Source organism: Cricetulus griseus, chromosome 7, assembly GCF_003668045.3.
Source record: "Cricetulus griseus strain 17A/GY chromosome 7, alternate assembly CriGri-PICRH-1.0, whole genome shotgun sequence".
In the NCBI taxonomy this organism is placed as follows: Eukaryota; Metazoa; Chordata; class Mammalia; order Rodentia; family Cricetidae; genus Cricetulus; species Cricetulus griseus.
Genome location: NC_048600.1, coordinates 47651783 through 47706314, shown reverse-complemented (window position 1 = coordinate 47706314; position 54532 = coordinate 47651783). Strand labels below are relative to the sequence as shown.

Below are 54532 nucleotides of genomic sequence, written 5' to 3'. Positions count from 1 at the left end.
CTACCTACCCTCACCATGGAGAAAGATGGATAAGTTACCAAGTATCTTCAGGAAAAGGGGCTACTGTCTGTTATTTTCACACACAGATGCTCCAGATAACAATGAAGTAGTGAGAGAGGGCTAATCGAGGAGGCTGGTATCCTGACAAATGGGGAAGGCCCTTTGAAGAAACCCAGAGGCCACAAAAGGTGAGCAGATTTTGTTGTTAAAGACAGAACTCAAGTCAACCTGGCAGGTTGGGAACTCACTAGGTAGACCAAGCTGCCCTCCAACTGAGTTTGCTTCTACCCTCAGTGCTAGGACTAGAGGTGTGTGCAAGTATACCTGGTAAGAAAGACTCAGATTTTATGGCCTCAGCAGCATGCAAGCAGCACTGTCTGAGTCACCTTCCCCATCCCGGTCAACCTATCCTAGGCCGAGACTGCAGTGCTGATGAGTCACAGCTCTAAGTGACCTGTGGTATGTGCTGTAGCAGAACTTAAGTTTGGTGGTCATGATCTCACTACCGGTTTTAGAGAGGAAGAAACCTCCCACTTCCCCATACAATGTGAGTCTACTATTTTACAGAGGAATAGTTAGAAACCCAGAATAGCTGGGTGGTGGTGGGGCATGCCTTAATCACAGCCCTCGGGAGGCAGAGGCAAGTAAGTTCCAGGCCAGTCTGGTCTACAGTTAGTTCCAGGACAGCAAGGGCTACACAGAAAAATCCTGTCCCCAAAACCACCCCCTCCACAAAAAAAAAAAAAAAACCCAACAAACTCAGAATAAAGGCAAAGACAAAGAGAAAAGTTGGAACTTTTTTTTTTTAAAAAAAGCACAAAACTCCTACATACTAAAATTATACACATCAAGTATTGATCCAATCTTACATCAGTCTATTGACAATTACCAGCACCATTTTTTTCTCACCTAGGTTAAACACGCCTGGAGGATTGTTATTCAAAGTATATGTTCCTTTAAAATAAAAAAACTCTTAAGAGAGGTCAACCCTCAAGAAACAAACAAGACCTTTTACCAAACAGGTTATTGGTGACAGCATCAAATTTCCTTTAGAAAAATAATTGGCTTAAACACTCTATTCCAGTTGATGGACTTTGAGATATTGTTATTCAATGTGGTAAATGAATCAACCCTCTTGATGGTAGGCCAAAGCATTGAGCTGCCCTGGAGCCTCCACACAGGAATGTGAGCACCTTCTTCGTTGATAAAGCTGTGTGCTTCTCCTGAATTTAGACTCAATCACCATCAAGTCTAAATTAGGTGTAGTCACAAGCTTTAAAATGAACAGAATTAGGGAAGTGGTTAACAGTTTTCAGAAACATAAGTTACAATTATAAGTATATTTAAACAGGCTACAGGAAATTTAACACCACTTTAAACATTACATTTTAAACTACTTAGTTTCATTTTGCCACTAAATTATGGTGTTTTATCATCCAAATAGGTGCTGAAGGTTTAGTATTTCCCTACTGAGAAGAACATAGAGCTCTCTTTCGTCTACTGTTCACAGCTCACAGATTCTCAAAGATATAGTGTGGTCACATTAGCCCTCTTCTCATGGAATCAACTTTTTTTTTTGAGACAGGGTCTCACTTTGCAGCTCCAATTGGCCTAGAACCACCTTTGTATTCCAGACTGGTCTCAAATTCTGAGATCTGCTTACTTCTGCTCCCTGGGATTAAATGCAAGCACCACTATGCCTGGCAGAATCTGCTTTTAAAAGGCTCCAGATTAAATACAACCCTTGGCAGCTTTCTTCAGCCTTCTCCAGAGGAGGTAAGGCTGGTTCACTGTGTTCCAGTCCCTCAACCCCATGTACAGATGGTGGTTATTCACCTCTTTGTGGGGAATGTGCGGGAGGTACACTGCCACCCACAATGACTAGAGTCAGAATGAAGTAAAGAGCACCGAGGGCTAGGGCCAGGTGCCACTATTTGTTCTCACCAGTGTTGTTTAAGAGACACTGCAAACCTTCACACTTGAAAATGTTGAGTTGGAGTTTTTTCCAAGGCTGAGAATAGGCAGTTTCCCCAGGAACCGGCAGAGAGGTTTAACTTACATCTCCTGCAAGGTGGGGAAGAGAGGGTTGTTTTTTATTCTGGAGTGGGAGCAGTTATACTCCATTTCCATGGTGCCTGGCCCAGAAACATAGATAGGGTCAGTTAGCTCCAGAAATGGCCACACAGAATGGCAGGATCAGTGAAGGCATTACATAGTAGCTAGCCATCTCAAGCCTGGGTATTATAGCCATTTTAGAACTACTATGCAGCAAAACAAGCTCTTAACTGAGAATGAGAACTCTGACTACTTACTGAATTATTGTCTAGTGTTCCAGAGGGTGCCTCCTGCCAGTGTGTTGGGCGGCAGCAGAACTGAGTGAATGTGCATGAGGAGCGTGACTTGGGGAGGCAACACTGACAACTCCCAGTCTCCACTGCTTTCTGGTGGAGTATGAATACAAGCCCAGAAGAGAAACAAACCCCTCAGCTCTTTTAGGTTCCAAAAGAAAAAAAAAGTTTAAGTTTTGTAATTATTATTATTATTTTGGATTTTGTTTTTTCAAGACAGGGTTTCTCTGTGTAGCTCTGTAGACCAGGCTGGCCTCAAACTCAGAGATCTGCCTGCCTCTGCTTCTCAAGTGCTGGGATCAAATGTGTGCACCACCACTGCCCGGCTTGTAACTGTTATTGATGATTCTGAAATATAATTTGACATAAATGTTTTATAAAATTTTGTATCCAAAAGGTGCTTGGTGCTGTTCTTGATGGGTTTGGTGTCTGTTTACACTCCAAATCATTTAAATACAGCCATTATATAGTTGATAAATGTTTTAAAATAAATGGTTATCTATTACTTAACTGCCTCTCAAATTAGAAACTGTAATTACAGGAGTCCCAGAGTCTGGCTCTGTGTGTTTTATTATTTTTGTTGGTCTCCATCACAGATGGAATTTTTCACTGGTAATTCCTCAGAACTAAATCCATTCACAGGAAATTCAGAGCAGTGAAAATACATTTCACGCCATAGAGTAGGAAATGATAATAAAAAGGAGCTGAGGATCTGGGAAGCAGACAAACCCAGCTTAGTTCTCCACTGGTGTTGGGTTTTGCACAGGCTGGCTCACGATAACCTGCACCACATAGTCCTTTGGGATCTTCAGCTCCTCCAGCTTCATTTTATCAGTGAGAGGCCTGCCAGAGAAGAACCAACGCTGACTGCCCGGCTCCACCCCCTCTGTGGCATGTAAGCGCCTCTTCATGTGGAACACTGTGTCTGTGCTGCGCACCACAAGCTTGAGGTCTTTGCCTGTGGAGAGGCGCAGACGGAGCTGAGATTCATGTCCAGAATTGGGAGGTGGCTCAGGGATATCCAGAGTCTCAATGTCACTCTTTTCCTCTATCATGTTGATTGGTGGTGCCAAGCAATAGACTGGCAGTTGGTACCGGTTCCCCAGCTCATCGTAGCACTCTGTCAGTGCACCTGCAGAGAAGGGGTGACAGGAACAGTGTCAATGAGTAAGCTGCTATTCACAGTGCATCAATAGCCTCACGTCCAAGACAGCTCTCATATCTCAAATTGTATACAAGAGAATCAGAGTAGGAAAGTGGAGAGGAAGTTCTAAGAGGACCCAATCAGAGGTGGGGTTTATCATTTTGAATCTCCACTTCCTCAGGGAAAACATTAGAAGAAAACTCCCTGAGCTTCTAGCAGTGGGAGCAAAGAAACCATACTTGAGGGACTGCATCAGGTGTAGCTGCACTTGTATCGACACTAAAGCATAATGAGAGTGAACACACCTATGCTTGTAATTTCATCCACTAGATGAAAACAGACCAATTGTCTGAAACATTACATACAGCAGCTTAAGAACAGAGATAATACGAATAAGCCTTATCTACAGAAACTGAATCAATAATAACCCTTTAAAAAAGAAAGCACCAACTCCAGATGGGTTCAATGGCAAATTCTGCTTAACATTTAAGAAATAACTTTCTATTTTCACAAGACTAAAGAGAAACTTTCTAATGCATGTTACGAAGCAAAAATTACCTTAATGCTAAAGAAAAAAATTAGACAAATCAAATATAATACTTTAGAAAAAGAATTACAACCGGGCGTTGTGGTGTACACCTTTAATCCCAGCACTCGGGAGGCAGAGGCAGGCGGATCTCTGTGAGGTCGAGGCCAGCCTGGTCTCCAAAGCGAGTGCCAGGATAGGCTCCAAAACTTAAAAAAAAAAAAAAAAAAAAAAAAAAAAAAAAAAAAAAATTATATACCACTCCAAGGCAGGTATCCAGAACTGGTTCAATCTTCAGATATTAACTAATTTATGCTATCAGGGTAGGCAAAAAAAAATCATATAATCATATCAGATGAGGAAAAACCATTTGGCAAAGCCTAGTACTTCTTCCTGATAAACACTCATTAATACTAGTAGGGGGATGATTCCTTAGCTTCATAAAGAATAGTTAAAAAAAAAAAAAGCCCTAAAACACTAAATTTAAAGGTAACAAATTTGAAGTTTCCCATTAAGATTAGGAAACAGGCAGGAGGGTACCTCTTACTACTGCCAGTGCACAAATAAAATATCTACAGATTGGGAAGGAAAGAACAGAAGTGTCCTGTCTTTTAACTAATACAACTATCTAAGCAGAAAAGCTGAAGAATTAAAAACAAAACAAAACAAAACAAAAAAACTATCCAAAGAGCATACACATTAAGGTAACACATAAAAACCTACTATTCCATATGTGGCAGCCAACAGGTGGTATCTGAAATTTTAAAACCATGTACACCCATTGGGGGACGGGACATGTAGATCTAAACTTAACAAATGTATAAGACCTACAAGAAAATGACAAAATGTTAAACCAAAGAAGAAATAAACTGCGACCGTCTAGGCATTGAGAAGATGATATTGTTCTTCCTTATCTACAATTTTAATGCAACTCCAATCAAATCCCAGTGAGTTTTTTATAGATACTTGTCAAACTTCTCTAAATTGTACATGAGGTAAAAAATTAACTTACAAATTATTTTTTTTTTCTTTCAAGACAGAGTTTCTCTGTAGCTTTGGAACTTGCTCAGTAGTCCAGTCTGGCCTTGAACTCACAGAGATCTGCCTGTATCTGCCTCTCAAGTGCTGGGATTAGGCATGCGCCACCACCACCCAGCCAGTTTATGGTAATCTTATAATAACCAAGATGTCATTGAGTTGGGCAGGGTAGCTCGTACTATAATCCCAGCACTTGAAGGGTGAAGCAAGAAGACTGATATAATTTAAGGTTAGCCTATACATTCATAGTCCAGGCTATCTCAGAAACCTAAAAAACCAACACTCAAACATAAACATGATGAATGAAACAGCTGAAAGTCCAGAAATGATTCACATGAACACCATTGTGTTTGGTGTAAAAGAAACAAAATGAACAGAGGATAGAAAAGACAGTCTTTCCAACAGTCCATCTCATTAACATAATTTTCCCATCTCTAAAATATGTATAGTAGACATACTTTCTGCTTTAGTTGTGAGGATGTGTATGGTACACATTTTGAAGTGTTTGATTTTGTGTTTACTGTATAGATTGAATTTGGCTGCCAAAAGAAGACATGAGCAAATGACAGCATGATTGAACATGTTTATGTGAAAGGGGGCAATCTCAGGGAGCCCCATCCCATTCAGACATCTGTTAATTGCTGAGAGAAGAATTAGAGAATTAGAACTTCCTCTAGGGAGGTTCCCCCAATTGGATACAACACTAAAGGGACTCAATGGGTTGGATTTTTATATTTTTGCATTTACATATGTATATATAACAGTAATTTTAAAAAAGGGGTCATAATTTGAGGGGGGAAATGAAGGGGTGGGAAAGAGAAAATGAGAGCTGGGATTAAAGGCAGGCACTACCACCCCCTGTAGAGAGTTCCGTATGTGTTTGCATAACAGTCCTTTGTCAGATATGTCTTGAAATTTTTCTTGCAGTTTGTATCTTTTTATTCTCTTGACACTGTCTTTAGCCAAGCCTAAATTTCTAATTCTGATGATTGTACATTTGTTGATATAACTCACAGGTCATTGCCAAGGCAACAGTGTTTAGATTTCTTCTTTTGTCTTCTGGGAGTTTATAGTTTTGTGATTTATATTTAAGTCTGTGTATGCTATTTTTGGGAGGGGGGTGATGATAGAGTGGGCACATGTGTGCCATGGCATGGACAAGACTACTTGCAAGATCAGTTTTCTCTTTCCACCACGTGGGTTCCAGAGATTGAACTCAGGCTGTCAGGCTTGACGGCCAGTGTGGGCTGAGGAGATGGCTCAGTTGGTGAAGTATCTGCTTCACAAGTGCAAGGACCTAAGTTTTGATCCCCAGACCATATAAAATGCCGGGTTGACTATGTAAATCAGTTCAGTTCCTCAGAAAACTAGAAACAGACCTACTATATGGCCCATCTAGACCATTCCTTGGCATATAACCCAAAGGAGTCCAATGCCTACTCAGAGATATACATGCCCATCCATTTTCATCACTGCTCTATTTTCAAGATCTGGGACATGGAATCAGCCTAGACATCCATCAGTTGATGAATGAATAATGAAAATGTGGTACCTATAAAGCTGCAAAGATAAAATCATGAAATGTGTAGGTAAATGTATGTAACTGAAAAATAGCAGGCCCACACTCAGAAAGAGAAAGGTTACATGTTTTCCCTCCTATGTGGACCCTAGTGTCAATCTTCAGCTGTGTGTTTGACTTGGAGCACCTGTAGAACCCAGGAAACTAGAAGGGACCACTGGTAGGCATCTAACACAGACATACCCTGGGCCTCCACAAGCTTACTTGAGTGTACACACAGGCAGGCAGGCAGGCAGGCAGGCAGGCAGGCAGGCAGGCAGGCCGCGCGCGCGCGCGCGCACGCACACACACACACTGTCCACAGAAGGACAATGTGTTTATGTACAAGAGGATGGCACTTTTCCAAAAGCTGACAGTTGTGGAGATTTACCCCCTTGGCAAAATCACACTTAGTCTGGCTACATTAGAAACTTACAAAAGGTTTTAATCATTATTCTCTGGCATTGAAGCTCAGCTCACTTAGCAATTCCTGACTATTTCCAAAATTCTAGCCAGTCTCACTCGATTACTATCTAATAACTACTGCAGACATTTTTTTTGCCCCTCTTACAAACCCACTGTAGGGCCTGGCAGAGACAGACACCATCAGGATCATCAACTGTTTTCTCTTGCTGCTTTCAATTAGGCTTCAACGTATTTCACTCCAGCCAGGCATGGTGGTTTACCCCTGTAATCCTAGCCCTTGAGAAGTGGAGACAGGAGTGGAGGCTGGCCAGCCCTCTATATGTTGAGTTTAAGGCCTTCCTGGATTACATGAGACTGTCTCAAAAAGACCAAAACAAACAAAAAGCTCTCTAGAAATTTGTAAAGATGAACTAACCTGGTTGCCAAATAATAAAAGCAGCTTTATTACAAGCCATTAAGTCTAACACTTTACTGTTTCAAGCAGTCCTTGAAGCTGCTAAACAACCTTGATGAGTGCTTTTATGCTCTCACTTTTGTAAGAGTGTGGCTCAGGGTTAAGACTTTCATTACCTGAGACTACACTCAAAAGTTAAAAACTGTCTGTGAGCAAGATAGCACTAGGCACGTAAAGCACATGCTAGTCTGATAACCCAAACTTGATCACCAGGTCCCACAGCTGAAGGAAATAACCAACTCCTGAAAGTCCTTTGACTTCCACATGTATTGTGACACACACACAATATCTCCCAGATAATAATAATAATAATTAAAAAGCAATGTGTAAGGCCAACCAAGCATCTTGATAGTGGTGATGGTTTCAGAATATATACATGACAGTGAATCAAAGTGTATACTTTACATTCCCATTTAATGTAAGTTCTCGATAATATTTAAAAATGTAAATGCTCACATCACAACCATAACATAACATGAAACACTATCCTCCCCTAAGGAAACAAGGGGACAACATTTTAGAACTCCAAAAGCTTTTTTTTTCCTAATCACCAAGGATTTTATCCACATCCTCACTATTAACTTCTCTGTACTTCTCTGTTCATGGACCCAAGAGACTGGAATTCTACTTTTCAATAACCACAACTTCCCATGTCAAAGAAAGGCCTTAACGATTAAGAGAAGTGGACATAGCTAAAAAGAAAAAAGACAAGAACACCAAAAATCAATGAATTCATGGAAGGAAAAGAAGCAGAGAGGCTCAGATATCACACACAGGAGCCTGAGGGGTACAAAGGGCTGAAAAAGTAGTGAAATCTGATATGAGGGACAGGGTTTCTGCTCACACCCAAGTCTGGATGTAGAGCCTAATTTGGGACATGCCGATTATCTCCACAGGGATTATAGTACCTATTTTTACAAGGTTTCTGTAAGAATTAAATAACTAAGCTATGTGAAATTGCTTAATACACATAAAAATCCATGGAAAATGCTGGAAATGCTCAATCATGTTAGTTCTCTTCCAAAGATTTTAAAGTTCTAAATTATACACCAGGAAGAGTATTTCACAAATAACAGTGCAATAAATGGATCAGTTTTATAAAGTTTCAGCCTTCTGCCTCATGCTCCACGGACTTCTCTACAAACCTGAATCACAATGTAAAAAGGCTACCAGCAGCCCTTAGGAGCAGTCTTTAGGGCCATAGATAGGGCTTCTAACAAACTGCAGGTTTCCTCTCTAGAAACACACCACTGGGAATCCATGGAGCCTGCCTGTAGAAGGCCTAGCAGCTCTGTCATCCACTGACTCAGCCAGTAGGACTGTGGCAACTAGAGGATCTAGGCTTACAGCATCTTTCCTAGCCAGCAGAGGTGAAAGTGGCTTGCTAAACACCTACTGTTGGAGTCATGTGATCGTCAAAAAGCATTAAACACTGTGTAACACTCTGTTGAATTGCTGCAGAGGACACTCTAGTTCTAGAGTTTCACTTCCTTAAGGGGACAGAAGAGCAGGGTAGAAGCACTTGGGTCTGGTGTCCCTGACAGCCCAGTAGGCCTTAGAGAAGTGGTAGTTGAGCTGTGCCTTGGGATGTGAGAAATCCTGTTTCCCCCAGTCCCACCCCCAGAACAACATGGAAGGGAGGTTTTCTTCAGAGACAAGCCTCCTGGCTTAGGAACAACCTCCCACACAGCTCTTCTCAGACTTCATCACTCTAATTCAAGAAACAGAATGACAGCAGCAGAGGAGCAGGAGCAGATACATTCACGTTTTGTAACTCTAAGCCATCTTTGTCGAGGATACAAACAACAGTGATGTAACATTTGTGATTAATCAGGCATCCGGCTCCTAATTAAGGTCCTGTTTCATTTCTAAACACTACAATGGCCAAGGAAAAATCATTTGTGTAAAAAAATAACTACCTGCATTATAGTTATGCATCCATTCCTTAGGACCTTTAAAGCAACCAAATTTCCTGGAATTTTTTTGGGGGGAGGGGTTCAAGGCAGGGTTTCTCTGTGGCTTTGGAGGCTGTCCTAGAACTAGCTCTTGTAGACTAGGCTGGTCTCAACCTCACAGAGATCTGCCTGCCTCTGCCTCCTAAGTGCTGATTAAAGGGGTGCACCACCACTGCCCAGCTTTTATTTTTAAGGTAGGTTCTTGCTTATGGAGCTCAGGCTGGCCTTCAACAAGTGATCCTCTTGCTTTAGCCTCCAAGTGCCAGGATTACAGGCATGTATCATGTCTGGCCCTTGCCCATTTTGTGAGTGTGTGTCTAGGTCAGCGGACAACTTTCAGAAGTCAATTCTTGCCTTCCACCTTGTTTGAAGGCAGGGTCTCTTGTTGCTGCTGTTCCAGAGTATACTCCAGGCTAGATGTGTGCCACTATATCTTGCTTTTACAAAGGTTCCAGGGATCACACTCAGGTAATCAGGCTTGCCTGGCATGCTCATGCTCACTGAGACATCTCCTTGGTCCCCCTGGATTGCCTTAAAAAATTATTCATTCTTATTTTATGTGTATGGGTGTTTTGTCTATACGTATGTTGGTGTACTACATGTGTACAGTGTTCACAGAGGCCAAAAGAGTGTGGGATCCCCTGTTCTGAAATTACAAACATTGTGAGACACCACGAGGGTGCTAAGAATTTGAACCAGAGTTCTCTAGAAGAATACCCAGTGCTGTTTACCACTGAACCCCATGGCCTGTCTTTCTTTTTGAGACAGGGTCTCTCTACGTAGCTTCAGCTGGCCTGGATTTCACTATATAGACCAGGCTGACCTTGAACTCACAGAGATTCACCTGCTTCTGCCTCCTGAGTGCTGGGAATTTACCTGTCAGTGACAGAGTCCAGTGTGGAAAAAAAAACAAAAAACAAAAAACAAAACAACAACAAAAAAAACAACTCACCAGCCTCAGTGTTTATTAAGTGCCTTTGGTAGACCAGGCATCACAGTAAATGTCTCACAAGTATCATCACACTGAACCAATGCAACAACCCAACCAGACAGGTGGTTACCATAGTCTACCACATATGACAAAGAGAACTGAAGGTTTCAGAAGTGATTTGTTTAGTCACACAACTTTAATTACTACAGAAGAAGCACAGTGATGTCAAAACCTATCACTGAGCCGGTCTAAAAACATCCAATTAAGTAGTTGAATTATAACTGATGGCAAATTAGGGTTATATGACAGCATAATTGACAGGCCCACAAAGAAATATCACTGATAAGCTTCAGAGAAAAACGAGGAAACACTCAGGTACCAATGACAAAACATTATTATCTACAAGTAGTTAACAATTCATTTGAGAGAGGAATGCTCAGACCTCAGCATGGTTCTTCCATGCTTATGCAGAACATACCTATCTTTCTTCCTGTCTTTCTTTCTTTTGGTTTTTCGAGACAGGTTTTTGTAGCTCTGGATTTCCTGGAAATCACTCTGTAGACCAGGCTGGCCTCAAACTCACTGAGATCTACTTGCCTCTGCTTCCTGAGTTCTGGGATTAAAGGCATGCACCACTATACCTGGCATAGCAACATTATTTTTCTTGACAGTTCACGTAGATAAGCAGAAATGAGATTTAAATCTTTATAGAGATTTGAGTCTACACTCAATAGGATATGCACAGACTGTGCCTGTACAGGAAACAGAGACACTTTGCCTTTATGACATTTACTATGTGTATGCATTCCATAACACACATATGAGTATCAGAAGACAACCTGAGGGAGTTGGTTCTCTTTCTTCCCACTGTGTTGGTTCCTGGGATTGAACTCTCATGTCATCAGGCTTGATGGTAAACACTTCATCTGCTAAGCCATCTCGTTGATCCCTACCTCTATGAGCTTTTAAATGAAGCCAAAATTTGGAGAACATAACTCGAAATAGGTAACTATGTTAAGTATACAATGAGCAATTCAAAGTTCTGGGGTTCTAGATTAAAACAACCATATAAACATAACTCTCCTTACAGACATTTGCAGGTCTACAGAACAGATTCTGCTTGGGAAATAAGGGATGTAAGCATCAGAAATAGGTAACACAAGTTTGTGAAAACAGAATGAACCTTCATTCTCTGTCACAATAATGGGGTAGCTGAAGGGGTAGATGGAAGACCACATCACCATCTCCTAATCTACAACCATGGGGAAGAAGTAAAGAATTTAAGTACTAGCCATGAAAACTGGCACTAAATGGGCATGTTGAAATAGCACTCTATTCAGACACTTCAAATATAGAGTAATCATTTTTACATGTGTGGGAAAAATGGGTGTTCAATAAATGTTAGTTATAAAAGCCCATGCTAGTAAGTGCTCATAATAAATAACAGATAGTCATATAACAAGAATGCTTCTTAGAAGCACAGCTAATAGAGTATAATGGGGATCTGGAAAGTTGGCAAGGTCTATGAGTAAAACACTCAGCATTGGACAAGAAGTCAAAGGACACTCTGCAGATGATTATATTACTAAAGCATTGCTCTTCTACAAATGAACACAAGTAAAAAAGACATAGGGGAAAACAACAATGGCATAATAATGAACAGACAACAGTAAACGTAGGTAGTTATCCCTTACATAGCTCAGAACACACAACCTAGAAAGACACTAACTTGTAAAGCTAAAGAGAAAGACATGAGTACATAAAGCAAAAGAACAAAGAGTATAGATATATAACTAATAACTAAATCTCAGCATGAAATATTTAATATTTCAATCAAGGAGACCATACAAGGGTATGTACACAAGTCTAGCATCTATGTGTCCCGGGATACATATACATTATGATGGATAAATCACTTTCTTAAAGCAAGAAAGGTTTCTTCTAAGACCCATGGCTACAATCATGGAAAACGTCTCTTAAAAAACCCTTCTCTTAAAAAACAAAACAAAATAAAAATTAAGCTTCTGGCCAGGCATTGGTGGCACACACCTTTAATTCCAGCACTCGGGAGGCAGAGGCAGGCGGATCTCTGTGAGTTCGAGGCCAGCCTGGTCTTCAAAGAGAGTTCCAGGACAGTCTCCAAACCTACAGAGAAACCCTGTCTTGAAAAACCAACAACAATAACAACAACAAAAAAATGGAAGTTGGGTCAGAAAAGGTAGCTCAGCAGTTAAGAGTTGTTGCTGCTCTTCCAGAGGACATGGGCTTGTTTCCCAGTACCCATGTGACAAAAATACCCATACACAGAAAATAAAAATAAATACATGTTTTTTTTTTTAATTTACTTATTATGTATACAGTGTTCTGTCTGCATGTATGCCTGCAGGCCAGAAGAGGGCACAAGATCTCATTATAGATGGTTGTAAGCCACCATGTGGTTACTGGGATTTGAACTCAGTACCTCTGGAAGAACAGCCAGTGCTCTTAACCTCTGAGCCATCTCTCCAGCCCTAAATACATGTTTTAAAAGAGATTTTTATATATAGTGTTTGCCTAAACATATGTAATCATGTATGAATGTATGCATATGCACCACATACAAGTAGTGCCTGTAGAAGCCAGAAGGCATCAGATTTCCCTGGAGCTAGAATTACAGACACTTGTAATCCACCAAATGGTTGACTGAGAACTGAACACAGTTCCTCTGCAAGAGAAGCAACCACTGAGATATCTCTCCTGTGGTTTCCCCTCTTTCCTAAATAACAACTTTTAAAAAATGAATTTCAAAGTTTAGGTCTGCTCATAGTAAATGATGGGAAAGCATGATGACAAAGGGGCATCCATGAAGCCTCTGCACTTTATAAAACCTAAATTGAGACTCCCCAGCTCTGGCAGGAAAGTAGTTAAGGCAGCAGCAACAACTACTGCTGGGCAGGGATGTACACTGTACAGACAAGAAATTAAGTCACACAAAAATTAAAAATGCTTGTCAAATATTCTCTTTTCTGAGATTAAGAAACAAAAATGAATCAAGACACAAACTACCACCAGCTGAAAGATATAAAAGGAAGAAAAAAAGAGCTCTATCTTTTACTATAATGAAAAGAATTAGAATAATGTGTAGATGAAAACAGAAAATAATGTGTAGAAGAAAACAAAAGCTTCCCCCTAGGTAGTTCCCTGCTACTGAAGACAAAGTGACTGTGCTCCTTTGTCATCAGGACACCAAACCTACCATGTGGTAGTGTTATGTTTGCACCGTCAATGATTGCCTGTGCCAGTTCATGATCATTGCTTTCAAAAGCGTGGGCAGCAGCCTTCAAGGCATCCCAGATCTCTTTCCGGCCTTCAAAAGCTGGTGCGGTGTCCCAAAATTCATCCCTCTTGCTGCGCAGTTGTCCATCTGTCATGGGATAATCGCTTTTCCATTTTGGTTTTTCCTTTTTCAAAGGCTGGTTACGACCTAGAGCAACTGTAAAGAGAAAAGGCTGACATCAATATTCATAAAAAATCCCTATTTTCTGTAAGAAAAGTTACAAGGCTATATTCCTGTTTTGGATTCTTTCACAACAATTACAGTTAGATGTCTGCCTATTTGCTGATTTCTGGTTGATATTCTATTAACCAATCAAAAATCTAGAGCAAATGAAGATAGCTAGATGCAAATTTTTTCTGCATTTTTTTTTTTAAATTTTATTTCTTGAGACAGGTTGCACACTTTAACCCTGGCTAGCTTCAAATTCATAGCAATCTTCCTGCTTCAGTCTTCCAAGTGCTAGGATTACAGGCATGAGCCACCATCCCATACTGCATAATTTTCAGTAAGTCAATAGCTCTTTTCCATTCAGTGTATTTCCAAAGGATGATTAAAAATAATTACAGGGAGCTAGGGAGGTGGTTTAGTCAGTAAACTACCTGTGGTTCAAGCAGAAGACAGAGATAGGCAGATTCCTGAAGCTCATTTGGCCAGCCAGTCTAGACCAAGCAGTTCATTCCATATGAGATCCCTTATCAAAAAAAAAAAAAAAAAAAAAAAAAAAAAAAAAAATTCAAGTGAAGAGTAACTGAGTAAGACACCAACAGTGACCTCTGCCTTCACACATACACATACACACAGACAAAGAATTAAACTGTGGGTTTGGAACACAGCTCAGCTGATGTGGGCACCTATGTTTGTAATCCTAGATCTGGGAGAGACAAGCAAACCCTTGGGGTTTACTGGCCAGTTATCCTAGCCTACCTGGTGAGTTCTAAACTAATTAGATACCTAGCCCAGAAAAACAAAATGGATGGCTCCAAAGGCTGATCTTTAGCCTCCACAGACACACATATACACTACCAACCCCATAAACATGCATACACACAAGTATATTGATATACACCCACACCTACAAGCAGGATTATAACTGCAAACTATAAGTGGTGGTACATGCCTGTAATCTCAACACTTAGGAGGCAGACACAGGTAAATCTCTGTTTGAGGCCAGCCTGATCTACATATCAGAGTTCCAAGATAACCAGGACTATAAAGAGAGATCATGTCTCAAAAACGAACAAAAAAACATAAACAACAAAATGTAACTGTAACAAATGTACCATTCTGGTAAGAGGTGTTTAGAATGGGTCAATGAACAGCTCTTTCCCAGAAAAATATGGGAATTTTCTGAATAAGAGTTCTATTTTGTTCATTAAAATATGTACACACACACACACACACACACACACACACACACACACACACACACACACACACACACACACACAGAAGCCAAGATGCATAGTGTTTCATCGAACTAACAAGGGTAGAATATGAGTGGCAGATGCTGCAGCAGAGACACAAGGGAAAGTAAATAGTGTGAAATAGTTTGAATCTCAGGATCTTTAGACACATGAAGCCAAGAAGTTAGAACTGAGAAAATCCAAAAAGGCAAAAGGCTACTTTTCAGTGTTCAAGGAAGGCAAGGAAAACCACCCAACCCAGGAAGAGACTAACTAGAAGAGTGCTTCCTCCAGCTCCCTTCAGAATGCCTTTCTCTGAAACTCAAGCAAGAGCTAGTTTGGAAAGCAGTGGGGCAAAGGGATGAAATCACTTTTTTTTTTTTTTTTTTTTTTTTTTTTTGAGGAACCAGAAATCAAACAGGTAATACTGGGTCAATGGATAAGCTCTCAACCAGAAAGAACAAAAAAGAGCAGCAATGCCATATTCTAGTGCCAACCCTGAGAAGAGGAAAAGGGCAAGAGTGCACTCCCTTTGGCATACATTTCCTTAGAGAATGCTTCACAAGTCTCAGGCACCTCTGTATCCAGATACTTCCACAGCCTACAAGATCACTGATTATTTTCTATGGGTCATACTGACCTATATTATATTGCCTTCTCACCTATGGGTCTGTCTGTAGGTTATATAGTGCCAGGCGTAAGAAAGCTTAATAGACAGAAGTAAAAGGGAAATTTAACCATGATGAAAAGACAAAGAATGTTAGGAAAGAATAGGTGGGTAATAAATGACAGTGCAGGTGGGAAGCAGAGAAGGCATGAATCAAAATTCACTGTTCCATACTTAATTGCAGGAAGAATATCAATTTAAAAGAATCTAAAATGGTTCTAGAGAATGGATGAAGTTAATGACCCGCTTACTGGCCTGGTTTATGCATTAACACAAAATAAAATGCCTCTTAACCTCTGGGAAATCTTTCCATTTCCCAGGCTACATTCCTATATGATAGGGCTAACTAATAGCGTAAAGTGCACTTGGTTTGACATCTGAATTGAAATAAATTCTTTTTACTAGGTCTGACCATTGATCTCAAGTTCAAACATCTTAAGTCTCTTTAGTCTTTCACACAAAACCTTCAGTACTAACATGTGATGATGTTTTGGTCCCCTAACTTGTCTAAGTGAAATGTAAAGCAGGCAAGTTCTAAAGCAGGCATCCACATGCAATTCCAGTTACTCAAGAAGATGAGGTAGGAGGATGGCAAATTTAAGTTTAGCCTAAGCAACACCCCATTCCCAAAAGGAAGCTCTATACAGGCATGGGATGTGGTCATCCACACCTTCAATCCTAGCACTTGGGAAGAAGAGGCAGGTGAGGTCACAGAGCAAGTTCCAGAACAGCTAGGGTGACATTGAGAAACCCTGTCTCAAACAAAACAAAACAAAAATGCTCTCAAATTCAGAAAGCCAACAGAAAAATAAAAACAGCCTTTACATATGTGAATTACTTTCCTTACCTATGTGAGGTAGCTTTATTTTTGCTGCTCATTTTTGTACTAAGTGCAAGAACAGTCACTACATTGACAAAGGGACAAAAAAAGGACACACACACACACACACACACACACACACACACACACACACACACACACGTTGGTTAAGGTAACTATCATTTTGAATATGTTTTAAACTATAACCTGTCAAAAGTTCCATAATTTCTCTGCAGAAATAAACAAAATAAAAAAAAGTATTCACCCTGAACACATGAAATAGGCTCATCTTATTTAAACATGCATAGTATGGATCCATTATTAAAATGACCAAATCTCTGGGGCTAATATTACAATTTGGAAAGTCATAGTTTTTTTTTTTTTGGGGGGGGGTTCCAGAAAGGGTTTCTCTGTGTAACAGCCCTGGCTGTCCTGGAACTTGCTCTGTAGATTAGGCTGGCCTTGAACTCACAGAGATTCCCTTGCTTCTGTCTCCTGAGTGCTGGGATTAAAGGCATGGGCTGCCACCACCGAGCAGAAAGTCATAGATGTTAATAAATTTTTATTTTTACATGTGCCGAGTATTTTGCCTGAGTGTTTTGCCTGTATGTATGTGCATCACAAGTGAGCAGTGCTTACAGAGACTAGAACAGAGTATTGGAGCCCCTAAAACTGAAGTTACAGACAGTTGTGAGCTTCCATGTGGATGCTGGGAATTGAACTCAGGTCCTCTGGCTGAAGAGCCAGTGCCCTTAACCACACAGCCATATCTCCCCCAGTATAGAATTTTCACTGCACTATTTGACCTTAAAAGTTTCATGCTAGGTTCAACAGAATACCAAAACAAGTTAAAAAAACAAAACAAAACAAAAACAAAAACAAAAAAACTCATAATAACCCAAATCAGTTACTGCCCAACATATCTTTAACTGCTGTGCTAGTTCTCCAGCCCTTTTGCTTTTTCTCACTCTGTAACAGATTTAATACTAAAAAGTTAAAGGCTTGCTTTTCAAATGGACCCAAGTAGCATATGACGTTAAACACATTTACTATCCAATGAAAAGCATTTTACCACAAATTCATTTAGACATTCTGTTTATAAGAAACAATGATCTTTGGGAAGACAGTTGGTAAAGTCCTTGATATGCAAACATGAGGACCTGAGTTCCATGGAGAAGCCACATAAAAAGCCGTGAGTGACATAATATTCTTGTAATTCTAGTGCTGGAGAGGTACAGATAGACAGGGGCTGCCCTAACTGGCAAGCTCAGGCCTGAGGAATGAAATCTGAGGGTGGCCTCCATATATTCATATCTACCTACCTACCTACCCACCCATCCACCCACGAGAGAGGAGAGAGAAGAGAGGAGTGAGAAGAGAGACTAGAGAGACACAGATCTTCAAAAGTGACTTATGATTTTAATTCTTTTTCTTCCTTTTAGTCCTTTGAAAATCCCTGACTTAATATTTGGGATTCATCAGATAAGGAAAGGAAAGGTTACAATACAAAGGCGAGATAAAAAATACCAAGATACAGACTGAGTGGTGGTGGCGCACTCCTTTAATACCAGCACACAGGAGGCAGAGGCAGGTGTATCTTTGTGAGTTTGAGGCCAGCCTGACTTACATACAAAGAGAGTTCAAGGATAGCTAGGGTTGTTACACAGAGAAACCCTATCTCCAAAAACCAAAACAAACAAACAAACAAACAAAACCAAGATATGACCCTGGTAATATCAGCTGCAACAGGCAGAAACCTAGAAAGCATCAGTTTCCTTAATACAGTACCTGGGGGTGGGGACAACTAAAGAGATCGCCATCAAAAGACAAATTACTGTCTCAAGCAATTTTCAAGTATTTAAAGCAGTGAGAACCAGGACAGTAAATTGCTCCTATCTGCTACTGACTAGAGCAACAAAAGCACAAAAACAGAAGGAAAAGCTTCTTGTCACTTCAGAGTTAAAGACAGGGAAGAACTCTTGACAGCAGATTTTGCAATCCTTCTGGAGCTGGCAGGAAAGAGCCTACAAGACCATAGGTCTCCAAGAGGGGAGGGACCTTGACAGCATGTAACAAAATTTCTTATTCAGTCCTACTATAGCCTGGCAAAGCCAGTTTCAGAAAGGGAGTTAAAGAAAGGGAGAAAAAAAAAAAAAACCCCATAAAAACAGAAAACCTCATTAACTCTGAACTGGAAAACTCAATATAAGCTTATGATCTAAAGATGCTCAAAAATACTTTATATCTCTTTAAATGCCTGGAGTGACAACCTAGCAGAGCTTAGTTCTAAGTAACAACCCAACTTAAGGAGACACAGGTTCTTAAGAGCTGTGGTTCTCAACCTGTGGGTCATGACTTCCACAGGGGGTGTCGTTACATCAGATAGCTTACATATCAGATATTCATACTACGATTCATAACAGCAGCAAAACTACAGTCACAAAGTAGCAACAAAAATAGTTTTATGGTTGGGGGTCACCACAACACGAGGAACCATATTATAAAAGGGTAGCAGCATTAGGAAGGCTGAGAACCACTGAGTTATAGAAGCACCTACTTTGAGGCACAGACCAAAGAAAGCTAAACCAAGCTGTTGCATCTCAGTAACATTGATATTTAAAGCATACACAAAACTATGGAAACCAAAACTCTGTAGATAGTAAGACATGAATGTAATGTGTGTGGCACTCAGCTCTGATCCTGTAATCACTATTATGTTTATATGATCAGCTTAGGATCTCATTGTTATCAGCTGCTTGTATCCCTTAATTCCTATGTCAAGCCACAATACCAAAGCATATTATCTGGAGGAAGAGCTTTTGGAAGGTAACGAGTTCATGAGGATGGGACCCTCCCAGATGGGATTAGGAGAAAGAGATAACATTACTATGAGAAGACAGATAGAAGGCAGTTATATGGGCACCAAGAGGGACCTTACTAACCATCAAGTCAGTCACCACTTCAATATTAGAGATCCCAACTTTCAGAATTGTGAGAAATAAATTTCGAAAGTCACCTAGCTTACAGTATTGTGTTACAGTGACCTGACCTGACCTGACTAAAAGATACTGTCACCAAGAAGCAGAGCATTGTAAAAAAAATACCTAAAAATGTAGAAGTGGCTGCTTAAAGAGTAGAAGCTGGAAGACGGTGAGCCAGCATTTCGACTGTAACAAAATACCTAAGAAAAACCAACATATAATGAGGAAATTTGAGCTCATAGCTTTGGAAGTTTCAGCCCAGAATCTTTGTGCTTGTGAACAGACCCAGACTGGTAGAAGCACATGGCTGATGCTAACTCTAACTGATCATCAAATCCTGAGCAAAGAGGCAAGGAGAATAAGGAGACTGCCAGGGTCTCACCATTGCTTTCAAAGATCTGAAAGACCTAAAGGCCTGACACCAGGTCCTAGAACCTCCCCAAACATCATCCTGGGGTTTAAGTCTTTAAGATGTGGGACTTTAAGAGGACATTCAAGTTCTAAACTATAGCAAAGATTTTTGAGATATGTGCATGCTAGAAATAGGCGTGTTCTTGAGAAGAGACTACTAAAGGCAATTCTGCTGAGTAAAAAGAAGATGGGCTGATGAGATGGCTCAGCAGGTAAAGGTAATTTATCCTAAACTTGCTAATTTGAGATTGATCCCTGAGGCCCATATAGTAGAAAGATAGCACTGACTCCTGGAACTTGTCCTCTGACCTCCATGCTTGTAAAGTGTACACAAGCGTGAGTGTATACACACACACACACACAGAGAGAGAGAGAGAGAGAGAGAGAGAGAGAGAGAGAGAGAGAGAGAGAGAGAGAGAGAGAGAATGTGATAAAGATGTAAAAGGAAGGAAAATTTGAAATCCTCTATGTTCTAGAGAACATATGACTAGTCGTAAAAGGATGGTGACAGAAACATGGAAAGTAAAAGCCACTGAAATGACAGCTCAAATAAAAACAAAGAGTCTGTTACTGGACTGGAACAAAGGTGCAAAAACCTGGGTTGAACTGTGTTCGAATTTTAGTGCTCTGTGGAAGTAGTGAACTGGTTCTTTAGCTAAGGTGACTTGACACATTTGTGAGCTAAAGCAATTTCTAAGCCCAGTGCTGAAGGAGCAGTTTGGTCTCCTTTGACTGTATGCAATAGTATGTAGGGATAGAGAATGAAGACACAACTGTTCAGCAAAAAGGGATCAGAACTCAGAGGATTTACAAAAGTCACTGCACTTAACACTCATACTACAAAAACAACCAGGTGTGTGTTTGTGTGTGTGTGGGGGGACACCAACAGGGACACAACAGCTCAACTTTCAACAGGCTAGACAGCTTAGCCTCTATGTAGTTTCAAGTTTCTATTTACATATGGCTTTTAGGTCCATGTATAATCTCCTACATATTCTCTTGTCTAATGAGCAGTAAAACTAAGAGGCCCAACAGTAAGAGACCAGCAACCAGCAACTGTGGGAAACATTCTCTACGGATGGAGCTTATTTAGAACAAAGACTAAATAACTCAATAACAATACTTCAAAGGGTGCTTAATTTCACTTAGTAAACTGTAAGATTACTTTTTCTTTCTCCCAATTCTTACTGTAAAAATATCCTTGGACATCTGGTATAGGCCAAAATGTAAGACCACTGAAGTCCATCTTTCTCACCGACTGTAACAGAAATATGGGACAAAATGCAAAACACAGTTAACTGAGGGTTCTGAAAAGCTGATGATAGTGGCAGACAGGAGCCAAACCTAAAGAAGCACCCTTGCTTTTTTTTTTTTTTTTTTTTTTTGAGACAGGTTTCTCTGTAGCTTTGGAGGCTGTCCTGGAACTCATTCAGTAGACCAGGCTGGTTTCGAACTCACAGAGATCCACCTGCCTCTGCCTCCCAAGTGCTGGGATTAGGGTGTAAAGGTGTGAGTCATTTTTTAAATATTTTTTTTTCTCTCAGATTTGACCTACGGCAGCTTTAGTATGGAAATGCAGTAAGATGTACTAAACTATGAAGGGATCTGGCTTCTGGTAGGGTAATTGGAAAAGGAATTCTCAGAACCAGAAATGAGGGACTGACAAGATGGCTCGGAGCAAGAGACCTAAATTTGGATCCCCAGCACCCATGTTAAGAGTCTGGGGCATGCCTCTGTAATTCTAACTTTTGGAGAACTGAGACAGAATCCAGGGGCTCACTGGAAGCCAGCTTGGCAGTAACAGAGAGCCTGAGATTCAGATTCATCTTTTCTATTTTCAAGACAGGGTCTCATGAAGCCCAGGCTGGCCTCTAACTTGATATGTAGTCAAAGACAACCTTCTGATTTTCCAGCCGTATCTCCTGAATGCTGGGATTACAAATGTCCACCACTATGCCTGGTTTAGGCAGAGCTGGGAATTAAACCCAGGGTGTTTTGTGAATGATAGATAAGTGTTCTTCCAAATGAGCCACATCCCCAGCCAGAGACCTTATCTTAAAATAAGATGAAGTGGCTGAGGAGAACATTCTGATGTCAACCTCTGGCCTCATACACACTGCACCCTGGCTCAGGCAAGTACACATATCACACAAACACTGGGCAGGGGACAGTGGAGGGATGGTTACCAAAAACTTAAGTGAGAAAACCTGGTTTTGAGACAAAGCAACCAGGAAAAAAAGTAATACAACATGAAGAAAGTAAGGTTATTTTTTCCCTATTCTTTTTGTACCTTCTTTTGTCATGTTATCTTAAAAGGCAACATGGAAGTACGGGTTAATGCTAGAAAACAGCTGAGAGGAATCTCTTTCCAGTTAAAAGGTAGAGAACAATGGCCTTTGGGAGAGGGGAGATGAATGGATGGACAGACAGACAACAGTACTCCAAAGTACAAACAGCTGGAGAATAACCTAAAATTCTGCATTTGAGATAAGTCAAATCTCCAATTCACCTATGACCTGCACTGGCCATAAAGCAGCACAGTAATGGCTCTGATATAAACAAACTAGCCACCATTAAGGATGTGCCACCATTAAGCCTAACAATGGCTTTTGAAAAGCAAATCAATATCAGCACCACTAACACAGAAACAATTCAGTCTGAAGAAACCAGGTTGAAGGATAAAACTATGAAACAAAGCAAAGCAAACTGATATTCTTCAGGAAATTTAATAAAAGACCTAGATTCTCAAATGTTCAACATGTCCAGGAAACAATTCAGGATTACTCAACACAAAAGAAATATGTGACCAATTTTCAAGAAAAAAGTCAACAAACAAATGGAAAGTTCTGAGATGATCCAGATGTTGAAATGATCAAAGACTTTAAAAGTTACAATCATGTTTCATGAGATTAAAGACAAGCTGGAATAAAAAGTCTCCCTTTTTCCTTCTTTCTTTTGGTTTTTGAGACAGGTCTCACTAGACAGGTCAGACCATCTTGAACTCACCATCCTCTTGCATCAACCTCCTAAGTACTAGGAATACAGGCACATGTCATCATGCCTAGCAAAAAGAAGTTCTTAGAAGAGAAACAAACGATCAATAATAAACAAATGTAAATCCTAGAAATGAGGCCAGATGTGGTGGTGCAGACCTTAAATCCTAGCACTCAGGAGGCAGAGGCAGGCAAATCTCCAAGTTTGGGGCCACCAGGGCAACATAGTGAGACCCTGTTTTAATAAACAAACAACCAACCTGGAAATGGAAAATATAGTACCTAAGACTTAAGATCACCCCTAGAAAGCAGAGGAGGACTTAACTGAATGAAGACATGCAGCTGAAAAAACCCTTAGAGAACAACTATTCGGGACTATAATGCCCCATCCCATTCCTTCCTGACCAGTTAATGCCAGGGTGAAGCCCGCAGGCTGAAATCATAGCTCCATGATTGCTATAACTTCAAACATTTGCTATGAGACCAGAGAAGCACTCAGTTCCAATCAGGTCTTGACCTGTTAAGCATAGAGATCAGTGTTTGAAACTACATGGTCAGATGGATTACTTAAATTTTATATTCTATAAGAGTGGTCTCCAGTTGTCAGAGCAGTCATATATTCAATAATGACTTCATAGTTCAAGGCAAGGCTTAGATAGAAATCTTGGAGGTTCATCTTTGAGTTTGAGGTTGGTCTGGTCTCCTGACCAAGTTCCAGGACAGCCAGAGCTACTCAGACAGTCTTGGGGAAAACAAAAACAAAAACAAGTAAACAAACAAAAGAAGTCTTGGGGGTTCTTTATGCCTTTATACTTCAGAGTTCTGTCTTAATGACACCATTATGGCATATGGGGAGAGATGCATAAATATCAGATGAACATAAAGAAAACATAACTCTTCAAAATGTACTTTGTTGGTTTCCTCTGGCTAATAAGAAAGTCCTGTTTCCTGAAGGGGTATCTGCTAGGACTGACCCGAAGCTTTTGGTAAACTAGACCAGCATAACACTATCTGTATCAGGAGGTGTAAAATGAGATGGAAAAACAGGTGAGGGGAAATGTCCACCGGACAGACAACCTGCTGGACACTTTCCTGGTTCTCTTCCCCAACACCACTCTGTCCCTTTTGCTTTTTCATCTCACCCAAGACAAATCCAGAAAGCTACAGCCTTCAGAGCTGTCCTCAGTATCATGCAAAATGTCCTTGGTTTGTTTCCTAGCAGGCCCTACATTTCAGTGTGTGTGTGTGACACACATGTGTGGGAACAGAACAACCTTGGGTATCATTCCTTGGGCACCATTCACTTACTTTTCTTCCCTCCTTCCTTTCTTTCCCCAGACCAGGTGTCTCAGTTCTGGTTTGAACTCACCAAGTAGGCTAAGCTGGCCAGGCACAGTTGCAAGGATCCACCTGCCTCCACCTCATTGGTGATGGCATCAAAAGAATGTGCCACCATCAAGTCCAGCTTCTTCTGGCATGGGTGTCAGGTATCAAATTCATGTCTTTCAAGCATACTGACTTGTGTGTGTGTGTGTGTGTGTGTGTGTGTGTGTGTGTGTGTGTGTTTCATGCGCACGCGCATGAAAGCCAGAGGTGGGCATTGTGTGTCTTTCTTAGGTTACTCTCCTATTTATTTATTTATTTATTTATTTATTTATTTATTTATTTAGAGTTAGGATCTCATACTAAACCTGGAGCTCAATGACACAGCTAAGTTAGCTGTTCAGTGAGTTTGGGATCTCTCTCTCAGCCTCCCCAGCAATGGGATTACAGGTGTATTGAATGCCTGGCTTTTTAGATAGGTGCTAAGAATGTGAATGTAGGCCCTCATGCTTACACAGAAGCACTTTACTAACTAAACTATCTTGCCAGTCCTTTCTCAATTTTTCTTCTTTGAAAGAGGTCTCAAATTGTAGTTTGGGCTGGCCTAGAACTCACTATGAAACCTAGGCTATCCTTGACCAAGCAATTCTTCTGCGTTAGTCTCTCAAGAGCTTGGATTACGGGCCTGAATGAGCTACCACATCCAGATTAAATTCTTAATACATAAATATTTATGGATGGGCTGGAGAGATGGCTCAGTGATTAAGAGTACTGGCTGCTCTTCCAGAGGTCCTTATTTCAATTAATTCCCTGCAACCACATGGTGGCTCACAACCATCTATAGTGGGATCTGAAGCTCTCTCTGGCATGCATGCAGACAGAACACTCATACGTTTAAAATAAACAAATAAGTAAATATTTGTAGGCATACAGATATACAATTATACCTATTTCTATGTAGACTTTATCTCTTTGTAAGAAAAAATTTATGCCAATCCCTCATAGTCACTTTCAGAAAACAAGCAAGAAACCTTCCCAACTCAATTTCTAAGGCTAGTATTAAATCAACAACACAAAGCAAATGTTACAACTATAGATAACACCTCATAAACACAGATTCAAAGAAAATAAAAACCTTGCCAGACATACAGAAGCTGAGAGGACTTACTACCATAGATCTACACTACTACAAACACTAAACTAAAGGGAAATAACAGATGTATGACTCCACAAATGAGTGCACAGCATAGTAAGTAATGATGTAAGCACATATACAAGGTGTTTTAAATCATCATCTAAAGACTACAAAGGTGGTTAGGCAGTCAAGAGCACTGACTTAATCTTGAGAAGGACTCCAGTTTGGCAGTTACTCTGGCAGCTTACAACTGCTGAGTTGCCTGTAACTCCAGTTCCAGAGGATCTGACTCCCTTTTCTGTTCAACATGGGCACTGGACCATACATAACATACATGCAGACAAACACTTATCATCATAAAACCAAAAATAAAGCAGTATCTAAATCTCCTTACAGCACAATTAGATGATATTAGGAAAACAAAAGGACTTCCAGAAATCGCCTGCTCCATAAATGCCACAAAGACACTGGCAAAACTGGCAAAATAAACTTCAGTACTAGCAGACCAGCCGGAAGCTTGCACCACCATATTCTTCTTTCTTATCAGAGCAGCTAGGTCAGTAGGCATATTGGCACTTGTCTCATGCTCTTGATTGCCTCTTCTCACTCACTGCCATCGAGACTGTGGTAACAGGTGTGAAACATAGACTGGACTCCTTTATAGGCCCTACTTGCACAACTGGCATTGTTTAGCCTATCTGGAAGTTCTTTGGAAAATGCCACCCATCAAGCTTCTTTTGTGTCTTTCCTGAGATCTCTCCTATGTGAGCATCTTTTTCTCTAGAGACATTTGTCAAAAATAAGCAGAAGCTAAAAGTACAACTCAGTAACAGAACACTTGCCTCACATGTGTGAAGTCTTAGGTTCAGAAATAAAAATGCAAGTTGCTTAACATTGCACCTGTTGGAGACAGTGAAGCATTTAGGTCAAATAAGAAGCCTGTTGCCAGGCAATGGTATGGTGGTGTACATCTGTAATCCCTGCATTCAACTGTGTGAGGCAGGATGATATTGAGTTTGAGGCTTGAAGACAAGACTGTCTTCAAACAATAAAAACAAAACAAAACAAGACAAAACAACAACAAAACCAAATTAACTATCCAGAAAACTTACACTTCCATGTGGGACTCTAAAAGGCCAAACACAGTGCACACCCATGACTGCAGACACTCAGCAAAGATTAAAGTTGTAAGCTCCTATCTCTGACTGGTATTAAGGCTCAAAGAAAGTAGGAATTAAGGTATAAGGTAGTTGTAAATTACCAGAATTTTAAAGGTTGTAGCTAATAGTAATCCAGAGCCTTTCATTAAATGAGAGAAAAAGAATGGAAGACTTACTGGTTTCTGGTGTCCCAGAACCACCCAATTACCACACGTGAACTGGCTGGATCTTTAACTGTGTGGAGACAGAAGCCAATAGGCATCCCTAACAAGATAAACATACCCAGCCCAGAAGGTACCACTGGTGTATCTGCATCAGCACCTTAGACTTAGATTCCAGGCAAGAAAAGTGTGACCATCTAGCACATATTGAATAATGAGAGGGTGGGAAAAAAATATCCCCTCCCCCACAAAAAACAAGCCAATCGAGGGCTGTGAAAAATGCAAGGAAGGGCTGACACCTACTGGCGACCCGGCACAAACTCAACCCAAAAGGTACTTGAACTCCACTGGAAGTCCACAAAGAGTTTGAGCTTGAACTGAGACTGCAAATTGCACTTCCCTGAATGGAGCATAACAGGGAGTGAGAAGAAAGATTAAAAATCCATCCCACCATGAAAGAACTAGTGGCCAATGCTATGATATGCTTTTATCTACTACTAATTCACTTCCTGAAGTGTTTTAAAACCTGCAACCCTCCATAAATGTCTCTGAGTGGTTTTGGCTTCATTTTATATTGCTTAAGTTTTATGAGTATTTTGTTTCTGTGCCCATGCTAATGTGTACTCTACTATTCTTGCTCTCCACAACCAATCCTTCCCCTTTCATTTCTACCTCATTTCCTCTCTACCCGCCCCCACCCAGTTCCCTCCACTTTGGGCTTTTAATTTTAACACCCCACAGTTTTATCTTTAAGATCTGTAAATCCTAATACCACTATTTCACCTCCATCTACCTCCCTCTGTGATGTTTTCTGCTCAGATGATATAGTACTACCTATCCTCATTCAGGTTCTGTCCCTTACATCCCTGACCTTAGTAGGATCATAATCTAATACACATTTTTATACTCCATCAGTTACTGCAAGTAAGGTAACTTTTTATTTATTTGTTTTGAATTTCCAAGCTAACTTTAATTCTCCCAAAACATATGTCAATAGTAAATGCTTTTAAGACATTATACTAATTTAGCTACTGACAATTTCTGAATTTACTGTATTTTCCAAAACATGGGTAACGTAGAAGACTTAGAAATGTGTGTTGTAATGACAGCTTTGCATTTCAAATTTCTGAGCTTTAGGTTCAATGGCATCAAAAGTTCTTTTTACTTTAGGAATGCTGCGACTAAAACAGCACTGCATGGCTAAACAGGCCAATTTACTTTCTACAAGCAGGGTAAGTGCACACCAATGTCACAGACTTTCATAAAAATCATTTTGCTGACCCACTGAAGACTTCTTACATGCCAGGGGGAAAATATCACATGTAGCCCTCCAGGCTGAGGACACATGCCGCTTATGTGCAAGGACCTGGGTTCCAGCAAGAACAGCAAAACCAAACTGAACTGTGTAACACAGGGTCAAGGTGGTGCCAGCTCTGTACACACCAGACTTCACTGACCCATGACTTTTCTGGTCAGCTCTGCTCAAGCCCCCCAGCTTAAACTAACAGGATAAGCAACACTCCTCAGGCCAACATAACTCAGTCACAATCCAGTCAGGCCTTATGTCTTTGTGCAAGATTTTATTAAATGTCTGTACAGGACAACATCCAGCCTCCAGACACAGCTGCCAAGACCCTGTTATGGTGTAGGCACTGGCTGGGGCATGGCAGGTGGCTCTGGCTTCCCACCCTTCTGCTGTGAGATGGGGGTGGTGGGCAAGATCTCATCCTTAGGTTCCATAATGCTCACATGATCAGGCAGAGGCTTCTTGGGGCCGATCTTACCACTTGGGTCCCAGGGCAGCATGATTTTCACTTTGATGCCCAGCACACCCTGTCTGAGGAGTACATGGCGAATGGCAGTATCAACATAGTAGTTAACAGGGTCTCCACTGTGGATCATCAGCCCATCCACAAGCTTCATGGACTTGGCTCTCTCTCCTCGGAGCTTCCCAGACACCACAACCTCACAGCCCTCAGCCCCACTCTCCATTGTAAACCGAAGCACAGTAAGGTAACTTTTAAAAATGTCACAATATTTGCTCAGTGGGCCCAAATCCACTTCTGTAGTTAATTTTCTACTCTCAGAATGGTGGTGGAGGTATGCCCTGCTCCCTGATCATATAAACTGAGGATTTATCTATTGAATATGTGCCCAGCCCATTGGACCCCAAGGTCAGAGAACTACAAGAACTTCAGTTAAAAAAATACTGCTTAAAAACAAACTGAAACTCAAGAAACGAAAAACTCACTAACAAATTTGAAACAGTAGAAAGCTTCACCAACAAAATAGATCAAGAAAAAGACAAAATATCAGGGGCTGGAAGACAAGTGAGATCTGTGGTTCTCAACCTGTGTCTTGACCTTTTGTGGGGGTCAAATATCAGATCATCCTGTATATTGGATATTTATATTGCTATTCATTAACAATATTAGTATCGAAATTAGTTATGAAGTAGCAACAAAATAATTTTATGGTTGGGGATTACCACAACATGAGATCTGTAATTACAGGAAATACAAGTATTAAAAATTCAAAATTATACCACCAGATGGTGGTGGCGCACACCTCTAATCCCAGCACTCAGAAGGCAGAGGCAGACAGATCTCTGAATTCTAAGCTAACCTGGTATACAGAGCAAATTCTAGGATAGCCAGGGCTACACAGAGAAACTGTTTCAAAAAACAAAATATTCAAATTATACATACAAGATAGCCATAACCTTCCTATAATGTGGACACAAGAGGCACACTTTATATATGAAAACAGAAGATGGAAACTATATAAAACATAGTCAAATGAAAGATACAACGCCTACATTTATAGCAAAGATAAAGACTTTAAGACAAAATTTTACTAAAGATAAGTAAAAAATACTGTTGTATTTGAAGGGAAAAATAGTTTCGTGTTGTTTTCCTTTGCTTTGTGAGACATGGTCTCCCTAGACAGCTCTGGAGGCCTAACCTCACTAGGTAGCCCAGGCTGGCCTCAAACTGTGATGATCCTCCTGCTCTGCCTCTAGTCCTTAGGATTACAGACAGGAGTCAAGTGCACCTGCTTACTGGAGAAATAGTTTTACAACAGGGTTGGAGGCTTCAATATTCAATTCTTTTTTGGGGGGGTAATGGGGGGAGCTCACTATGTAGCTCTGACTGTACTAGAACTCACTCTGTAGACCAGGTTGGTCTCCAAGTCACAGAAATCCTCCTGTCTCTGCCTCCTGAGTGCTGGATTGAAGGCCTTCACCACCACCTGGCTGTTGCTCCATTCTTAATTTTTTTTGTTTGTTTGTTTTGTTTTTTGAGACAGGGTTTCTCTGTGTCGCTTTAGAGCCTATCCTGGCACTTGCTCTGGAGACCAGGCTGGCCTCGAACTCACAGAGATCTGCTGGGATTAAAGGCATGCGCCACCAACGTCCAGCTTAATAATGTTTTAATAAAACATTGAAACAGTATTTACCAATAAGAAAATAGAAACTAAATACTATAAACTGACAAGACCTAAAAGACATATAGCACATTCTATCACACAATAGAATAGGTGTTTTTAGTCTACCTACATTTATAGAATAAGAATCAACAACAGAAAGAAAACTGGAGAACTTGTAAACACAAAAATTAAACATACAGAGGCTAGAGCAACGGCTCAGCACTTGCAGTTCTTGCAAGAGGACCTAGGTTCGGCTCCTAGCACTCACATGGCAGTCCACAATCATGTGCAACTCTAGTTCCAGGGAATCCATTGCCCTCTTCTGGCCTCTGAGGACACTGCACACATGTGGTACTTACATTCATGTAGAAAAACACCTATACACATAAAAATAGATAAAATCTTGTGTGTGTGTGTGTGTGTGTGTGTGTGTGTGTGTGTGTGTGTGTGTGTGTGTGTGTTTGGTTTTTTTGAGACACAGTTTCTCTGTGGCTTTGGAGCCTGTACTGGAACTAGCTCTTGTAGACCAGGCTGGTCTCAAACTCACAGAGATCCGCCTGCCTCTGCCTCCCTAGTGCTGGGATTAAAGGCGTGCGCCACCAACACCCGGCTTTCATATATATATATATTGTGTGTGTGTGTGTGTGTGTGTGTGTGTGTGTGTTTTGCGAATGAACTTTATAAAGATGTTTATTTACCAGGGAATGGTAACTCATGCCTGTAAATTAAGGAGGCAGAGGCAAGAGGATCACCACAAGTTCAAGGCTCGTCTAGTTGATATAGTGAGTTTCAGGCTAGCCTGGGCTATATAACAACACCCTGCCTCAAGAGAAAAAAAAAGTTTATTTAGCTCAATTTGGGAGATTCAAAAGCATAGCATTGGTATCACAGTTTAAGTGTCAAAAGCAGGAGCACATAAAAGAGGAGATCACACTGGAAACAAGCCAGAGAACAAGTCAGGGCTAGCAATCCTAACAATTCACTTAGAGAATTTGTTTGGGAAACTACATTCCCTTTCTAGGACAGAACCCCCACAAAGACCCCCTAGTACACCCCACCTTTTAAAAGTTCCACCAAACTTGGGACCGAACTCCTAACACAGGAGCCCTTGTGGACTAACATTGAAACAGTACCCTAAACTACAACAACAACAATAGGTAAAATAAGCCATGGGGAAAATGAGAAAACACATGGAGATGAGTGGACAGTAAAACAGTTATGAGGAGCTCTAAGATGGCTCAGCAAATCACTTGTGCCAAGTCTGACAACCTGACTGTGATTCCCAGTAATCACATGGTAGAAGGAGGACACCAACACCCTTTTTTGGCCTCTACAGACTCCTGCACATATACAGTGCACATAAAACTCACAGAGGTTCATACATACACACATAAATAGGTAAATCTTTTGTAAAAGATGACCTGTGACCTTTCAATAATCCTTTAGCTGTAGACTGAAATACAGAGAGTGATATGAGAACTCATGTCTCACCCTGAAAAGTGCTGAGCCTACCTTCTCTGAATCACCCTAAGCTCTTAAGGAATAAAGCAGGATGCTCCAAATGGAACACCCTTAGTGTTCTAGCTGTTATGTCATAGGTAAGTAGTCACTTGGCCCAATTTTTGGTTTTCTCGAAAAAGTAATAGCCAACAGAGAATACTTACCAAGCAGAATGCTATTACCATCTCACTAAATCCCATGATTGCTGTAACTTCCATTTAAAAATGAATGAACACCTATACAGAGAAACCTTGTCTTGAAAAAACAAAACAAAACAAACAGAAACAGTTTGAACATGCCAAGTGGTGGTGGTGGTGCACGCCTTTAAATCCCAGCACTTGGGAAGCAGAGGCAGGCAGATACCTGTGAGTCCAAGGCCAGCCTCATCTACACACAGAAACCCTATCTTGAAAATCAAAACAATCCATAGGCAGGATTCACATGTATAAAAAAAAATCAAAACAAAACAAAAAAAAATGAACTTTAAAGAAAAAAACTTATTGAGGGATAACTAACTTTGGGAACAAATTTAAAGATATAAAAAGTACTTGGGCCCGGGTGAGAAGAACAAAGACATATTTCACAGGATTGTTACAAGTATTTAATATAATTGTTACTTTTTCTTGTAACTATGACAAAATACCTGACAGAGTATCTTAAGCGAGAAGAGGCTTGTTTTGTTCAGTTTCTGCATCTATAGCTCAGTCCATGAGAAGGAACACATCGCTGTTGGGGAGGCTGGAGCTTGCAGAGTGCTTAAAACATCTAGAAAAGAAAGGTGTAAGGGACCAGTCTGGCTTTGGTGGCTAATGCCTATAATCCCAACACTTGGGAGACTGAGGTAGGACTGCCATGAGTCAGAGGCTAGTCTGGGCTACATAGTGAGCTCCAGGTCACCCCGAGGAAGTGTGGAAACCCTGTCTCAGAAAAGAAAAAGGTGGAGGAAGCAGAAGAGGAGCAGCAGACACAAGAAATGGGCCCGTTTAAAGGCCCCTGCCCTGTGACCCACTCTTGCAAATCAGGCTTCAGAAACCCTCAAAACAACACCACCACATGGGTAGCAGGTAATCAAATACTTGAACCTCTAGAGACATTACAGCTTCAATCACAACACTATCTTTGTTGATTTCAAACTGGCAATCCTCCTGTCTCAGCCTCTTGAGTGCTAGATTACAGATGTACATGAAGTAGTATTTTCAAACTATTATAATAGTGCCCAACACATAAATGCCCATTAAATTTTTTAGACTATGAACATGCACATGTGTGTACAGGCTGGAGGACAACCTTAGTTGTCTTCCTCAGGAACATGTTCCTCTCCTCTGAGATAGATAATCTCTTATTCTGGAGCTGGCCAACTACCAACTGGGTAGCACATCAAGTCCCAGGGGGTCCTCCTAGCTCCATCTTTCCAGCTGGGATTATAAGAAAGCACCACATGGACAGCATTTTGATAGGTTTTGGAATTCAATCTAGATCCTCATGCTTGCAAGGAAAGCACTTTACTGACTGAGCCACACTCTCAACAGCCCCATTAAATTTTAAGAATTAAAAAAAGATTTATTTATTTTATGTATATGAGTATTCCATCTGTATGCACAACTTTATGTGAGAAGAGGGCATCAGATCCTACTATAGATCATTGTGAGCCATGTGTTTGCTGGGAATTGAACTCAGGACCTCTGAAAGAGCAGCCAGTGCTTTTAGCCACTGAGCCACCTCTCCAGCCCAAATTTTAAGAATTTTCAAATCATACAGCTAAATGAGATTGACTTAATCCAACTGAGTTCCAAAGTTCTAGTTTGTTATATTCTGTTTCATAGTTACAGTTATTACAAGAATTAATGTTCCACAGACTCAAGTAACTTCTTTTTACCCTCCTCAAGTAAGCCTGCATTATAAATTCATCTGCAAGGTCTCAGAGCTCCATCAAGTTTTAAAGGTAGCAACTGACGCTAAGGATGGCACAGTAAACTAGAAATGACATAACCGCAAACTGCTGCTCAAACAGTTCATGCCAATTACCAAGAATATATTAGTGGCTTGTACTGAGCCCACCAAGTAAGAAAATTCTGCTTCCTAAGATAAACATTCCAAGTTTCTTGAATCTGAAATTTTTCCTATGCTTGAAGAATTCCAATGTCCATTAGAGTCCTAACAAAAACACAGGTAAATACATTTACTTGATGTTGTATTCACTTGTCAGTTCTTCTGAAATGGGTTCCAAGTGCAGTAGTAGAATGCTTGCTTAGCAAATAGAAGGCCTTATGTCAGATGCCCCACGCTGTCAAATAAATCCCTAATATGATAATAAAGCATTAGCCTTAGGTTCCTATATAAAGCAGGCAAAGAGGTTATAGGTAATTTATCTATATTATATTACATGCATTCTATATATGTATATAAGCAGCATGTTATAGTTATATATGGAATCAAAAGTTTCAATTATTCTTTATCTAAAAGGAAAAATGATCTTACAAGTGGTTCAGTGTGAATATGTTACCAAGTATTGATTTAATTTAGCAACATTACAATAAGCTTTTAGGCTGTATCAAGAGTAAATGCATAGACATCATTAATCAATATTTTCCTATTAAAAATTTATAACATTCAGGCTGGCAAGATGGGTCAGTCATAAAATGCTTGCCATGCAAGCCTGACAAACTAAATTCAATCTCTAGAACCCACATAAAGTAGACAGAGAATGGACTCCATGAAGTTGTCCTCTGACCTCCACATGAGCACTGTAGCACACACATGCCCATATACACACATATACACAAAGGAACAAATAAAATTTTGTAATATATAGCATTCTGAAATTTCCTACAAAAATAACCTACCAAATACTTTTCCTACCTATTACTAAATCAGAATTCTCTGTAGAAACTGGATTCTGTTCTTCATCGTAATTTTCTCTCCTAAATATTTTATCTGAAAATTTATATTCCCCCATATGCTGATAAATGGTGAAATGTTCTACATCTAACACTTCTAATTTTGTTTTGTTTTTGGTTTTTCGAGATAGGGTTTTTCTGAGGCTTTGGAGGCTGTCCTGGAACTAGCTCTTGTAGACCAGGCTGGTCTCGAACTCACAGACATCTGCCTGCCTCTGCCTCCCGAGTGCTAGGACTAAAGGTATGTGCCCCCACCACCTGGCTATTCTTTTTTTTTTTTTTTGTAAGATTTCTTTATTTATTATATAGAGTGCTCTGCCTGCAGGGATACACACTGGCCAGGAGAGGGTGCCACATTTCATTACAGATGATTGTGAGCCACCATGTGGTTGCTGAGAATTGAACTCAGGACCTCTGGAAGAGCACCAAGTGCTCTTAACCTCTGAGCCATCTCTCCAGCCCCTAGTATTTATTCTTGTCTCAAGCTTTAAAGTCTACCATCACCATCGAAGCATAAATTATGTGTCTATCATTTCTTTCTTGGAATGATGGATCATCTACTCCAGGAAGCAGGATAAGCTTGCTCTTTGTCAGCAGTGACATCAGAAGGCAGTTCCTAACGTCCATATGCTCAAAGTGATGGTGCAGGGGCTTCCAGCACATCTACTTCAACTTCTCCCTTAGGACACAACCACCCTGAGATCCCACTGCTCTAAAGAGACTTTAGGACAGCCTTGAAGACTTTCTTCAGATTAAACAAAGCCTTAAGGACTAAACAATACCTTAAGGATCTCAAGTAAATTTACACTCCCTCAACAGTTCAAAACAAACTTGAATCAACTGAGTTTTAAGTTGGAAACATTCCATGTGTGACAGTAGGAGGCAGATATGGTAAGAAAAATACTTGAATAAAGCAGATGAAGATTACAGCTGCTTTCCATATGATCCAGTTATATACTTAGGATCTCAGTTCAAAATTAATCTTTTTTTTCTTAATGGTGTCTCATGTAGCCCAGGTTAGCTTCCAACTATGTATATATACAAAGCTGGCCTCAAACTCCTGATTTTTCTGCTCCTGTCACCAGGAGCCATCAAAGTTTCTACCTTATGAAGAGATAGTTCTTTTTAAGATTAAAGACAATTGCCTATTACTGAGTATAAGCAGAAGAGTCATTAAAATCTATATCCTATTAATTTCAACTGAACTGTAAACTGTGACAAAGGAAAAAGCGCACATACTTTCTGTGGTAGGGAACAAGGACAGCTCCCAGTCCCCACCATCTATGGGGGAGAACACTGACTTAGACAAGAGAAAGCAGATCTTATAGCTGGGCTACATGGGGCTCCAGGGGATGGATTGGGGCTATTCATGTTTTATTCCTTGTTCAGATCCACTTCTCTGTGACTTTGTTTCCTCCCCTACAAGATGGCAATAGAAATCAATCTTTCAGTTGGGCAGTGGTGGCTCACAACACCTTTGATCCCAGCACTCCGGAGGCAGAGGCAGGTAGATCTCTGTTCAAGGCCAGCCTTGTCTACAGAGAGAATTCCACAACTGGCTTCATAGCTACTGAGAAACCCTTGAACCCCACCCCCACCAAAAAAAAGAAATCTATCTTTCTTATAGTCAAAGGGTCCTTGTAAAAAAAAAAAAAAATCAAGAGAAAGCATGTGAAAAAATCAAAACATACATTTCACATATTTGTTATTTATATTAGGAAGTTCTAAAAAGGCATTGCTTTAATAACTTCAATAAGATCCACTCATTTAACAAATATCAGATACCTACTACTCATAAACCATCAAGTGTGTTATGATGTACTTTAATGTGTATCTGCTGGGCAAATCACAGGCAAGGCAGGAGATTTTATTAAGAACAGTACAGAAGTTGTGACATATATTACTAAATACCTTATACACCATGTTACAATTAGAGTATTATGAATCCTAAACTATATTATATAGTTTTATTTGTATACATTTCCCCTTACAAAAATTCTCTATTTACATGAAAGAATGTGGATTAAAATGAAAAGGGCTGGCCAAGCCTGATGTTACATGCCTGTGATCCTAACACTGAGGAGTTAGAAGGGTGGACACACAAAGATCCTGACTTTGAGGCAATCCTGAATTATAAACAAGATCCTACAAAAAACAAGCAAACAAAAACAAAACAAAAAAACACAATAAATAAATAAATAAATAAATAAATAAATAAAGTCAGGGATGTAGCTCACTGTAAAACATTTGACAAGCACACAAGGCCAAGGTTGGATTCCCAGCACTGCAACAATAAATTAAGTAATGAAAAAATAAAAGACCAGTTCTGTTCCCTAAGTTAAATGACTTTTTAGTAAAGAATGTCAAAAGACCATTCCCCAAAGAGAACTTAGCCTGATTTCTGTCCATCTCAGTATCCATAAAATGTCTATGAATATGCAATATGTGGAAGAATATATAAAATTTCAGAGAACTATTTTTAAAGATAGAGTCTCATGTCTCCTGGGCTGGCCTCCAACTCCTGATATAACTGGGGATGACTTTGAACTTCTGGGCCTCCTGCCTATCTCCTCAGTGCTGAGATTATCAGTGTGTGCGACCTCGCACAATTTTATGCAGTGCTTGGGTCCCAGGGATCAAACCCAGAGCTTTGTGCAAGGTAACTGAACACTACCACCTAAGGTATATCCAGAACAGTGCTGTTATTTACACAATACTCAGCACAGGATACATATGAAGCCTAGATTTCTACTCCATTTAACTAAGCACAGAGGTCCCTGAAAGGCAGCTAACAAGACACCACTTCTCTACTGAATTACGTGGGCTACAAGACTACCTTTCTGTTCATAGCTAAAGCAAGTCAAATCATCACTAGGTTTGCTAAGGATGACACAATAATATAAAACAGAATATAAAATAAGCAGGGAGACCTTAACAAGCAAATTAGATCACTGCTTCCTTCGTCAAATGAGCAAACTTAATTACTGTGAGGAGAGTATCTAAGTAACTAAGGAACCAATTAGGAAAATAATTTCAAAACCCAAATGAAATAAAGCCAAGAAGAAAGCTTTTCATTTTCCAAATAGTAATTAAGTCACAACTGCCCACATGCTATATTACCTATATATTTAGTATAGCTATACTAGAACCTACACAAACTTGAGAGAAACGATAAATAGGGCAAAGTGCTATCTTTAGAGACTCTAGGATTCTTGGGGGAAAATAAATATGTATTTTTTTGAGACAAAGTCTCATGTAGCTCAGGCTACTCAAACTCAACATGTAGTTCAGGATGATCATGAACTTCTGTTTTCTCTTGTCTTCACCTCCTGAGCTCTGAGATTACAGGCAGCACCACCAAACCCAGCTTTGTGTATTGCTGAGGATCAACCCCAGGGCTCTGTGCATGTTAGGTAAGCACTCTATTAATTGACCTGTATCCCTGAAATAAGTACTTTTAAAAATCAGTTGAAATATATTGGAGGACAGCCTGATGACTGAATTCAATGCCCAGGACTCAAATAGTGGAAGGAAAGAACAGATTCTATCAAGCTGTTCTCTGACATCCACACACATACTGCAGATATGCAAACACACACCCCTACACAACACACAAAAAATGTTATTTAAAATTTAAAAAAATAGATCACATAGCTATGCTTTTCTATTGTTTTGGGGCAGTCTTCCTATATTGACATAACTGACCTAAAATTAACTATATAAACCAGGTTAGCCTTACATTTTTTAACCTATCTGCCTCTGCCTTCTGAATGAATGCTACTATTATACCTGACTGGTGTATAAGGACAATGGTTGGGTATGGTGGCATAGGCAAGCAGATCTCTCTGAGTTCCAGGCCAGCCAAGGTTATATAGTAAGACCTCATCTCAACCTCACTCCAAAACAAACAAAAACAGAGCACCAAACCAATACTTTTGAGGTAGAGGCAGGTGGATCTTTATGAATTTGGGGCCAGTCTGATTTTTAGTGAGTTCCAAGACAACAAAGGCTACATAGTGAGACCCTGCTTCAAAAACAAATAAAAAAAAATTCTAAAATAATAATAAATGAAAAAAAAAAAAAAAAGCAGCACCACATCCAAGTAAAACTACAACTGTCTTGAGAGGAAAAGGCCATTCCTTACTCCCTGGGAGGTAGAAATCTCACTGACACACATCTAACATCCCTTCTTTCACTGGAGTCTTATCCACTCTTGAGAAGTCATGGTTAAAGGCACTTTAACAAACATGGCAGACATAAAACCTCTGGAATCTCATCTGATTCCGTCCTCAATGCTAGGAATTGAACCCAGAGTAGCATGCTAAGTAAGCACTCTACCTCTGAGCTACATTTCTAGCTCTGGTTCCTCCTCTCTATGCTACAGACAAATCTGTCATAGGCCTCTAATCCATCAGAGACTTTCCATGAAGTATAAATTGTCTGAACTTCCTAAGGCTAAATATTAACACAGGCTTTCCTCAATTAGAGGCAAAGAACTAAAGTAGTTTACATCTAGAAGACTGAAGCCAGGGAAGAGGTAAAGAGAGTAAGCCTCCCAGTGTCAAGTTGCATTCCAATTCACAACATAAATAATGAAGCTACTGCATTTTATGAAATATATCACGAAGCCAAAGTTGATCTGGAAGAGAAAGACTGTCTGAAGGCTTGTTCCTTATTTGTTGACAAAAGTCCTGGGCAAAGTAAACTGAGGGCAGGGGTGGGAAAGGAGTAAAGTTTCCAGAATCTGTAAGAAGACTGTGTTTAATGCTCATGGCTAATAATGTATTAATCTTTCCTTTATTTGCTAAACATCAATCTTCTTGGAATAAATCTGGTAGCAAGTTTCTTTAAGTTGAGTAAACCTCTTAACTGACCTACTATATTCAGTAATGTAAGAAACTCTGGACATATAATAAAACAGCCAGCATATTATACCAACCTCATAGTAAAGAAAAACTGAAATTATGTGAAAAATTTTCCTAAGATCTGTCATACTGATTTTTAAAACTGGCTCCAAAGAACTCAAGGAAACAACAACAGCAAAAGCCTCCCCAGAGCCTCCTCAACATGGCCTGAAAGACTTTCTATTGCTAGTATCTCCCACCCCCCTTTTTGAGACAGGGTACTTCTATGTAGACCTGGCTGTCCTGGAACTCAGAGATCTGCCTGCCTCTGTCTCTCCAGTGCTGCAGTACAAAGCACCACAAAGTCAAATTTCAAACAAAGTCATCATGAGGTGGTAACTTCTGCTACAGACTCATACTGTGCAGACGCTAGCGTGAAGCTTCTCTTGTCTTCTCTTGCACATGTGAAACATAGGAAATTCTGCAAACATGCTGCTGATTGTGGTGCCTTTTGATAAGGAGGTACACAGTTACCCACACATGTAAGGCTGTTCAAGTGAGCACACTAACATAGCACTTAGCATGTAGCCACCAAAAGCTCAGATGCATTTGTTCAGTCTATGCTTACACCAACACTGCAAGAAAACAAACAGCGCTCAGGGAAAAGAAGATGCTGCATGATCTGTCACATATACTTCAACTGTTGAACACATCTCATAGTGAGGGTGATTTAACTTTGAGACTAAATCATTTCTTTTTACCTTTTTGTGAATGAAGAATTTACTGATTATAAAACTAGAGTAAAAGGAAATTAAATGCTGAGCCTGGCATGAAGCTTACCACTAATATGTTAAATGTGACATACACCTAAAAAGAAAGCTCCATTGCTAAAGAAATTGTTTTGTTTTTGTTTTTAAGAAATTGTTTTAATTTATCCAACAGCTAAAAAAAAGAAAAAAAAAAAAAAGGAGCTGGGAAGTCAAGTGATTCACCTAAGGTTACACAAGAGGAAGGGGTAAGTGGATTTGCTCTCAAAGGTCTTAACTACACTATATGGTGCTATTAAACAAAGCTCCTGTTCTAGAACCAAGTACAGTCTTCAATCAAGGAACTTTACTTTCAAATAAAGTTGTATGCCACACAATGTACACACAAGAATACAGAACTAAATTCTCTGTTGAGTGCGGCTTATATTCTAAGAAAAGTAATATTCAAAAATAACTACAATAGTTTTTTGTTTGTTTTTGTTTTTGTTTTAAATAGGAGGAATAAGGACACCACTGTAAGTAGTGAATGGGAGTTGTGAAGACGACATGAGCTAAGGGCTCAGACTTGGTAAATAATGCAAATTATTCTAATGTTGAAGACAACAGAGAAAATGGGAGGAATGTGAATCCACTGTAGCCTGGGCACATTATAATCACCTTTTGTTAAAATTAGATCTACCTAATTTCCAGTTTTTATTAATCATTAATAATACTAATGATTAATAATCCTCTATCAAAATCAGATCTACCTAATTTCTAGTTTAAGGGAAAATTACAGAGGCCAGAGCACAAGAAAATGAAAACCAGGGTCACAGACTATCCCAGACTGTAGTCCATCTGTAAGATTCTAAAAAATTAATGCTGCCAGACATGGTGTCACACACCTTTAATCCTAGCACTTGGGAGGCAGAGGCAGGCAGATCTCTGTGAGTTTGAGGTCAGTTTGGTCTACAAAGTGAGTTATAGGGCAGCCAGGGCTGTTACATAAAGAAACCCTGTCTCGAAAAACCAAAGTTCATTGCCCAAGAGAAGGAAAGGGGATGATGGTTCTAGATTTAAAAAACACTGAAGAAAAAAACATATGCAATGCCTAAATACCAACAGGTTCCAAGTTTGAAAAACAAAAGTTATATAAAAGTATTTGGAGAGAAATTGGAGAATCTAATTATGGACTAGATCTTGGAAAACACAAAGAATAAATAGTTCCAAGTTTTAGGTGTGATCATAGTACCATGGCAGGAACTTTATTTTTTAGAGGTGCATGTTGGAAGTTCCAAAATGCCTTGCTTACTTCCATACTGTTAAATGAAAGGAGAAAAAAAAAAAAAAAGGCATGTCATATAAAGAAAATACAGACATGAGGATGTAGCTCAGATGGTAGAGTACTTGCCTAACATGCTCACAGCCCTGGGTTTTGATCCCTAGTACTGTATGAAACTGAATATGGGGGTGCACCAACAGTCAGGAAATAAGAGACAGGAGGATTAGAAGTTCAAGGTTATCCTCAATGATATATCAAGTCACAACCAGGTTGGGCAACAAGACTCCCAAACCCCCCTCCAAAAAAAATACAATTAATTTGTTTAATTTAGGTTGCAGACAGCAAGTATTTGTTGAACTAGATACAGTCTTTTATAAAGATCTGAATGGAGACATGTCTCAGTGAGTAAAACAAATGATGTTCAAGCATGACATCCTGAGTTAGACTCGGAGAAAGGTAGATAAGGAAACCAAAGGCAGTAGCACATGTCTATAATCCCAGCGTTGGGCAGGTGAAGGCAAGGGATCCCTCAGGCTTGCTGGCCATCTAGTCTAGTCAAATCAGCTAGCTCCAAATTCAGCAGCAGATCCTGTTTCAAAAACTAAGAACTCTATTTTTCCTCTTCCCTCACAAGCTGTGAATGCTCCTAAAATCCCTTATTCTTTCCTTAGATCAGTCTCCTCTGATAACATTCTGCCATTTCTTCATGGAAACCCCTTTAAAAACCAACTTTCTTTTTCTTTCTCCCTTTTTTAAAGACAGGGTCTTAACTATGTAGCCCTGGTTGGCCTCAAATTCTCAGAGACCCACTAGCCTCTGCCTCTTGAATGCTAGGATCAAAGATATGTGCCACCATGCGCATTAAAAAACAACCTCTTATACCACCTCTGTTTTGAAGCCTTCTGAGCCTGCTTCCTGCTATTCTTTGAACTTTCCTAACACTGTTTTCATTGCTGTGGAGACTTTAAAAACCTTAATTATTTAAATGTATGCCTCCTCCAGTAACCATAAGCTACTTGATTATCACAGAGATGGCTACACACATAGCTTCATGTACAGAGTCAGAATAAAATGGATATTTGCTATTTTATTTAAAACTTTCATGAAAGCCAGGAATGGTGGCACATGCCTGTTAGATACCAGCCTGGGCAGTATACAATGACCCTTTCTGAAATAAGGAGATTCTGAAAGAAGCTTCATAACTCTCCTAGGAAATAAAATATCTATCCTAGGTGAAGAGTATACCCACAACTAAATAAACTAGACACAGCCCATAAGCATGGATGCTATGGGAGCCGATCAGAGCAGTATGCCTGGGTAGATCACAAGTCCAGTTTACAATAAACACACAGTCATCTAACCATTTTCCCGGGAAGGTAAGCACTCAATCAGAAAAGCCCCAAATCATTCCATCATACGCTAGAGCTATACTTCAGCTGGAAAATGCTTACTTCATATGCACAAGACCCTGTCATGAATCTCCAACACCACAAAACAAAAATCCCAGGGCCAAGCCTTGAGGAAGTATTATCAATAAGATTCCACACTCATGTCAAGCTCATGCAGTTAAATACTTCAATTATCTTCTTACATGTCTACAGAAATTCCATTTCTCAAAGTAGCTTGAATATGAAATGCCCCCTATAAGCTTATGGTAAATGCTTGGTCCCAGCTGGTGGTGCTAAAGGTCCTTGGTCCCAAAGGAGGTGGTGGAACTTCAGGAGATGGGGCTGAGAGGGAGAAGGCAGCAGGCCGCCCTTTCCCCTCCCGTCTCTGCTTCATGTCTGTCACAAGGCAAACAGTTTTCTTTACACCATCTCAGTAGTGAAGACGTTCACTCTCACCTCAGGCCCAAAGAAACGGAGCAGTCAACCATCAGAATGAACCCTTCCTCTCTCCAGTTATGTCACGACAATGTAAAAGTAACTGACATGGGAGCTATGGTGCAATTTTTAAAAAGTTTTTTGTACACATGCAAAAATACGATATTTTGTATTACAACATCCAATGCATATTCAGCAATATTTAACCTCTCTCTGTTCAATGTCAATATATTTTAAAAAACAAAACTTTGGGGCTAGCAAGATTAGCTCAGTGGGAAGGGCTGTTTACCATCTGACCACACAAGTCTAAGACCTGAATTCATTTCACAGAACCATAAAGACAGGAGAAAGGAAAGCTGAACCTACAAAGTTGCCCTCTGACCTCCACACACATCACACCCCACAGTAATAAATGAATGAATAACATAACTCTTGTCTACTTGCTAATGCAAGAAGAACACATGGTAACTGCTCCTGCCCAACCCACATGCATTTTTTTTTTTTTTTTTTGGAGACCGGGTTTCCCTGTGGCTTTGGAGGCTGTCCTGGAACTAGCTCTGTAGACCAGGCTGGTCTCGACACACATGCATCTTTAAGTACAACTGCGTTAGAAAATCTCAACCTACGGTCCCTGAACTACAAGTCAATCATAAGGACTAGATGGTAGCCTAGTACTACCCAATAAGCAGAAACAAAAACATGGCAAGGTTAGTGAGGGGACAGCAGGAAGAGCAGGTGTAGTGCCCACCAAATGAAGACCCACCAGATGGTCTGTGGTAAGGAAAAAGAAATGAATCACTAAACTGATCATGTCTAACTAATTTGACTGTATTCCTTAACCTAAATCAACTCAACTCTTTCTTCAGCAAGAATTCATGCTGCCTAAAGCCAAAAGAGATAGCTAATTCATTAATGCAAAAGTTTATTACTAGTGATTAGTACTCAATAATCATTCTCATTAAATACCGCATGAGTAAAGTGCTTCCAGGATGAGGTATGGAAGCTTTGTACTTACAGCAGAAAAACCAAGATTCAACTAAAGTCTCTCCATAAAGATTCGTCCAAAAGAAAAAAGAAAGCATAGACTCAGGCAATCCAAGGAAGGAACACACACATCTATCACTCCCAGTGGGTCAGAACTTCTTTTAAGAGGTTCCTAAATTTAGCCGGGCATTGGTGGCGCACGCCTATAATCCCAGCACTCGGGAGGCAGAGGCAGGCGGATCTCTGTGAGTTTGAAGCCAGCCTGGTCTACAGAGCGAGTGCCAGGATAGGCTCCAAAGCTACAAAGAAAAACCCTGTCTCGAAAAACCAAAAAAAAAAAAAAAAAAAAAAAAAAAAAAAGGAAGTTCCTAAATTTAAAACTAAATGTGAAAACCAGTTGCTCAGTGGTAGGACACTTGCTAGGCCTTGCACTTAATCCCTTTCAAGGTTAAAAAATTAAATTGAATTAAATTAAAAAAATGAAAATAAAGGCCTGAACCTGAACCTGGGTAGAATTTTGCTAAGTTGTCCAAGTTGGCCTCAAACTGCCACCTTGCCTCAGCCTCTTGAGTAGCCTGGAATGTGAGCATGCACCACTATGTCTAACATGTTCCCAGGTAATGCCAATGCTGTTGGTCCAGGGACCAAACTTTTTGAGCAACAAAGTATTAGAACATAAAATTCTTCCCTGAACAGATTTTCCTGCTGTGATCTCAGTAAGTGGTTCAGTTAATACTTAATGGTTAACTACATAGCAGTAGGATGGCAGTGAGCCCGTGCCAGGAGTCCAGGGTAGCATCCCACACACAACCAGTTCAGTCTCACCATCATTTCCTGTCCACTCCCCAAGTGCTGGAATTACAGATGTGTGCTACCATACCCAGCTTCTGACCACTTAAATAGCTTCTCTTCCCAGCCCCATGCTGATGAGATCACTTTGTTTTCCTGCTATTCCCTCAGCACTTGCAGTTATAGACAGTTATATTATCTGTCTATGCATTGCAATTGTTTCATGTGTGTATATAATACTTTCCTTAAAAGGGCTTTTGAAATATTCAAGATAAAGATCATAATTTTCTTTTGGACCAATGCTTTTGTTGACCCCAGAAAACACAACCATCATCACATCTTTTGATCAAGAAAGTGAAGTGGAGCTGTAGAGATGGCTCAGTACTTAAGCTACATGGCAGCTTATATCTGCCTGTTAACTCCAGTCCCAGGGATTTAGCCCCTTTCTGGCCTTTGCCAGAACCAGGTGCACATGCAATGCACACACACACACACACACACACACACACACACACACACACACACACACACACACACACACACACACACACTTTTTAAAGAAGATGAAGTAGAGCTAGGAGAGGGTAGCATGCTCCTCTCACCCATACATTCATGCTACGGCAGGAGGCTCTTTAGTTCAAGGCCAACTTGGGCTACATAAAAAGATCCTGTCTCAAACAGCCAGTGCTGGAGACGTAGCTCAGTGAAAGAGCTTACTTAGCATGTGCAAGGCCCCAGTGCACTGACAGAAAAAAGCTGAAGTGAGTTACAGAAAGGACCACACTGCTAATAGTCTTTCCCAGATTAAGGGAAGTAAGACTGAGAGGGTTTTCTACTCCTAACTGAGAAGACAAATGTTCCTTGAGAGACTAATGAATGACTGCTTACAGATCTATGTATTTATTTATAATCATAGGACAATATGTAAATATATTTAAAACTCAAAGTAGAAGCATCGGCAATGAAAGAAAATAAATCAGACTTTGTTAAAATTACAGACATTTGCACAAAAAGAACACTAACCAGAAAATGAAGATTCATCCACAGGATGGGAAAAACATTTGCACAGATGCATCTGACATAAAGAGCCCAGCATCACAGAGGCAAAGGACTTAAGACATTTTGTCCAAAAGTATATAAATGGCCATCAAGTACATTAAAAAGATACTAAATAACAGAACTATCAGGGAATACAAACCAAACTTCAAGGACATAGTGCTTCACAAACTTGAGAGTTGTGATTTTTTTAAAAAAATGGAAAATAACAAGTGCTGGTGAAAAGGGAGAGAAATTGCAAAAAGATTTTAGGTAGGAATGAAAAACAGTATGGCCTCCATGAAAAAGTCTGGCAGGTCCTCAGAAAGATAAATAGAATTGCCATAATCCACCAACAATTCTACTTCTAGGTATCTTTAAAAAGGAAATGAAAATAGATAACTATGCAACTAAAGTTCACAAATGCATTATTCGCAGCAAAATGTAGAAACAACTCAAATACAAACCAACAGATGACTAGGTAAATAAAATGTGTACATACATACAATAGAATATTATTCAATCGTAAAAAGATTACACACCTGCCACAAATTCAGCCCAGGGAATATTATGCTAAATGAAATAAACCACAAAGGAAAGACTACTATGAGATTCCATTTATATGAAACATCCGGAACAGGTAAACCCATAAAAATAATGTATATTAATTACAATATTAATGGTCATCAGAGATTGAAAAGGTTCTACCTGAAAAGAAAAATTTGGACATGGATAGTGATGACAGTTATATAACACTGCAAACTGCACTCAAAATGGTTAGCCAGGTGTGGTGGTGCACACCTTTAATCCCAGCGATCAGGAGGCAGAGGCAGGAGGTCCTCTGTGAGTTTGAAGCCAGTCTGGTCTACACAGTGAGTTCCTGGCAGCCAGGGCTACACAGAGAAACCTTGTCTTGAAAAGCCAAAACAACAAATAAGTAAAAGTTAATAACACCTCTTCTCTGGTATATTATATGAAGGTTTCTTAAATAAAACAAGAGAAAGGGAGGCTCTTTTAATTTTAGCCATGGATAAAATGTTCTCACTGCCATTATAAGCTATATGATGTCAAGGACATCATTTAGTTTCTTCACTTACACTATAGAGTCAACTGACACCCAACTCAAAGAATTGTGGACTCAATGCATCTATTAATCCTTTAGCACAGGACTTGTTACATAATAAATACCAGGTAAATGGTAGGTTTTATTATTCTAAAGTCTTTGTTACTCACTGAGTAGGTGTCTGTAAGGCTGCTATAAATGGGTATCTGAAAGAATTCCATGATGCTTCTGAGACATTCTGAAGTAATGATTAAAGCAACACATATCCAGCATTTAGCTGGCTTCTTATGAACCTAGGAACCCACAGAAACCAGGACCGATACTCTTGAGGTGTCAATGAAGAGCTCACTAAAGAGTTGAACTAGGAAAATAAGCACACTATCGGTCTTCAATTAATTGTATTGATGGTCTCCATAAATATTTATTTTTTTAAAAAAATCACAAAGGGTCCAGAATAAAGACAGATGAGTTCTATCCCTGTGACCAACAAGGTGGAAGGAGAGAACCAAAGGTAGTCTTGATGTCCACCATGTATGTATGCAACACACACACAGACACACACACACACACCCTTGTCTACAGTTCCTAAATAGCAAGTCCAGCTTCACAATGTCATTATAAAAAAGCATAGAACCATAGAAAATATGCTATTTAAAAAAAAAAGTTACTACAGCAGACTCAAGGAGAATGAAAAGTTGAGAGAGAATACTATTGGATAATCTTGAATCTATAGAATTGTTTTGTTTAAAACAATTTAAAAAAAGGTTTGACTGGCCTAAAACTCAAACCTGAATTCTAGACAAGGTAGACTAGAGAAATAACTATAAACATGAATACTCAAACAATAATACAAATCTTAGTGTGAGAATTAAGCCATCTCCCTTAGTTTTATAATGTCTTGTAAGAATTCTCCAAATTCCTTAACAAAAGTAATCTACCTAATAAGGACTTTTTGATATTTATATACTCATAGTAAAAACATAATGGATTCAGCTGGGCGGTGATGGCACACGCCTTTAATCCCAGCACTTGGGAGGCAGAGGCAGGCAGATCTCTGAGTTTAAGACCAGCCTGGTCTACAGAAAGAGTTCCAGGCAGTCAGAGCTATACAGAGAAATCCTGTCTCAAAAAAAACAAAAAATAAATTAATATAAAAACTGGATCCAGAAGGAAAGGGAAAACACAATATCCAAGTATTTTAAATCATATTTATTACGAACCAGCTGACTTTTGGAAAGGCTGGAGTCATTCTTCAATGGTAATGCTCACATAGCACTGTGAATATAAACTGTCATGAAACATATCTGAAGGTTGCATTATATACTTCACGTTGATGAGAATGTTAAAACTCGGTATAACCAGATTAAAACTACTAACGTTTGAAAAGCTAAGGATCTTTGCCAACACCCTTAGGAAAGTCATTCCCTTTCAAACAAACAACAAAAAAAGAACTGCTAACATGTAAACCTGAAACACATACCACAATAAATTTTGTTGTTTTTGGAGATGAGGTTTTGCTCCGTAGCCCGGACTGGCCTGGAACTTTCTTAAGAGTCCCCAGCTCCAGCCTCCCAAGTTGCTGGCTCCACAATGAGCTCTCACCTCTCATGACAGTAATGGAGAATAAAGGCTTCCAAAATTAAATTCCAGAAGAATTCTTTTGTTCCCCACAGACTCTTTCTTCTTCCAGCTACATCAGAGCTATCCCATTCCTCCTCCCCCGAAGAAAAAAAGGAGGTACTCCACCTTTTAAAGACTCTTCTGTACAAAAACATAGCAGTTTATGGTCCAGAAAACTTAAGTCCTGAAAGTAACTGATACTATAGCTATCTAATTGGATGCCACTGGTAGTAATTATCTAAAGCTAGGATTTCATGCTTCTAAAAGCCCATGCTAGTAATGTGAGTGGATCCTAAATTGCACTGCCAAATGGGTTAAACTGTTTCAATCTGAGTACAGAAAAGAGGAATTATAATTTTAAAATATGTGAAAGTTAATTAAACTGAATGCTAGTCAGTACTAGCATACTTAACTAGTACCATCTGACCACCAATCTGCCCTTAACCCAGTGTTTTTAATCACTTCCTTTCCATACTTTGGGTTTGTTGTCACTATCTCACCAAATAAATAGGCTGTGACATGAAATGCACTACAAAGGAGCATTTCCATGGACTACTTTTTCAAGATCACTTCCACTTAATTCTCAAATCGTTTGTCCAACATTTAGTGACAGGGAATAGCAATAGATTTTAGTGAAGTGGCATGGCTAAGATCACAAAAACCGGGAAATCTCCTGTACAAAGATGGGTGCACAGGATCAAGGGCAGAGTTTAAGCGACAGGGCAGGCACCTGGTCTCAAGGTGGGAAAAGTGTGACCCCGCCTTTTCCCAAGCAACTCAACAACTTAAACATATGCACCTGATATGCACCCAGTATCAGGTCCGTATCAAATCAAGTTCTAGTTGCCCATTCCCTGGTGGCTCTTTTCTTCAACGTTCGAACTTCTACACATTCTAAATAATGAAAGGGCTCGGCACTTTTAACGTCACTTAAAAGTGGGATCAATCTTACTGTTCTACCCCCTCTACAGCTACTAAGAATGGAATCAAGAGACTTCTCATCATGGTTACTTTAACCGAGAAGTGCGATCCGCGTTGGAAAACTTTTAGTCAAAGCACTAATCTTATGCTGGGTACTTTTATCCTGCACGTTTTCCTTTTACGTAAGACACATCGGAATTTGACTAGTGCGCCCCGACGGCACACTGGGCTAACGCCCCTGGCAGCAGCAACAAGCCACGTTTTCCTCGGGCCGATCGTCTCCCCCCTCCTCCTTAAAACACTGCCATGGCCACTTGAGACTTCCCCAGCCCAGCTCCAGAAACTGGAACCAACCGGGGCAGCTGTCACCCGAAACCCGGGAAAGCTGAGCCCGGCCAACTCTGCCGACGCGGGAAGGGCCGGGGGTGCGGCGGGGCCCGTCGGGGGCACTCGGGGCGGCCGCCCCTCCCCGGCCCCGAGAGCCGCCATCCTGCCGCCGAGTATTTCTCCGGGTTGGAGTCCCTCTAGCCAGGCCGAGGCCCGCGGCCCCGCGTGGGGCCCGGAGCGCGTGGCGGGGCCGACGCGAAGCACGAACGACAAAGGGGCGAGGGGTCGGGACAGGTGGCCGCCGCCGCGAACAATGGGGGGCCGCGGCCGCCCCCTGGCGCCACCTACCTCCAGTGCCTTCCGAGTTCTCGTTGAGGCTGCCCGAGGAGTCGTGCTGGGCGCCCACGCACCCGCCCATGGGGCCACGGCCGCCACCTCAGGGCGCTCGTCCCGGCCGCCGCCTCAGCCTGCTCCGGCGCCGCCGCCTCGGGCCAGGCGCCGCTTTCTCGCCGCCCAGCCTCCGCCCCCTCGCCGCTCCTCCCACCGCCTCGCCCGGCCCCTTCCTCCGCGCCCACCTCTACCTCAGCCCCCGGGCCGCCCGGCCCGCAGGCCGGCCCGCGTGCCGCCTTCGGCTCCCGCTCGGCCCCGCCAGACCGGGCTTGGCCCATCCCGGGTGGGCCGCAGCACCCACTCGCTTCTCGCCTCCCCGCGCCCTCGTGTCTAGACGAACCTCGCCACCGCCGCCCGGCAGCCAGGCCCCATCACCCCCGCCCGCGGCACCGCCCTCAGCCCGGCTCGGCCTTGGCTCGGCCGGCCCGCCTAGAACTGCCGCGAGGGGCGGGACCGAGCGCTGATTGGCTGCAGGCACCGCGGGGGCGGGGATTTCCGAGTAGAGCCGAGTGTAGCCGAGTGCTGGAGCTGGGAGGGTAGGGGGCGCGCGGAGAGGGCAGGAAAGAAGAGGAGGAACCCAAGTGAGGACAAAGTGGCCCACGCGGTGGTGGGGTTTCTTTTGGTGCGGCGGGTGGGAGAGGGTACCAAGGAGAAGTCATGAGGCACTTGGGTTGTGGACTGGCGGGGACCTGATTAGAGGAGTGGGCCTGACAGCAAGTCCCTGCTCCCATTGAATATGTGGAGGCAGCGGGCTGGACACCGAGCGTGGGCTTCCCTTGCCTCTCCGTACGCAGCCTCTACCATCACTGTGCCCTATTGATAGAGGTGTTCTCAGATTTGCGCAGGCCTGCTGTCCCGTGCCCGGAGCGAAGGGGCACGAGTGTGTGTCGTTTCCACAAGCTTCATTTTACAGACAATACTACTTCTCTAGATCCTGGCGTTAGACATCTTAAGTCGTCTTTAGAACAAAGTGAAGCATTAATATTTTGCTTTTTATAAACTAGAATTCGGTACATCGACCACGCCCAAGATTCTTGGCGGTTACCATCCCAACCTAAGCCAAATTGTTAATGGCCCCTTTGGAGTTGTGTTTCTTGCTATGGCGCCTTGACATTTTTTATCGGCCTGCTTGGGTCTTTGAAAGCTTTTTTTCCCCTAAGCTGTTTTAACTATGTTCCACTTTTATGCCAGACTTTCCTTTTATAAAACCCTGGGTCAGCTTTTGCTTAGAATTTAAAAAAAAAAAATTTAAAGTGAAATACCTAAGAAAGAGACACTCTGCTTCTTAGGATTTGCATTTAAATATATTCTCGTTCACTGCTGGTGGGAGTGTAAATTGGTTCAATCTTTTTTGCAAAGGTTTGGCAATGCCAATCAACAGTTTTAAAAATGTTCGTACTGTTTGATTGGGATTTTTTCCACATCTGGGAATCTAGCTCACAGAAACAGTCCAAAATAAGATTTGGGGCCTGGTATTCATTTGATAGGCAGACAAAAATGAAGGTTAAAAAAAACAAACTCTGAATTTGTATGAAAGCACAGAAATGTTTCAGAAATAGAGGTTCACTATTTTGGACTTAACACTGAAGAATTAGCTTTACCCTCATTGTAGTCCTGAGCACAGGCATGCACACACACACACACACACACACACACACACACACACACACACACACACGCGTGCGCACACACGCACAGAGCTGTATACAGTTAAATATTACTATACATTTTCAAAGATTTCTTTTCCATCAGGACCTGTGTCACAAAGCCATCTATCTGATCATTCCCTGCTGAATGTTCCAATTGTCAGACACTTGTCACTTTATCTCTTCCCTGAAGGAGAGAGGCTGCCTGAGTATTTGCAAAGAGATTGCTTTGTCCTGAATTTCACTCCAGAAATTACAGCAACCAAGTCTTCTACGATGTCTATTAAACAGATGGTAGGCACCCAAATGCTAAGGGCTTTCTGCTGAGCTGTACACTGGTGCCAGCAAGAGAGAGCAATCTTGTGGAAAGAGTCTTAGCAATGCTTGCTTGCCATCCTGCCTGCATCTTAGAACAGAGACACATGTTCCCAGGAGCGGAGTCATGTAGCCGGAACACGGCCCAGCTCTGCTATTAACTTCCTGGGTTGGAATCTGGCTTCCATCTTGTACTCTCTGTATGACTTTAACTTTCTGTAGAGCCCAGATTTCTTGTCTATAAAACTGGGCCAATAATAATGGTCCAGGCTCTGGAGGGGCACTTTATTAACTCTTCCATTTACTTCATATCTAACAACACCTATCTGAATTCATTGATTGGCCCAATCCATCTAACACCTAAGAAACATGTATATTATTTATATCTCTGTGGGTACATGATTCTCTGTACATCAATAACTGGCATATATACTCTTTTTTTTGTTTTTGTTTTTTTGTTTTTGAGACAGGTCTCATTGTGTAGCCTACCTCTGTCTCTTGAGTGCTGGGATCAATGGCATGGACAGTCATGCCCAACTGTGTGTGTATGTGCACATATGTATATGTGAATGCCTGTGGAGACTAGAAAACAACTGTTGTGTCATTCCTTAAGGATTGTTCACCTTGGGTTTTGTTTGTGTGGGTACATGTATGAGTGCATATAAAAGCCAGAGGCTGATAGTGTCCTTCAATCTCTCCACCTTGACGCCCAGTCTCAAAAAAAAAAAAAAAAAAAACCACACACACACACAAAACATGAAACAAATAAACAAACAAACAAAAAAGATAAAGAGCAATGGAGGGAAGATGCCCAGTGTCAACCTCTGTCCTTCACATGCACACACAAACAATGCATACAGGCATACACCCACACTAATAACAACATACACCACATATACTCCCCCTACAATTTTTAAAGTAATAAAATATTAAAAATTAAGTCCATGGCCATATGTGTTAAAGTTTATTTCTAGACTAATGTTGCTGCTTTGAGACACCATCTTACCATGTAGCCCACAACTAGCCCTGAACTCTCAGTTTGAAGTCATTGAGCTTTATGCCATAATTATTCAAGCACAATGAACTTGACTACTGTGGCTTTACAGTAAGTTTTGACTTTGTTCCTTTTCATTTTTTTCCCTTTTTTATTTTTTTTATTTTTTTATTTTTTTTTTTGTAGATGGATGGTCTCTCAGTCTCATTATGTTTCTCAGGCTAACCTCACATTCCCAGGCTCAAGTCATGCCCCGCCCCCCAGCCTCCAGAGGAGCTGGGACTACTTATATTTGCCTCTGCACATGCCTTGTTCTTTTCCAAGATTGTTTTGTTTATTCTGGATGCCTTGGATTTCTGTATGCATTTTAGGATGGGCTTGCCCATTTCTGGAAAACAGCAGCTGGGATTTTGATGAGAAATGTGTTGAGTCTGTCTGTAGATGGCAAGTGCCCGGGTACTGCCATTTTGACGGAGTTAAGCCTTCAGTTTGGAATGTGGATATTTTTCCCACTTCCTTGTGTCTTAAATTCTTTCCCATAGCTGTAGTTTTCAGTGTCAAGTCTTGGATTTTTGTTAAATTTATTTCTAAGTTTCCTTTGCCATGCTGCTGTAAATGGATCTTGTACAGATCATTCATGGCAAATGTATAGAAATACAATTGACTTTGCATTTTGGTCATGGATATTGCAATGTGGCAAAACTTATGACTTTTCTAACCGTCTTTGCTTTGTTTATTTGGGTCATCTGTGTTGTGATATGTTTAAAATTGCTATGTCCCCATTGCCATCTTTACTCAGCCATTTCCAGGGAGAACCAGCAAGGGGTGGGGGAGGGAAGAAGGGAAGAGATGAAGAGGTGCCATAGTGGCAAGTCCTGGAATGGAGTCAGTTTTGTGAACAGCTTGTGGCAATCCTTTTTCCCAGAGGTTCTGATTCAGTTGGTCTGGAGTAGATTCCAGGAACCACTGTTTTTAAGTCATACAGCAGGCATCTCCTATTGAAGTTTGATCTACAGATGGACTTTTTGTCCAGAACAAACTTTAGTCCTTGCCCTCTATGCTCAACTGTGTTTTTCTTGAGACATTTTCCTCTTCTCCATTCATTCATTTCCATAAGCCCTAAATCTACAAGTTTCAGACCCTTTCTCCATCTCTGTCCTTTCCCACCCACACTCAA

At 40.7% G+C, this 54532-nt stretch overlaps 2 protein-coding genes across 2 annotated transcripts; both read right to left on the bottom strand.

Annotated features, from left to right (window-relative positions):
• Window positions 1-784: 784 nt before the first annotated feature.
• Ubtd2 (ubiquitin domain containing 2) lies at window positions 785-50529 on the bottom strand. The gene is made up of 3 exons (XM_027425193.2): window positions 50359-50529; window positions 13616-13852; window positions 785-3480 (listed from the first exon to the last, which is right to left on the bottom strand). Exons 1-3 carry the CDS (start codon window positions 50426-50428, stop codon window positions 3083-3085), a joined length of 705 nt encoding a protein of 234 aa, XP_027280994.1. The 5' UTR covers window positions 50429-50529; the 3' UTR covers window positions 785-3082.
• LOC100773119 (40S ribosomal protein S3) lies at window positions 28311-28757 on the bottom strand. Its single transcript, XM_027425194.1, has one exon. It carries the CDS (start codon window positions 28740-28742, stop codon window positions 28389-28391), a length of 354 nt encoding a protein of 117 aa, XP_027280995.1. The 5' UTR covers window positions 28743-28757; the 3' UTR covers window positions 28311-28388.
• Window positions 50530-54532: the final 4003 nt, after the last annotated feature.

Bases quoted from the DNA above. Each gene is read 5' to 3' on its own strand.
- Ubtd2 (XM_027425193.2), bottom strand. From the start codon at position 50,428: ATGGGCGGGTGCGTGGGCGCCCAGCACGACTCCTCGGGCAGCCTCAAC. The intron at 13,853-50,358 runs GTAGGTGGCGCC...TTCTCTTTACAG, and splicing joins GAACTCGGAAGGCACTGGAG to TTGCTCTAGGTCGTAACCAG. The intron at 3,481-13,615 runs GTAGGTTTGGTG...CCTTCTCTGCAG, and splicing joins AAACATAACACTACCACATG to GTGCACTGACAGAGTGCTAC.
- LOC100773119 (XM_027425194.1), bottom strand. From the start codon at position 28,742: ATGGAGAGTGGGGCTGAGGGCTGTGAGGTTGTGGTGTCTGGGAAGCTC.